The 72,089-nt window shown below is 39.0% G+C and overlaps 2 protein-coding genes and 1 long non-coding RNA gene across 3 annotated transcripts; all 3 read left to right on the top strand.

Annotated features, from left to right (window-relative positions):
* Positions 1 to 17,491: 17,491 nt before the first annotated feature.
* Positions 17,492 to 21,766, top strand: LOC128377335 (E3 ubiquitin-protein ligase TRIM21-like). Its single transcript, XM_053337275.1, has 5 exons — positions 17,492 to 17,676; positions 17,804 to 17,930; positions 18,559 to 18,610; positions 19,242 to 19,343; positions 21,026 to 21,766. The coding sequence occupies exons 1-5, from the start codon at positions 17,492 to 17,494 to the stop codon at positions 21,625 to 21,627; spliced, it is 1,068 nt and encodes a 355-aa protein (XP_053193250.1). The 3' UTR covers positions 21,628 to 21,766.
* A 6,590-nt stretch (positions 21,767 to 28,356) lies between these two features.
* LOC128367788 (uncharacterized) lies at positions 28,357 to 34,275 on the top strand. The gene is made up of 3 exons (XR_008321938.1): positions 28,357 to 28,580; positions 31,875 to 31,943; positions 33,627 to 34,275. It is a non-coding gene; the product is annotated as an uncharacterized LOC128367788 (long non-coding RNA).
* A 6,179-nt stretch (positions 34,276 to 40,454) lies between these two features.
* Positions 40,455 to 42,764, top strand: LOC128367768 (zinc-binding protein A33-like). The gene is made up of 2 exons (XM_053328418.1): positions 40,455 to 40,765; positions 41,801 to 42,764. The coding sequence occupies exons 1-2, from the start codon at positions 40,455 to 40,457 to the stop codon at positions 42,663 to 42,665; spliced, it is 1,176 nt and encodes a 391-aa protein (XP_053184393.1). The 3' UTR covers positions 42,666 to 42,764.
* Positions 42,765 to 72,089: the final 29,325 nt, after the last annotated feature.

Here is a 72,089-nt window from a genome sequence, read left to right as displayed (position 1 = left end):
CCAGTATCACCTCAGTACTGGGAGGAACTGCAACACAATTAAACAGCTTAAAGTCAGAGTCATTTGTTCCTCTGAGTGACTTTAAAGTGTGTGTGTGTGTGTGTGTGTGTGTGTGTGTGTGTGTAACCTGCTCTCACATCCTGTTTGCAAAGCAGATCTTAATCTCCATGAGATTTCCCAAATAAATAACACTTTATAAAAATAATGATAAATGTTTCTTCATAACATCATAAAGAAAGATCTGAAGGTTACAGAATAAATGAGGGTTTATGTGTCCTGTTAAAAGTCTAAAACATTAGACATTTACAGTAACTGTTTGTACAGTGTAAGTCAACAGCCAGCCTCTCACATGAAAATGTTAAAACATCGTTTATCCTTTAAAGAGAATGCAGTGAAGACTTTACAACCCAGAACAATCGGCAGTATCTGCATTATATTTTCCACAGGCATCTCTCTATAGTATAGACTAAATTAGGTTGTTATAAAAATATAAACATTTAATAATACCGAAGGATGTTTTTTTCTGTCACCTTTCATTATCTCTCGTTTGTGTTGCAAATATTTACTAAATAGAGAAAAACTTGAGTTTTGTGAGACCTTGTGTGTCGGCTTTTCTTGTTCAAAGCCGTGGTGTTCCGGTGGTGGTGTGTTTTACGCACGTCTTACAGAGTTTTGCTTCCACACTTTGAGAAATTATAACTTTTATTTTATTACTTAAACTTGTTCCGAATTGCTTCATTAATCAGCTCTACATCCAAAAGAAAACGAAAATTATGTTTATGAAAACGAAAACTATAAATAACGTGGTCAAAAAACTGTTTGTCACCACCGCCTTCTGACCAAACATTTAGTGCGATTTTTCCATGCCGCGCGGCACAACACATCATCCATATATCCACCCGCCACAAGACACACCCCTCGCCGGTGACATGTCCACAGGGAATACGAGAAATCTCAAACAAAACAAAAATACCATACACTCTCAGACTCTCAGCAACAACAACCTAGGTCATCACAAGCAGATCAAACAACTACTTCAAACACAAAATCAACTTAATCATCATTCACATTCAACGGCTGCCACATACCGGCCCCTAATTGTAATGCTTAATTACCAATTATCCAATAAATACAAAAAGCCGTTATTACGCATATTACAGTGACAAAGCCAACTTTTTTAACATTTCATAAACATTCTTATATTGATAGTCCAATGTAGATTTAATAACAAAAGTCTGTGAGCGAGTCCAAGAGACTACTAGCATGATCAGTCCATTTCAAAAAAGGAAAGCAAAAGTTAGTTTGAGTTCATCAGTTCTTCACACTGCCACGTGGCAATGTCGCAATGTTTTGTGTATGCATATGTATGGGGCCATATCAGTATAAGTGTAGAGTCGGGGCAGACTCCAGAAGAGGAGACTATGGAAGCCTCACTCTGCCTCCAATAAGAGACACAGCTTTGTGATAGGTCTCTCCAACACAGATGTCTTGGTCTTGAGCCGAACACGACGAACCTGCCCTTTGGAGTCCATCATTGTCTCTGTAATTCTTCCCTTGAGCCATGAGTTCCTTGGTGAAGTTTCCTCTATCAAAAGCACAAGGTCTCCAACGGTGAAGTTTCTGCGGGGCTTGTGCCATTTCTGGCGCTCCTGCATGATAGCCAGATACTCCCTGACCCACCTTTTCCAAAACAGGTCGGTGATGTATTGCACCTGCCTCCATCGTCTACGAATATACAAGTCCTCCTTTTTAAACAAGCCAGGTGGCAGTATTGGTTTGCCTTTAAGCTGGAGGATGTGGTTGGGTGTTAGAGCTTCGAGGTCATTAGGGTCATCACTCGATGGGGTGATGGGACGGTCATTGAGTATGGCTTCTGCCTCGCACATAGCCGTTTGAAGGGTCTCATCATCCAAAGTCTGCTGCGTCAGCACTGAGAAAAGAACTCTTTTGACCTGCTGTATAAGGCGTTCCCAGACTCCTCCATGATGCGCTCCATGGGAAGGATTAAAGGTCCATTTTATCCCTTCTTGCACAAGTACTTTTTGCATCTTGTCCTGGTTGAGCTCCTGAAGGGCTGCTTTTAGCTCTCGATTTGAGCCCACAAAGTTAGTTCCATTGTCCGATCTTATTTCCTTTACTTGTCCTCTTCGGCATATGAACCTCCTCAGAGCATTTATGCATGCATCCGTGTCAAGGGCATGTGCAACCTCTAGGTGAACTGCCCGACATGCCAAACAAGTAAATATGACTCCATATCTTTTTACTGTAGTTCTACCCCGTTTCACATCAATGGGTCCAAAATAGTCCATTCCGACATAAGTGAATGGGGGGAGATCTGCTGAGACACGGTCAATTGGAAGATCTGCCATTTTTTGTTCACCTGCACTTTGTCGCTGAATTTTGCAGATCATGCACTTCCTGATGACTGCTCTGGCTGCTGCATTGGCGTGGAGTATCCAATATTTTCGACGAAGAGTGGAGAGCATGTGACTTCGCCCACTGTGGCCAATTTTTTCATGTATATAACGAAGAATAAGCTGAGAGATGTGGCTAGTTCTGGGTAATATAGCAGGGTGCTTTACTTCCTCTGGGAGAGCTGCTCTGCCCAGCCTCCCACCCACTCTCAAGACACCTTCCACTATCACTGGATCGAGCCTAACCAGGGGACTTGTCCTTTTTACTGTGCCTTTTTCCAATGCAGCCATTTCTTCAGGGAAGCTTTGTCTTTGTACAAAGCTGATGATTGCCTTTTCAGCATTGGCCATGTCTTCTACAGTGAGTCTGGGGATCTTTAGTCTAGCTTTAAACTGCTGCAGATGCTTTGCGACTTCATCAGCTTGCTGGCTGGAGGATTGATGTGTGGTAATGGCCTTGAGTCTTTCCTGATGCAGTTGTTTCAGCAGCTGTTTATATTTGAGGATCCATCCTACTGCTCTTTTTAAGTCCATCCAGTTGGAGAAGTGATTCAAGAGTGTTGCAGAGGGGGATTCATGGGGCTGTAGCATTACAGCATAGACTGAGACTACATTCCTCACCTCTGGATCATTCAAAGAGATCATGTCCGGTTCCTTTTCATCTCCTGGCCATTCAGACTGAGGTCTCTTTAGAAACTCAGGGCCATGGATCCAAGTTTTGGACTCAAGGAAGGCGTCCGTCTGCAGGCCACGTGATGCTATGTCTGCAGGATTAAGCTTCGAGCTGATGTAGTTCCATTGTGTCACTTTAGACAACATTTGTATAATGGAGACTCTGTTCGCAACAAAGGTTTTAAATCTTGCTGTTGTGCTTAAAATGTACTTCAAGACAGACTGGCTATCAGTCCAGTATACTGAATCGTCCAACTGAATTTGCAGCTCTGTTTTCAGCATTCTATCCATTCTTGCTGCCAGGACTGCGGCCGCCAGCTCCAATCTGGGAATCGTGGTTTGCTTGAGAGGTGCAACCTTTGCTTTCCCCATGATGAAAGCAACATGCACTTCATCTTGATAGTTAGTTAGTCTGAGATACGACACTGTTCCCATGCCAACCTCACTCGCATCGCAAAAGTGATGCAGCTGTGCAGATGAAATTTCACCAAAGCCAGGAGGTGTGATGCATCTGCTCACAGAAAACTTATCCAACAGGACCAGTTGCCTCAACCATCTTTGCCATCTGTCAAAATGTTTTTCATGGATATTCTCATCCCAGCCTAGCTTGGCCTTGCACAACTCCTGCAGGATCTGCTTGGCAGATAGTACAACTGGTGCCAAGAACCCTAAGGGGTCGTAGACAGAACTTACAATTGACAGAATTCCACGTCTTGTCATTGGTTGAGGTTTTAGAACTGTATTGAAGGTAAAGATGTCACGCTCAATATCCCACTGAGTTCCGAGGGCCCTTTCCATGGGAAGTTTATCCCTGTCAAGATTCAGGGTCTTGACCTCTTTGGCTCTTTCTTCCTCTGGAATTCTGGCAAGGACCGAGCGATGGTTACTTAGCCATTTATTCAGGTGAAATCCTCCTTTACTGCACATCTCTTTGAGGTTTTTGTACAGCTGCACCGCTTGCTCCACAGAACTCACTGACTTCAGACAGTCGTCCACATAAAAGTTCTGTTTTACTGTGTCCACGACTTCAGCTGGATATTTGTCCTTATTGTCCTCTGCCGTCATCAGCAAAGCAAATGTGGCACAGCTAGGTGAGGATACGGCTCCAAAAATGTGAACCAACATCCTATGCTCCACACATTCTTCAGCAATGTCTCCATTTGGCCACCAGAGAAAGCGTAAGAAATCAACATCTTCTCTCGCAACCCTCACCTGGTGGAACATGCCCTCAATATCTGTCATCAGAGCAATAGGATTAAGACGAAACCTTAGCATCACACCAATTAACTTGTTAGTCAAGTCTGGACCTTGCAGCAATTCTCCATTAAGAGAAGTTCCATGAAATGTTGCTCCACAGTCAAATACTACACGCAATTTCTTTTTGCGTGGGTGGTAGACCCCATGATGTGGTATATACCACACCTTGCCACTTTCAGTCACCAGCTGCTCCGATGGTACAACCTCAGCATATCCTTTTGCCAGAACATCCTGCATAAATGCTTGGTATTCCTCCAGGAATGCTTGGTCTCGTTTGAATCTTTTCACCAGCTGTTGTGCTCGTTGCAGTGCCATATGCCTGTTGTTTGGCATGACCACATTTATCTCCCGAAAAGGCAGTTTGAGGTAGTAGTGGCCATCTTGAAGCACTGCGTAATCTGAAGCAATTTTCATGAACTTCTTGTCCTCTAATGACATTTCCTTTTGTTCATACTGCTGCTCAGCAACATCTTGGTTATACAGTTGGGTTAGGAGCTCCTCCAAGTTGGCTATGTCTATCCTGTTAACCCTTGCAGTATAACAACCATTTGTGTCACTGTCTTCTCTGTTACCAAGGGGGCCATTAATTACCCACCCTAGCATGGTTTTTACAGCAAATGGTCCATTACCATTGCTATTAATAACCTTCCACGGCTCCAATACTCTTGGAGCATTCGCACCAATCAGTAGCCCAATGCTTGCGTTGATTGATTCCAGTTCAACTTCCTTCAGATATGGCCACTCTTTGAGGTCATCCTCTGTAGGGATGTTGTTTTTTGTAACAGGAATAGACATTTGTGAGAACACATCTGGTAACTTTAAGAATTCACTTCCTTTAAGTGCTGCCACTTCCATACCAGAAATTCTAAAACTAGGCACAGGCTTCTCCTGCCCCATAGTCTTAAGAAGAACTTTTACCTTTTTTCCAGTAGTGTTTAGCTCCATCATTAGCTCCTCCGTACAAAAGGTTGCAGTGCTTCCTGGATCTAGGAAAGCATATGTCTGTACTATCTTGGTACCCTTGCACAGCTTTACTTGAACCGGCACGATGGATAACTTGCATTCACTATTACCGGCCCCAGTGTGGCTGCCAGCATCCAGGGACACTAGGCTTGATGTGACCTTTGCTGCTTCTCCAGATTTCTTTGTGTTGCAGTGCATTTCCACCTTCTCTTTCTTGTCAATATGCAATAAGCTTGGATGATTTTGATGGCAAATTTGACAAGTCATTCGGTTCTTACAGAACTTGCTCATGTGCCCCTTTCCAAAACATCCAAAGCACAGACCTTTACTTTTAAAGAATTCGACTTTCTCTTTGTTAGATTTATTTTTTAGGGCAACACAAAACTCCAAGGAATGATTTTTATTGCAGTATAGACAGGGCTTGTCGAGAGGATGTAAAGTATCTTGTTTCAACTCCGCATGGTTGACTTTGGGTTTGCTCTTTTTACTTTCATCCTGCTCTGTTCTCTCTGAGATTGTTGCAACAGCAGTAGCAAAACTACTCCCTCTACTGGATGGTTTAAAGGGGGATTTTTGTGTTGGCCTTTTTGTTCCTTTCTCATTAGTCATGTCTAGTATATCTCCAAAGAAGGGATCCAGCACGACTCTTGACTGTTTTTCCACAAATTCCACAAGATCTTTGAACTTAGCTCGTCGCTTGCTCTTATCTTGGATGTCACAACTGATCGTTCTCCATCTGTCTCTGAGTTTAAAGGGTAGTTTTGATATAATTGTCCTCAAGTGAGATGGTGTTTCCAGTTCTTCCATAAAATTCACCTCTTTCATAATATTAAAACAGCTTCGCAGATACAGCGCATAAGACCTCAGTGCAGGTCCATCCTCCGCTTTTATTGAAGGCCAATGCAGGACCTTGTCAATGTGTGCTGATGTCAATTTCATTTCATTCCCGAAATGCCACTCAAGCTGTTCCTTTGCTTCTTTGAAACCTGTGTCAGGGTCCATGTGAAGAAAACTGCGTACCAGCTGATTTGGAGCTCCCTTTGTGTACTGCTCCAAATAGAACAATTTATCTTGAACATCATCCAGCTTGCATTCTATGCTTTGCTCAAATGCTTTTATAAATGGTCGGTACTGCAGAGCGTCACCGTCAAATATAGGAATTTCTCTGGTGGGGAGAAGAGCTGCCTGTTGTTGCTTTACAAGTAGTCCAGTTATTTCATTTTGTCTCTTTAATACATCAGAGAAGAAACTTCCATCCATTGTGTCTTTATTTGAAACAGAGCATCCATCCTCATCCTCTTGATCATAACTCAGGTGTTTGGTTTTAGCCTTTGCTTTGCGTGGTGTAGCTTGATGGGAGATGTTTTGCTGCTGGGAAGTTTGAGGATTTTGAGATTTTTTAGATGTTACTGGAATTTTGTACTCTGTAGATGTTCCAGTAATCTCAAACTGGCGTATTGGTGTTAGTATTTCCGATTTTGGTTGCTTTGATGTCGATGGTTGTGAGACTTTTAATTGCTCCTTTAATGCTGAGGATGGTTGTACAGCACTAGTCTGTGATAATTCACTCTCCATGAGAACATTTAATTTGGCTTCTGCTACAGCCAACTCAGCCTGCACGTCATGCTTTTCCATCCTTGCCTTTAACTGAGCTTTTTCCAGGTCAAGAGCATGTTTTGTTTCCAGAGCTTTAGCCTTAGCCATTAAAGCAGCTCGTTCTGCCTTAGCCTTTAAGCAAGCGTTAGACGCACGGGAAGATGAGGATGCGCTGGAGGCAGCTTTGCTTGAAGCCTTGCTTAAAGGTTTTTTGGTCTGGGACGCACTATCATCCGGTCCCAGCACTGATGCATTTGCTTCTTCTTGCTCCTCTTGCTCCTCTCCAACCTCATTTTTGTCCGTTTCTGTATCAACGTCACCAGCCACCCATTTTTTAATATCAAACAAGAAGTCTCGAAAATGTATTAATTTAGGCTCATACCAGTCCGTATGATCCGCTTCCTTTTCTTCCTCACTTGAAAGGAGGTTTTGCACAGCCACTTGCAACTCCATAAAGTCTCCCAAACAATTATTGAAAACTTCAACATGTTTGTTGATTGTCTCCTTATTTGCACCAGCTTCCAACAGATTATTAATTTCATTCTTTTTGCGCGTCAAAACGCCAAGTTTTCCACGGCGCGACGCGATAGTTTTTATCAACAGCGTCTCATCAGTCTTTCCAGTGACAGACATCATATAGTGCAGGAATATACAACTTATTCACTTTGAATCCCAACCTTGCATCACGTTATTTTGAGCCAAGGCAAGCAACAATATCCACTTTAATTGAATGCATGCGCGCTGCTGCGCTTCTTTGTTTGAATCGGAGCGCGGCGGCTCCTTTCTTTCCAACAAAAGAGATGAATGAAATCCGGTACTCACAAACCGCAGACACTTCTCCTTGCGTGAGCTTTTTGGTTCCTTTGAAGACAACTTCTCTTTATCTTCTTCCATATAGTTTTTTGACTTTAAATGTGTCGGCTTTTCTTGTTCAAAGCCGTGGTGTTCCGGTGGTGGTGTGTTTTACGCACGTCTTACAGAGTTTTGCTTCCACACTTTGAGAAATTATAACTTTTATTTTATTACTTAAACTTGTTCCGAATTGCTTCATTAATCAGCTCTACATCCAAAAGAAAACGAAAATTATGTTTATGAAAACGAAAACTATAAATAACGTGGTCAAAAAACTGTTTGTCACCACCGCCTTCTGACCAAACATTTAGTGCGATTTTTCCATGCCGCGCGGCACAACACATCATCCATATATCCACCCGCCACAAGACACACCCCTCGCCGGTGACATGTCCACAGGGAATACGAGAAATCTCAAACAAAACAAAAATACCATACACTCTCAGACTCTCAGCAACAACAACCTAGGTCATCACAAGCAGATCAAACAACTACTTCAAACACAAAATCAACTTAATCATCATTCACATTCAACGGCTGCCACACCTTGAGATAACTAATTATGAGAAATGGTTGGGAAAATATAATAAACTATACTATATAACTACAAACACAATTACCATATCCATAGTTGAAGGATTTTGGAGTTATGTGTAGAGGAGAGTTTGGCAATATTCACTCCTGTACAACATTAAATAGACTGTGTGTGTGTGTGTGTGTGTGTGTGTGTGTGTGTGTGTGTGTGTGTGTGTGTGTGTGTGTGTGTGTGTGTGTGTGTGTTCATGTGAAAACAAGCAAAACTCAAAAGATTTAAAATGGCTGATGGACTCATGTTCAAGATGGTGTCTGAGACCACATGTTGCTTTATTGGGCAACAGACAAAGATACAACGCTTGAACTCAGATTGTATGTGGACAATCGTGCTCTCAGTCAGCACATATTCCTATGTGCTGACACAACATATGAATATGTGCTGACTGAGGTCACGTATACTTGTCCAGAAACAAAGAGTATGTGAAGCAGAGCTCTAAACCTTTTGTTAAATGTGTGTGTAGCTTAAATTTATTTCAGTTCAGTTTTATTATATGGCGTCAAACCACAACAGAAGTTATCTCAGGGCACCAGGGTTCAAAATTTAAAAAAATTACAATATGATGCAAACAGACACAAACTGGTATTTATAGACACAGAATGTGCACACCTCTTGTATTCTTTAGACCAGAGGGGGAAATCCAGACTGAAATGAAAAAATGACAATGACAATAATCAAGTAGGAATTATTCACCACTGATTGGGTCCATGTGGGTTTTCTGTTGGTTGCCCACAGTCCAAAGTCCAAGAGGGCAAGATGACTATGGGACCCAAACGGGCATGTTTGCTGGGTGGTTTATAGTCCATGTCAATTGAATGTAAATTGAATGTGTCACAAGTTGTGCAGAGACACAACATACTGGAATACTTTTAAGCAACCATGCTCTTTTTCTCTCAAATGAGGAAATGTGAAGTTTCAGTTTGACTCAGGCTCAGGTGCAGTTTCAGAGGACTGTTGTGTGGTTTTACGTGTAAACTTTGGCAACTTGACTTTTCGCTCAGGCATTACATTTAAACTGCAGGATGTTGGCATGGAAAACACATTAACTCATCAGGCAGGACAGCTGCATTAGTCACTGATGTCACTTTTTGCTCAATTAAGTAGACAACTATGCGCTGACTCAAACACTGGTGAGTAAAACTGATAATATTTACTGTGTTTCAACAACCAGCATTAACACAAAACTTAGCAGACGGCTACGGTTACATGAGAAGGTCAGAGGTCATCTATGAAGCCTTGTTATCTAAGTCACAGTTATTAAAAACCTTTAGTTGAGTTCAGAGCTGCTAACCATGAAAACAGATCACAGAGCAGGTTGACTTTAAAAGTTCCTCATATGAACTGTGACTGGTTTCCAGTATCTAACATAACAATAATACATTTGATCCAATCTAATTTAGAGTATGTCAGATTAGATTGTATCAGATTCAATGTGAAGGTCAGCACTTCACAATAAAATAACAAGTGATAAGAGGAAGTTGATAAGAGGAAGTAAAAAACTCATAACCAAGCTGTAAAAGAAAAAAGCTTAAAGTCCTTAAATATACTAAGAAACACGAATGATGAAGAAATGTGTAACGGTCAGCACTTCACACTAAAATGACAGTTGATAAGAGGAAGTAAAAATCTCATAAAAAAGCTGCAAAAGAGAAAGGCCTCAAATATACTCAGAAACACGAGGAGCTGCTGTCAACGCAACTCTTTTCTCTTCATTCTCAACGACCGACTCAAACACTGGTGAGTACAGCTGATTATATTTACTGTGTTTCAACAACCAGCATTAACACAAAACTTACGTCTCTCCTCACAAGCTAATATACAAACCAACTGTGACTGGTTTCCAGTATCACCTCAGTACTGGGATGAACTGCAACACAGTTAAACAGCTTAAAGTCAGAGTCATTTGTTCCTCTGAGTGACTTTAAAGTTCAATTAGCTGCTATTCTTCAGATTGTTTGTGATTGTGATGTGAATGAACCGTCTTATTGTGATCTGTGTGTGTGTGTGTGTGTAACCTGCTCTCACATCCTGTTTGCAAAGCAGATCTTAATCTCCATGAGATTTTCCAAATAAATAACACTTCATAAAAATAATGATAAATGTTTCTTCATAACATCATAAAGAAAGATCTGATGGTTACAGAATAAATGAGGGTTTATGTGTCCTGTTAAAAGTCTAAAACATTAGACATTTATAGTAACTGTGTTTGTACAGTGTAAGTCAACAGCCAGCCTCTCTGCTCACATGAACATGTTAAACATTGTTTATCCTTTAAAGAGAATGCAGTGAAGACTTTACAACCCAGAACAATTCAGCAGTGTCTGCATTATATTTTCCACAGGCATCTCTCTATAGTATAGACTAAATTAGGTTGTTATAAAGATATAAACATTTAATAATACCGAAGGGTGTTTTTTTTCTGTCACCTTTCATTATCTCTCGTTTGGGTTGCAAATATTTACTAAATAGAGACAAACTTGAGTTTTGTGAGGCCTTGAGATAACTAATTATGAGAAATGGTTGGGAACATATAATAAACTATACTATATAACTACAAACACAATTACCATACCCATAGTTGAAGGATTTTGGAGTTATGTGTAGAGGAGAGTTTGGCAATATTCACTCCTGTACAACATTAAATAGACTGTGTGTGTGTGTGTGTGTGTGTGTGTGTGTGTGTGTGTGTGTGTGTGTGTGTGTGTGTGTGTGTGTGTGTATAATCATGTGAAAACAGGCAAAACTCAAAAGTTTTAAAATGGCTGATGGACTCATGTTCAAGATGGTGTCTGAGGCCACATGTTGCTTTATTGGGCAACAGGCAAAGATACAGCGGTTGAGCTCAGATCGTATGTTGACTGAGGTCACGGAAACTTGGCCAGAAACAAAGAGTATGTGAAGCAGAGCTCTAAACCTTTTGTTAAATGTGTGTAGCTTAAATTTATTTCAGTTCAGTTTTATTTATATGGCGTCAAACCACATCAGAAGTTATCTCAGGGCACCAGGGTTCAAAATTTAAAAAAATTACAATATGATGCAAACAGACACAAACTGGTATTTATAGACACAGAATGTGCACACCTCTTGTATTCTGTAGACCAGAGGGGGAAATCCAGACTAAAATGAATAAATGACCATGACAATAATCAAGTAGGAATTATTCACCACTGATTGGGTCCATGTGGGTTTTCTGTTGGTTGCCCACAGTCCAAAGTCCAAGAGGGCAAGATGACTATGGGACCCACATGGGCATGTTTGCTGGGTGGTTTATAGTCCATGTGAATTGAATGTGTCACGAGTTGTGCAGAGACACAACATACTGGAATACTTTTAAGCAACCATGCTCTTTTTCTCTCAAATGAGGAAATGTGAAGTTTCAGTTTGACTCAGGCTCAGGTGCAGTTTCAGAGGATTGTTGTGTGGTTTTACGTGTAAACTTTGGCAACTTGACTTTTTGCTCAGGCATTACATTTAAACTGCAGGGTGTTGGCATGGAAAACACATTAACTCATCAGCCAGGACAGCTGCATTAGTCACTGATGTCACTTTTTGCTCAATTAAGTAGACAACTATGCGCTGACTCAAACATTGGTGAGTAAAACTGATAATATTTACTGTGTTTCAACAACCAGCATTAACACAAAACTTAGCAGACGGCTACGGTTACATGAGAAGGTCAGAGGTCGTCTATGAAGCCTTGTTATCTAAGTCACAGTTATTAAAAACCTTTAGTTGAGTTCAGAGCTGCTAACCATGACACAGATCACAGAGCAGGTTGACTTTAAAAGTTCCCCATATGAACTGTGACTGGTTTCCAGTATCACCTCAGTACTGGGATGAACTGCAACACAGTTAAACAGCTTAAAGTCATTTGTTCCTCTGAGTGACTTTAAAGTTTAATTAGCTGCTATTCTTCAGATTGTTTGTGATTGTGATGTGAAGGAACCGTCTTATTGTGATGTGTGTGTGTGTGTGTGTGTGTGTGTGTGTGTGTGTGTGTGTGTGTAGGCAAACCTGATATAAAATGGCTGATAGACTCATGTCCAAAATGGCGTCTGAGACCAAATGTTGCTTTGTTGAGAAACAGACAAAAAGAGACACAGGGGTTGAGCTCAGATCATATGGGAACTGAAACTACGCATGCTCACCATATGAATGGTGTGAGACCACATATGCTTGGCCAGAAATTGAGTAGGCTATTTAAAGCAGAGCTTTACACCTCCTCTTAAACATGTGTCTAGCTTCAATTCCATTCAATTCAGTTCAGTTTTATGTGGCGCCTAATGACAACAGAAATGATCTGGATCAACACAGACACAATGTATGAAAGAGCAATACTCTTCCCTTTAATGACAGAAAGTGAATAAAATAAATGACAATTTTACAATTACAATAACACTTAAAGGACAAATTTTCAAGTAAACCCCCTCAGTTACTTGAATGTGAGGGTGTGTGTTTGGAGTTCAGGGTGTCGATCTTCAGCATGCGACTGAGTCTTTAGTTCGACCGTACTCTTTAAACTAATTTAAAGAGACCCAACATTCCCACATGAGCAGCACTTGGTGACAGTGGCAAGAAAAAACTCCCTTTTAATGGGAAGAAACCTCAGGCAGAACCTTGACCGGTTGGGGATAAAAGGAAAAGAGAGAAGGAGAAGTAGAAATGAAGAGGAGAGAGAGAAAGGAGAGGAGAGAAAAGCACATAGAAAATCAACATTGAAAATAGTAGGTCCAGGACAGGAACTGGTCATCCCAACGTCCCCACCTCCACCTTTGAAGGGGTGTTCTATATCGATATCTATATCTATATCTATATATATCTATATCTCAAGTCTAAATTTGATAACTGGCTGACATTGAACTGTTCACAAATCCTCAGTCTTTGGTGTTCCTAAGCCCTCAATGAACCAGGCAGCCACAGCCCTAGTCCCATCTGACTAGATTTGGGGATGAACCTAGGTGTTACGACCCAGTCTAGGGGTGCCTAGGGCATAACATGATTTGGCCCCATCTTCCTCAGCTCCCAAATAGCCACAGGCGAAAAAATTGTATATAAGGAAATATTTATTTACACAAATTAAATAGTGAATGTATAAATATAAATATAATACAAAATCAAACTTCAGGGTGGACCAAGGCCAAAATAACAAACAAAACAATCCTATCTGAAAATGAAGAAACTTACTCTAAGGAAACAAATAACAAGAACTTAGCTCCCTGGCTAAATAAACAGGAGAAAACAAGGTTAACAAAACTAGCAGTCCACCCTTACTAATCAACATAAACTATACAACCTATAGCTACTTTCAACGAAACCAAAACAGAGACAAAAGTGTGGCCGGTTGGGAGAGGAGGAGGACGGGGATTAGCTTGCTGCCCGCTGCCTGCTGTCTACTGCCTCCAGACTGTCGCCATCTTGGCTGCTTTTATAGCTGGCCCCTCCCAGCTGCAACCAATCGCAGGCCAGGATGCAAACCTCCTCAACCAATCCCCGCATCGAGACGGCACACAGCTATTTGCCTGTTAAGAAAACCAAAGAAACACAGAGCACACAACAAGACCAAAACAAAAATATGACCAGTCATAACACCCCCACACCCAAGAATTAAACACACCCCTAAATGTTTAATTCCATTACAAAAACGAGGGTTGTTATCAAATGTTGGAACCAGAACACAAGGTGAGCTCCACGCACTATTAGTTGGAACAGCTAATTCACGCTCGACCAAATAACCTACCCCCTGCTGCATCATAGCCCGCTTTGTCGGATTTACTCTGAATGCGTGTTGCTTTATGGGTTTGTGGCTCTCCATGTCACTGTCGTGGTACAGGACAGACGTTTGAATGGGGTGGTCAGAGAAAAGCAACAGGTTATTGTCAATCAGAGCTATGATATCTGAACGGGCTGAGGCAGACAGGTGGGACAAAAAACTCTCCAAGTTATTCAGTACCTCCGAATTTCTCAGACGAGCGGTTGGCATCAAACCACTTTTCTCTGCCAACCCATCATCAACGAGATGATACTGAGGAGGAGCAACGGATATGGGCATCACGGGCGCAACAGGAGACAGCATGGGGTCACTCACTCTGGAAGAATGACGCTTCAGCATGTTTACCTGGTATACTCTGGATTGTCCTTTCCGATCTGGGGTTTGAGTGACATAATCTGACTCACTAATTTTCCTCTCCACCGTGTATGGACCAGAAAACCGAGACTGCAAGCTGGATCCAGGTAACGGGAGCAGCACCAAAGCGTGTTCACCTGGAGGATTAGGCTTTCCTACAACTTGACAGGTGTAACAAGTGCGGCAATACTTCGCTACATCAGTTTTTAACCCGGGCCAAAAGAAATTGCGCAACACCCGATGGTACGTCTTTTTAACCCCTAGGTGACCAGCTAAACTGGAGTCATGTGCAAGACTCAAAATTTGCGCTCTATAGTCTGTTGGCACTACCACCTGATTTACAACGCGTATCTCACTGGAGTCAGGACTCCACCGTCTCATCAAGACACCGTTGTCCAGAAAAAACACACAAGACTTGCTGTCTTCCCCGGCGGCTACAACAGAGGACAGACACACAGTTAGAGACGGATCATTTTTCTGAGCACCAATCAACATCTCACGGGTCACATTTAAACTCAGAGCTGTATCAGCAGGGAAGAGATCAAACTCATTAACACCTTTTGATACATTTTCAGACTCATTAACAGAAGACACTGAAAAGGAGGGCTTACCCTCATCTAATGTAGCCAAAAATGACTCCGACCACTCCACAGTTTCACCCAATTTACGAGCCTGCGAGCGCGTAACTGCGCACACAGAAAACAAGTTTGGCACAGACACAACAGAAGAGACAGAGGCTGGGCAGCAAACAGACGCAACCGATATGGGACCAGTAACGACTTCGGGCAGAGGAAACACCTTTCCTCCGGCCAGATCGTTGCCCAAAATAAACGAAATGCCACCGATCGGAAACCGTGGGAGCACGGCAACTTTCACATGTCCCGACACGAGCGGTGAATCTAAATGGATCATGTGAAGTGGGGCGTGAAATGCACTCATTTTAATTCCCCACACTAACAAATCAGAAGAGCACGAAGTGTTGTTTGAGAGTGGCAGGACACTAGCCAGCATGAACGAATGATAGGCGGCGGTATCTCGGAGTATGGTTACCGGTACTTTATCCGATTCCTCACCGGTTATAGACACAAACCCTTGAGAAACGAACGGCTTGAAACGAGGGTCAACCTCCGCATGTACCTCTAATTCAGATAAAGGCTCAGGGTGTTGTGCAGGCGGGGACGCGATATTTATGAAACCCACACCTGCTGGAGGGTTAGGATTTTTGTGTTGCTCTTTTCTTCTAAGAGCCGGACAAACGGCGATCAGATGGCCTGGCTCATGGCAGTAGAAACACTCGCGGCTGTCACCCGCAGTTGGTGAAGTGCTTCTACGCATCAGTTTTGGTGATCGGTTTCTGCGCTCAGGCATTACATGTGAAGCACAAGGTGCCGGCATAGAAAAAACGCTTTTGTGGGTCAAAATGAATTCATCAGCTAACACAGCTGCTTTTGTGACGGATGATTCTTTTTGTTCATTCAGATAAACAACAATACGTTCCGGCAAACACTTTTTAAATTCCTCGAGCAGAATGAGCTCTCTCATTTCCGCCACGGTTTTAACATTACATGCCTGGCACCATTTATCAAACAACACGCTCTTGTCACGCACAAACTCAACATATGTCTGGTTAGCAGTTTTCTCACTATTTCTAAATTTCTGTCGATATGCTTCGGGGACCAGCTCATAGGCCTGCAGCACAGTCTTTTTCAAGATTTTATAGTCAAGGCTATCCTCAATAGACAGACTGGCACAGATTTCTTGAGCTTTCCCCACCAATTTACACTGGAGGAGAAGGGACCAGAACTCTTTGGGCCAACTCAAGGCGGCAGCTATTCGCTCGAAAGCGCTGAAATACGAGTCAACCTCGGACTCCCGAAATGGAGGGACTAAAGCAATGTGCCTACTAATGTCGAAAACAGGAGCAGAAACAGAGCTGCGGCCAAGAGGAGACACTGGGGTGGAGGCTACAGGGGCTCCTTTCTCTAGCTCGAGAGCCCTAATGCGCAGATGCATGGCTTGCACCTCTAGCTGCTTGTTTTTATTCTCTACCTCCTTTATTTGGAGGGCTATGCGGAGATCCTCTGTGGTCATATTACCCATGAGAGGATCTGTGGCCGGCTCAAGTGCCACACCAGCAGCGAGCATGCCAGCAGCCTCTGCCACTTTCACCTCTGCCATCGGTGCGTCACTTGCCGTGTCATCCGCAGCAGCAACAGCATCTGGTTTAGGTAGGACGCCCTGCTCCACCAACTCTGCACACAGCAACTGTTTGAGCTCTGCTTTCTTGGCACTGTATTGCACCTGCACCTTATAATAATTTGCCACAATCAATAGATCTGCTTTTTTGCATTTCTCCATTTTAGCCAAAGACGGTCTGTTCACAAAATCCTCCAGTGAAAACTCCATGATTCCCTCCACACCCAAAAAAAACTGCCAACCAGAAACATACTCACCGAACTTACCCGGAAAAAAAAACGAATACGCGACAAGAAGACGGACGAGCCCCCAATTCATGTTACGACCCAGTCTAGGGGTGCCTAGGGCATAACATGATTTGGCCCCATCTTCCTCAGCTCCCAAATAGCCACAGGCGAAAAAATTGTATATAAGGAAATATTTATTTACACAAATTAAATAGTGAATGTATAAATATAAATATAATACAAAATCAAACTTCAGGGTGGACCAAGGCCAAAATAACAAACAAAACAATCCTATCTGAAAATGAAGAAACTTACTCTAAGGAAACAAATAACAAGAACTTAGCTCCCTGGCTAAATAAACAGGAGAAAACAAGGTTAACAAAACTAGCAGTCCACCCTTACTAATCAACATAAACTATACAACCTATAGCTACTTTCAACGAAACCAAAACAGAGACAAAAGTGTGGCCGGTTGGGAGAGGAGGAGGACGGGGATTAGCTTGCTGCCCGCTGCCTGCTGTCTACTGCCTCCAGACTGTCGCCATCTTGGCTGCTTTTATAGCTGGCCCCTCCCAGCTGCAACCAATCGCAGGCCAGGATGCAAACCTCCTCAACCAATCCCCGCATCGAGACGGCGCACAGCTATTTGCCTGTTAAGAAAACCAAAGAAACACAGAGCACACAACAAGACCAAAACAAAAATATGACCAGTCATAACATAGGCAATGTGGAGATGCTGCCCTACATGTCCACCGGCCTACTGACAGAGTCTGGCATTCTTAGGCAAGTCCTCTCTTATCCACTTCTATCACCAGACATGGAGGTTTCGCTCACAATCCAACTTTCACCATTTATCAAGCAATGCAATGTGCAATGAGAATTAAAGTCTATTTTAACTTTTGCTCTACAGACTAAGTTTAGGGAAGCAATTCTGCAACAGGAAGCATCATCTGCGGTGTGATGCTTTCAGCAAGCCTCTAACCACAGGAAGCGCTGTTCATACACATCCTCACACAGACCCCACGTACAGCATGCATGTGCCTAGCTAGCGGAACATACCAGTTGCATATCGAAGCCATACCATATAAGGATATGTTCACAGGTTCAGAAGTGTGTCTTATCGGAGTGCCTTGGTAGCTGAATGGTTATGGGACCTTTGCTGCAGGTCATTCATCTCTCTCTCTCTCTCTCTCTCTCTCTCTCTCTCTCTCTCTCTGTCTCTCTCTCTCTCTCTCTCTCTCTCTCTCTCTCTCTCAAAAATAAGTCTATATACATTGATGTTTCATGTTTCAAAATAGACTAACCAAATGTAAATGACTACATGCTTTATGCTTAAATGATTCATAACAAAGGAGTAACTTAAACAGACCATTAAATGGTTACAGACCTATATCACATACTTAAATGTTAATGATTAAAAGGTTAAAGTATTACATGATTAAATGTTGAGTAAGAAAGTAATACAATGAAAAGAAATGAGTACTTCATTAAAGGATATGTAATAGCAATTTCAACTCCTTTGTAAAAAGACCCAACCTCCCACCTTCTCACCAAGATATCAGAATTGTAAATTCAGTTTATTTGCATCTCTACTACCTGAGATACCCATTCAAACCCTGTGTATTTTAAATTAGGTTGTCTAGACCTCTTGATTTCACACCTCAGGGGGTCGGTGCCGATACCTGCGAGAGACAAAAAGTGTTGAATCACACCTTAGGTAGGAGGCCGACCCCACAGCAGACATAGGACGTTAAACACACCCCAGAGGTGGGCCTTTCTCTCAGCTATAAATGTTGATGTTTTCCAAGGTTCGGGGTCCTTCTTCAATTCAGAACCGCTCGCATGTTTTGCTGATTGACCTTTTCTTTGCAAAGAAAATAAAACCTTGTCGGCCGGCAGAAGTCTCTATTTCATTCTTCACCAAGAGCACAGAATTTCAACGACAGATAAAAATATTAAGTGGCAAAAGAACAATTTGAGATTTACTTGCGTATGTGCGTGTTGGTAGGGTGGTGTGTGTGTGTGTGTGTGGTTTATGTTAATATTATATTTTTCCTCATAATTGTAATACCCAACATTTATTTATTTATACATTTATTTTGACATTTCCACTTTTTTAAAGTATATATTTTCAGGCTTTTTTTGCCTTTAATGTACAGGGCAGTGGAGATAGACAGGAAACAGGAGGCAGAGAGAGGGGGAATGACACGCAGGATAAGACTGCTCGGCTTGGGACTCGAACCGAGATCACCTGCAACGAGGACTATAGCCTCAACACATGGGGCGGGCGCTCTACCCGCTGAGCTATGCTCAACCCCGACATTTCCACTTTTTTTCTCTTTTTATAGATATGTCTGCTGCCACCAAACGGAAGGTCTGGCTGGTGTCTCTGGTGTCTCTGGTGATTCTGGTGATTCTGGTGGTTCTGATGTATCTGGCCTTCACTCACTGTGAGACTCAATTCAGTTCAATTCAATAATCATGACACTTGACATTCACACGCAACACACACACACACACACACACACACACACACACACACACACACCTCTGGGAGTTTGAGGGTTCTGCACTATCTTAGCTGTTCCTAGGACTGTACTCTTCTGGACAGAGACCTCAGATGTTGTACCTGGAAACTGCTGGAGCCACATCTCCCAGTCTGTGGCCTCCATGCATTGTGAGGAGCTTCTATGTCTTGATATCAGTGGCCTCTATCTCCTCTTTTGGCCAGCTTATTATACCAGTGGGGAATCTGATTGTAGCAACTACTTTTCTGAAAGGCCGCTGAGAGACTTAGTCGGCTCTTATCTGTGACACGTCCACAAAATCATAATGAAGTCCAGATGACGTTTTACTGCAGTTTATTTGAATGAAAAAATCAAAAAGGACTGACAAGCAGCTGTTCCACAAACATATAAAAACCATGATGTGATCGGACTGTGAGAATAAAGTGATGAGGCGATGGTGATGATGATGATGGTCAAACAGAAAATATCGGAGCTCTATTAATAAATCCCTTTGTCCAAAACTCCCGCCGCCACCCAGGTGAAACCACACTCATGTGTCAATCAATGCATGTGATGCAATATGTGCAGCTGAAGCAAATATAAACATAAACAAAACATATTTTGGCTCCTACACTGATGAATGGCAGGGCATACGTGTTGATGGCTCAGACCTTGTTCTTCTCTTTTAGCCAACTCTTCAAGACCTGCCTTACCCTATGTAGGTATCTGGCTGTGGCTGACTTCCTTGTGGCCTCCTTCACAAAATTGTGGCCGTCCTGTTCAAGCAGCGTAGCCTCTGTGTTTTTATTTTGTAACCTATTTAAGTATGCGTGTCTATAATACTTGGTTACAAAAGTATCTCCTTATTGCTAAACCCAACTGAAAAGTACAATTAGATCAGTCCACAGCAGCATAATGCAGTGTTGCAAAGTGAGTTTTGTTTCTCGAAATATAACCCCCCCTCCTCCAGCTCAGTTTTTTCTTTGTAACACTAATACGCTGTTGTATCTTAGTGTCTTCTTGATGTTACAAATTTCCAAGCACTCCAGTATCTATGTGTAGTGACATTGAGTCAGAGGCTTTCTGTAGTCAATCCAGGCAGTGTACAAGTTGGTCTGTCTGGTCTTGCAGTCTTGGGTGACTGCTCTATCTACCAGTAGCTGGTGCTTGGCTCCACTGGAATTTCTACCAATTCCCTTCTGGGCCCTGCTCAGGCCATGTGCCTATTCATCTTAGCCGCTATGATGCCTAACAGGAGCTTCCATGTTGTACAGAGGCAGGTCATTGGCCAATAGTTGGATGGAATCGTGCCCTTCTGGGGATCAGGACTGTCCTCCCTTGGGTAAACCAGTCTGGGTGCGTCCCATTCATTAAAAGTAACTGACTTGATTACATACTGTAATGAATACTTAAATATGCTTAATAATTGAAGTACAAGTAAGGACTTAATTACAATAATTTGAGTAGCTGTTCCTTCCTCCCTAGTTCCTTCCATCATGGGAAATATAAAACTCATATAAAAAACTGGCCACCCAGCTCAACTCAGTTAGGCTACTTGAAGGTAAAGTACATCCATCTGTCAAGTCTCAAGTTTTGAAAATAATTCCTCTCTAATATTTCTGTAGTGTTGGCATCCAAAGACGGGACTGTGGCTCCTCTGGAACTGAAGAGGGTCCAGCAGTATGCAGTGGATGTGACTCTTGATCCTGATACAGCACATCCTAATCTCATCCTGTCTGCTGATGGGAAACAAGTATATGATGGTGATGTGGAGAAGAATCTCCCAGACAACCCAGAGAGATTTTCCACAAATCCCTGTGTTTTAGGAAAGCAGAGTTTGTCTTCAGGCAGATTTTACTTTGAGGTTGAGGTTAAAGAGAAGACTGACTGGGATTTAGGAGTGGCCAGAGAGTCGATCAACAGGAAGGGAGACATCCCACTGAGCCCTGAGGATGGTTACTGGACTATATGGTTGAGAAATGGAAATGAGTACAAAGCTCTTGATGATACTTCAGTCGATCTCTCTCTGAAGTCTCGTCCTCAGAAGGTGGGGGTGTTTGTGGATTATAAGGAGGGTCTGGTCTCCTTTTATGACGTAGATGCTGCAGTTCTTATCTACTCCTTTACTGACTGCGCATTCACTGAGAAACTCTACCCATTCTTCAGTCCCTGTGTTAATGATGGTGGTAGAAACTCCGCTCCTCTGATCATCCGTCCTGTATATTAAACTGCCTGATCTAGTTTCTATGATCGGCAACTTAATGAGCAGCACCAACAATTATTGTGTTAATGATTATGTTTTAAATACACTGTAAATACAGCCACAGGAGTCTATACTAGCAGTCAGTGGATTAGAGACCTTACAATGATGATCAATTTAAAAATGAAAAGTTGGATTTTACTTTTAACGTCAGTGTCCTCCCATTATTTATTCATTAACCTCTTCATAGTTGATGGATCCATCATGAGAAACGCGAAGAGAAACCAACAGAGCTTTAAAATCTAGTGAATATCTCAACGTTTGTAAAGATACCAAGTCTGTATCAAGACTGAATGTTAGGGAAATATATCTACAGTGATGTTTAATATATAAAGATATTTTTTTCATTAAATGCAATGATGCAACCATAAAATTCACATCCATCATATTAAGGTACAGCCTAGTTTCATATTACTCTTTTTTAATTTGCTGAATATTTTAAATTATTGAATATTTGTAAAAATCCTTTGACTGCTGTTGCTTATTCAAAAATATGATATGTGTATTAAATTAGAATTGATCAACTTGTTTTTAAATCTGCATTGATTTTATTATTTCACTGTTTCTATTGTTTTATCTTTGATTGTTTTATTCTCTAATTATGTTATTGTTGATGTTTCATGTAAAGAACTTTGGATGGCTGATCTGTGTTTGAATAATTACCAAATAAAATTGTTTAAAAAGCCTCATAACAAGTTCGTGATGGATTGTTTTCCTCTCAAAGTCACTGAGGTTTGGACAAGTTGCCTGTGTTTCCCTCCTGTATCCAGCAGATGGCAGCATAACAGCACATGTAGTAGGTTGAACATGTTACAGATTTAGATTTTATGTAAACAGGTACCCCCAACCCCCTTAATTTTATTAATAATTTAACTAACTTTTATTCCACACAAAGACCCACAATATGGAAAACATAAAAATAATGTAATAATACAAATAAATGTTACTCCTTGTTCAGAAAAGCACCTAAATACATATTTCACTCTTCCAAAACCAGTTTAACCTGTACACTAAACATTCAGTAACATGTACATGTTCTTATCAAAGTTGTTAATACTTCACAAACCTGAATAAACAGGAGAAAAGATGAGACAGTTGGCGTCACTTCCGTCCAGTTCAGCCTCGCTCAGTAGAATGAACGAAGACACGAAAGTCCGTTCAGAAGAGGGTCCAACAACGAAGTAACACGCCACACTGCCCCCTGCTGGCAACACTGATATCTGCAGTGTTGTAAAAGTAACACGCCACACTGCCCCCTGCTGGCAACACGGACATCTGCAGTGTATATAGTAAAAGTAACACGCCACACATTGGCCCCTGCTGGCAACACTCACATCTGCAGTGTATATAGTAAAAGTAACACGCCACACTGCCCCCTGCTGGCAACACTCACATCTGCAGTGTATATTGTAAAAGTAACACGCCACACTGCCCCCTGCTGGCGACACTGATATCTGCAGTGTATATTGTAAGGAATATAAAATACTCTTCTCACATAAATGACATAAATAAACAAACCAAAATGACATAAATTGTGACCATACATTTAGTGTGCGTCACATTAGTTACACTAGGATAATATATAATCAAACCCTTTCTACAATGTTCTTACAGGTTACGCTCTTTTGCCTGTTTTCACATGAACACACACACAGAACAAAATGGCGATACCGTGCCGGAAACATGAATGCAATTTGAATATAACATTTCTCTTAACACTGCTACTCACTGCTGGCTGATACTCTTAACAATAGCTCGACATGAAAAACAGTTTAACCAGCTGATGCACGTCGGTATAATTAACTACAGAAGCAGCTTACTAAACACACTCCATGTCTCAAAATCATGTCACAACATTACCAAACTATTTCTAAAGCATTTACATTAGATACTTTTTTTTTGTTACTTTTACAATATACACTGCAGATGTGAGTGTTGCCAGCAGGGGGCAGTGTGGCGTGTTACTTTTACAACACTGCAGATATCAGTGTTGCCAGCAGGGGGCAGTGTGGCGTGTTACTTTTACAACACTGCAGATATCAGTGTTGCCAGCAGGGGGCAGTGTGGCGTGTTACTTCGTTGTTGGACCCTCTTCTGAACGGACTTTCGTGTCTTCGTTCATTCTACTGAGTGAGGCTGAACTGGACGGAAGTGACGCCAACTGTATCATCTTTTCTCCTGTTTATCCAGGTTTGTGAAGTATTAACAACTTTGATAAGAACATGTTACTGAATGTTTAATGTACAGGTTAAACTGGTTTTGGAAGAGTGAAATATGTATTTATGTGCTTTTCTGAACAAGTAGAGAAATGTTGTTTTTTTCCCAAGATGCCGCCAGCCGTTAAATTTCTCTGTTGATACCAACGTAAGTTTTGGTCTAGTTTTGGCTCCAGTACATTTCATACCGTTATGTGAATATTATCTGTTTGACTGTTTAAGCTATAATGTTAATATATTCATGTATATGGCATAATATAAGCGGTGTTGAGAGAAGTTAGCTTTGCCAGCCAGCAGCTCATGCATTTTTGCTAACTGATACATCAGCAGTATTTAGCTCTTTTTTTATTTGATTTCACACTGACAGAGGTTAGAGAGAAACTGTATTTGAGTGTTTTCTGATGTTGGATGTGAACTAAAATGTAAATGTAAGCTCAGTGAAAGGACTGAATGATAATGTGTTAAAGCAGCAGTATACTGATTGAACTGAGGGTTTAAATAGTGAATGAAAAATGTGTTTTATCTGGAGAAAGAGGTTATAAATACTCATTTATTTGTATTATTACATTATTTTTATGTTTTCCATATTGTGGGACTTTGTGTGGAATAACAGTGAAAACTGGGAAACATACAGAAAGAGTTATGATGAGATTAATTTTTGCATATTTGTAAATAAAGCATTGTGCTGAGTGAGGCTGAACTGGACAGAAGTAACACCAACTGTCTCATTTTTTCTCCTGTTTATTCAGGTATATTATCTGTATTCAGGCTCTCAGCTGAAACCTGTAACAGTAAGATGAGTGTAAGCAGGATTGTATATGTTATAAATTGAGTGAAGCCGATTTCTGTTTATATGAAATATGTTGAATTATTTTGAATTCACGTGCAGCTATATTTTTTTTGGCAGAATGATTTTTATTATTTACTATTAGTTTGGTTACACTGTCTTTTATTTTATTAGGTTAAATATGTTGGTATTGAGTTTACATCCACTAATCAGAGAATTAAGATGGAATGTGAATTGTATATAATTGTGTGTCAGAAATAAACAAGTTCAGGCATGAGCAAGACGCTAACTTTGGTCCTCTCTCTATTAATCCACAGAGCTATTTAATGTGTATATATTGGCTACGCAGTGCTCCCTAGCCTGTGTAACCCTTGCTGCTGGTCCAGATTTCCTCGAGGTCTGGTGCAGGTAACACACACATCAGAGAGAGAGGACAGGTTGGTAAAGGCAGGGACAGACTGCACACACCTCAACTTCCTCATCTGATTTAGTAACAACTACAGGAGAAAACAAAATACAAGAATTACATGAAAAGATTAAAACATTACAGGACAAACAGTGAGCTGAACTTTGGACTGACTGATTCTTTCAGAGCTGAAATAAACCAACACTGCAGAAAAAGAAGATAACAGGAGTTCAATCAGGAGGGAATTAATTTTTTAAAGTGACATTTATTTGATTGAACATGCCTATAATGAAGAAATGTGGTAAAGTCTGTGGTGATTAGACTCCATCATGATGTCATCATATTTATAATGGTATATCCCCTGTTAGAGTCTAGATACTGGTGGTGGTGATGAATAAAGGCAGAGCTGAGATCTGGATGATGAGAGGAAGACCAGATTCTGGTGATCTCAGAATTGACACAGATCAAAAGAAAACGTAGAACTGACATAGTCCAGCACATTTTTGTTCAGCTTTAGGCGTCTCAGACAGGCGTTTTTCTTTAAGGAGCCGAAGGGGACAACGCAACACCATGTCACGGGGTGAAACCTAAGGACCTCTGAGGAGTTTCTCTCACAGCGAATAACAGTAGAGGGAGACCTTCTTCCCAAGCGTTGTTGGCCTCTAAGCAAAAGTTCTGCAGCGGGGATTTTAACGCCTGGTGGAGCCTCTCCAGCGCCCCTTGACTCTCGTGATGGTAAGGACTTCTTAAGGACTACTTAAGTGTTTAACTTTTAGCTCTGTCATAATCTGTGCAAATACCCTTGACATGACATTTGTGCCTTGATCGGTTTGGATGGTTTTAGGTAACCCTGAAGTTGAGTAGAAACTTTGTGAAGGCTTTTATGATAGGTTTAGCTTTTAGATGGCCTGGGATTGGATGCGGGAGGCTGGGTGGCACAGGCTGATTGGGCTTTCCCACAACTGGACAAGCATTGTTATCAAAGTCACAGTTATTAAAAACCTTTAGTTGAGTTCAGAGCTGCTAACCATGACACAGATCACAGAGCAGGTTGACTTTAAAAGTTCCTCATATGAACTGTGACTGGTTTCCAGTATCACCTCAGTACTGGGATGAACTGCAACACAGTTAAACAGCTTAAAGTCAGAGTCATTTGTTCCTCTGAGTGACTTTAAAGTTCAATTAGCTGCTATTCTTCAAATTGTTTGTGATTGTGATGTGAATGAACCGTCTTATTGTGATCTGTGTGTGTGTGTGTGTGTGTGTGTGTGTGTGTGTGTGTGTAACCTGCTCTCACATCCTGTTTGCAAAGCAGATCTTAATCTCCATGAGATTTCCCACATAAATAACACTTTATAAAAATAATGATACATGTTTCTTCATAACATCATAAACAAAGATCTGAAGGTTACAGAATAAATGAGGGTTTATGTGTCCTGTTAAAAGTCTAAAACATTAGACATTTACAGTAACTGTGTTTGTACAGTGTAAGTCAACAGCCAGCCTCTCTGCTCACATGAACATGTTAAACATTGTTTATCCTTTAAAGAGAATGCAGTGAAGACTTTACAACCCAGAGCAATTCAGCAGTGTCTGCATTATATTTTCCACAGGCATCTCTCTATAGTATAGACTAAATTAGGTTGTTATAAAGATATAAACATTTAATAATACCGAAGGGTGTTTTTTTCTGTCACCTTTCATTATCTCTCGTTTGGATTGCAAATATTTACTAAATAGAGAAAAACTTGAGTTTTGTGAGGCCTTGAGTTAACTAATTATGAGAAATGGTTGGGAACATATAATAAACTATACTATATAACTACAAACACAATTACCATACCCATAGTTGAAGGATTTTGGAGTTATGTGTAGAGGAGAGACTGGCAATATTCACTCCTGTACAACAATAAATAGACAGTGTGTGTGTGTGTGTGTGTGTGTGTGTGTGTGTGTGTGTGTGTGTGAAAACAGGCAAAACTCAAAAGATTTAAAATGGCTGATGGACTCGTGTTCAAGATGGTGTCTGAGACCACATGTTGCTTTATTGGGCAACAGGCAAAGATACAACGCTTGAACTCAGATTGTATGTGGACTGAGAGCACGTATGCTCACCACATGTGGTGAGCATTCCTATGTGCTGACGCAACGTATGAATATGTGCTGACTGAGATCACGTATACTTGTCCAGAAACAAAGAGTATGTGAAGCAGAGCTCTAAACCTTTTGTTAAATCTGTGTGTAGCTTAAATTTATTTCAGTTCAGTTTTATTTATATGGCGTCAAACCACAACAGAAGTTATCTCAGGGCAATTTCACATAAACCAGGGGTCAAAAATCACAAAAAGATTCAAACACCATTTCCCAGACACAAACTGGTATTTATAGACACAGAATGTGCACACCTCTTGTATTCTTTAGACCAGAGGGGGAAATCCAGACTAAAATGAAAAAATGACCATGACAATAATCAAGTAGGAATTATTCACCACTGATTGGGTCCATGTGGGTTTTCTGTTGGTTGCCCACAGTCCAAAGTCCGAGAGGGCAAGATGACTATGGGACCCACATGGGCATGTTTGCTGGGTGGTTTATAGTCCATGTGAATTGAATGTGTCACGAGTTGTGCAGAGACACAACATACTGGAATACTTTTAAGCAACCATGCTCTTTTTCTCTCACATGAGGAAATGTGAAGTTTCAGTTTGACTCAGGCTCAGGTGCAGTTTCAGAGGATTGTTGTGTAGTTTTACGTGTAAACTTTGGCAACTTGACTTTTTGCTCAGGCATTACATTTAAACTGCAGGGTTATCAGCCAGGACAGCTGCATTAGTCACTGATGTCACTTTTTGCTCAATTAAGTAGACAACTATGCGCTGACTCAAACACTGGTGAGTAAAACTGATAATATTTACTGTGTTTCAACAACCAGCATTAACACAAAACTTAGCAGACGGCTACGGTTACATGAGAAGGTCAGAGGTCGTCTATGAAGCCTTGTTATCTAAGTCACAGTTATTAAAAACCTTTAGTTGAGTTCAGAGCTGCTAACCATGACACAGATCACAGAGCAGGTTGACTTTAAAAGTTCCTCACATGAACTGTGACTGGTTTCCAGTATCTAACATAACAATAATACATTTGATCCAATCTAATTTAGAGTATGTCAGATTAGATTGTATCAGATTCAATGTGAAGGTCAGCACTTCACACTAAAATGACAGTTGATAAGAGGAAGTTGATAAGAAGAAGTAAACAACTCATAACCAAGCTGCAAAAGAAAAAAGCTTAAAGTCCTTAAATATACTAAGAAACACAAATGATGAAGAAATGTGTAACGGTCAGCACTTCACACTAAAATGACAGTTGATAAGAGGAAGTTGATAAGAGGAAATAAAAACCTCATAAAAAAGCTGCAAAAGAGAATGGCCTCAAACATACTCAGAAACACGAGGAGCTGCTGTCGACGCAACTCTTTTCTCTTCATTCTCAACGACCGACTCAAACACTGGTGAGTACAGCTGATTATATTTACTGTGTTTCAACAACCAGCATTAACACAAAACTTACGTCTCTCCTCACAAGCTAAAATACAAACCAACTGTGACTGGTTTCCAGTATCATCTCAGAACTGGGATGAACTGCAACACAGTTAAACAGCTTAAAGTCAGAGTCATTTGTTCCTCTGAGTGACTTTAAAGTTTAATTAGCTGCTATTCTTCAGATTGTTTGTGATTGTGATGTGAATGAACCGTCTTATTGTGATCTCCTGCTCTCACATCCTGTTTGCAAAGCAGATCTTAATCTCCATGAGATTTTCCAAATAAATAACACTTTATAAAAATAATGATAAATGTTTCTTCATAGCATCATAAACAAAGATCTGAAGGTTACAGAATAAATGAGGGTTTATGTGTCCTGTTAAAAGTCTAAAACATTAGACATTTACAGTAACTGTGTTTGTACAGTGTAAGTCAACAGCCAGCCTCTCTGCTCTCACATGAACATGTTAAACATCGTTTATCCTTTAAAGAGAATGCAGTGAAGACTTTACAACCCAGAACAATTCAGCAGTGTCTGCATTATATTTTCCACTGGCTACAAACTACAAACACAATTACCATATCCATAGTTGAAGGACTTTGGAGTTATGTGTAGAGGAGAGTTTGGCAATATTCATTCCTGTACAACAATAAATAGATAGTGTGTGTGTGTGTAAACCAGGGGTCAAAAATCACAAAAAGATGCAAACACCATTTCCCATGTTCACATGAACATGTTAAAATAGTTAAAGATAATTTCATTTTAAAATGAATTTATCTTTTAAAGAGAATTCAGTGAAAACTTTACAACCCAGAAAAGTTTAAAGGCATATCTATATAGTCTAAACTAAATTAGGTTATTGTTATAAAAATAGAAACATTTAATAATACCTAAGGGTGTTTATTTATCAAACCTTTCATTATTTTTCATTTGGGTTTTTGAATATTTCATTTTAGAAAGTGATGCCTTGATATAATTAATTATGGGGAAAAATGTAATTGATACATTAAAGTTATATCACAGTCATATTCAAGTGAATACTGACCTACAGTAGAGTAGAAACGTACTAATGATAGTCAGTTCTGTAAATGGGACAGAAGGTTTCTCGGTTTCACAGGTACAAAGTTAAAACACTGTGTGCTCGCCAGGGCTTAAAATCCAAAGTTAGTAGAGGCTCTTTGCAGAGCAGAGGATGGCAGTAGAAACACACAATATGTAATCAAGCTAAACGTGTGTGTGTGTGTAGGCAAATCTGATATACAATTGCTGATGGACTCATGTCCAAAATGGCGTCTGACCAAATGTTGCTTTGTTGAGAAACAGACAAAAAGAGATACAGTGGTTGAGCTCAGATCATGTGGGGACTGAAACTACGTATGATCACCATATGAATGGTGTGAGACCACATATGCTTGGCCAGAAACAGAGTAGACTATTTAAAGCAAAGCTTTACACCTCCTCTTAAACATGTGTCTAGCTTCAATTCCATTCAGTTCAGTTCAGTTTTATGTGGCGCCTAATGACAACAGAAATGATCTGGATCAACACAGACACAATGTATGAAAGAGCAATACTCTTCCCTTAATGACAGAAAGTGAATAAAATAAATGACATATTACAATTACAATAACACTTAAAGGACACATTTCCAAGTGAACCCCTTTCTCAGTTACTTCAATCCCTGAGGATATCTCAGCAGATAATAACACGGTTCAGTCCACTGTGGTTGGGGGAATTGTTTGTCCTACCTCACTGTAGAATGTGAGGGTGTGTGTTTGGAGTTCAGGGTGTCGATCTTCAGCATGCGACTGAGTCTTTAGTTCAACCGTACTCTTTAAACTAATTTAAAGACACCCAACATTCCCACATGAGCAGCACTTGGTGACAGTGGCAAGAAAAAACTCCCTTTTAATGGGAAGAAACCTCAGGCAGAACCAGGCTGCAATGTGCCTTGACCAGTTGGGGATAAAAGGAAAAGAGAGAAGGAGAAGTAGAAATGACGAGGAGAGAGAGAAAGGAGAGGAGAGAGAAGCACATAGAGTAGGTCCAGGACAGGAACTGGTCATCCCAACGTCCCCACCTCCACCTTTGAAGGGGTGTTCTATATCTATATCTATATCTCAAGTCTAAATTTGATAACTGGCTGACATTGAACTGTTCACAAATCCTCAGTCTTTGGTGTTCCTAAGCCCTCAGTGAACCAGGCAGCCACAGCCCTAGTCCCATCTGACTAGATTTGGGGATGAACCTAGGCAATGTGGAGACGCTGCCCTACATGTCCACCGGCCTACTGACAGAGTCTGGGACTCTTAGGCAAGTCCTCCCTTATCCACTTCTATCACCAGACATGGAGGTTTCGCTCACAATCCAACTTTCAAGCATCAAGCAATGCAATGTGCAATGAGCATTAAAGTCTATTTTAACTTTTGCTCTACAGACTAAGTTTAAAGAAGCAATTCTGCAACAGGAAGCATCTTCTGTGGTGTGATGCTTTCGGCAAGCCTCAAACCACAGGAAGCGCTGGTCATACACGTCCTCCCACAGACCCCTCGTGCAGCATACATGTGCCTAGCTATCGGAACATACCAGTTGCATAAATACATATCGAAGCCATACCATATAAAGATATGTTCACAGGTTCAGAAGTGTGTCTTATCGGAGCGCCTTGGTAGCTGAATGGTTATGGGACCTTTGCTGCAGGTCATTCATCTCTCTCTCTCTCTCTCTCTCTCTGTCTCTCTCTCTCTCTCTCTCTCTCTCTCTCTCTCTCTCTCTCTCTCTCTCTCTCTGTCTCTCTCTCTCTGTCTCTCTCTCTCTCTCAAAAATAAATCTATATACATTGAGGAGTCATGTTCGTAACCAAATGTAAATGACTACATGCTTTATGCTTAAATGATTCATAACAAAGGAGTAACTTAAACAGACCATTAAATGGTTACAGACCTATATCACATACTTAAATGTTAAATGATTAAAAGCTTAAAGTATTACATGATTAAATGTTGAGTAAGAAAGTAATACAATGAAAAGAAATGAGTACTTGATTAAAGGATAAAAATATTAAGTGGCAAAAGAACAATTTGAGATTTACTTGTGTATGTGCGTGTTGGTAGGGTGGTGTGTGTGTGTGTGTGTGTGTGTGTGTGTGTGTGTGTGTGTGTGGTTTATGTTAATATTATATTTTTCCTCATAATTGTAACATCCAACATTTATTTATTTATACATTTATTTTGACATTTCCACTTTTGTTCTCTTTTTATAGATATGTCTGCTGCCACCAAACTGAAGGCCCTGAAGGTCTGGCTGGGGATGTGTCTGGCCTTCACTCACTGTGAGACTCAATTCAGTTCAATTCAATCATCATGACACTGACATTCACACGCAACACACACACACACACACACACACACACACACACACACACCTCTGGGAGTTTGAGGGTTCTGCAGTATCTTAGCTGTTTCTAGGACTGTACTCTTCTGGACAGAGACTTCAGATGTTGTACCTGGAAACTGCTGGAGCCACATCTCCACATCCAGTCTGTGGCCTCCATGCATTGTGAGGAGCTTCTATGTCTTGATATCAGTGGCCTCTATCTCCTCTTTTGGCCAGCTTATTATACCAGTGGGGAATCTGATTGTAGCGCCTACTTTTCTGAAAGGCCGCTGAGAGACTTAGTAGGCTCTTATCTGTGACACGTCCACAAAATCATATTGAAGTCCAGATGATGTTTTTACTGCAGTTTATTTGAATGAAAAAATCAAAAAGGACTGACAAGCAGCTGTTCCACAAACATATAAAAACCCTGATGTGATCCGACTGTGAGAATAAAGTGATGAGGAGATGGTGATGATGATGATGGTCAAACAGAAAATATTGGAGCTCTATTAATAAATCCCTTTGTCCAAAACTCCCGCCGCCACCCAGGTGAAACCACACTCATGTCAATCAATGCATGTGATGCAACATGTGCAGCTGAAGCAAATATAAACATAAACAAAACATATTTTGGCTCCTACACTGATGAATGGCAGGGCATACGTGTTGATGGCTCAGACCTTGTTCTTCTCATTTAGCCAACTCTTCAAGACCTGCCTTACCCTATGTAGGTATCTGGCTGTGGCTGACTTCCTTGTGGCCTCCTCCACAAAATTGTGGTCGTCCTGTTCAAGCAGCGTAGCCTCTGTGTTTTTATTTTGTAACCTATTTAAGTATGCGTGTCTATAATACTTGGTTACAAAAGTATCTCCTTATTGCTAAACCCAACTGAAAAGTACAATTAGATCAGTTCTTCCACAGCAGCATAATGCAGTGTTGCAAAGTGAGTTTTGTTTCTCGAAATATAACCCCCCTCCTCCAGCTCAGTTTTTTCTTTGTAACACTAATACGCTGTTGTATCTTAGTGTCTTCTTGATGTTACAAATTTCCAAGCACTCCAGTATCTATGTGTAGTGACATTGAGTCAGAGGCTTTCTGTAGTCAATCCAGGCAGTGTACAAGTTGGTCTGTCTGGTCTTGCAGTCTTGGGTGACTGCTCTATCTACCAGTAGCTGGTGCTTGGCTCCACTGGTATTTCTACCAATTCCCTTCTGGGCCCTGCTCAGGCCATGTGCCTATTCATCTTAGCCGCTATGATGCCTAACAGGAGTTTCATGTTGTACAGAGGCAGGTCATTGGCCAATAGTTGGATGGAATCGTGCCCTTCTGGGGATCAGGACTGTCCTCCCTTGGGTAAACCAGTCTGGGTGCGTCCCATTCATTAAAAATAACTGACTTGATTACATACTGTAATGAATACTTAAATATGTTTAATAATTGAAGTACAAGTAACGACTTAATTACAATAATTTGAGTAGCTGTTCCTTCCTCCCTAGTTCCTTCCATCATGGGAAATATAAAACTCATATAAAAAACTGGCCACCCAGCTCAACTCAGTTAGGCTACTTGAAGGTAAAGTACATCCATCTGTCAAGTCTCAAGTTTTGAAAATAATTCCTCTCTAATATTTCTGTAGTGTTGGCATCCAAAGACGGGACCGTGGGAGCTGTGGCTCCTCTGGAGCTGAAGAGAGCCCAGCAGTATGCAGTGGATGTGATTCTTGATCCTGATACAGCACATCCTGAACTCATCCTGTCTGATGATGGGAAACAAGTATATCATGGTGATGTGGAGAAGTATTTCAAAGACAACTCAAAGAGATTTTTTTGACTACTAATGTTTTAGGAAAGCAGAGTTTGACTTCAGGCAAATTTTACTTTGAGGTTCAGGTTAGAGGAAAGAATTGCTGGGCTGTAGGAGTGGCCAGAGAGTCGATCGACAGGAAACGAAAAATCTCACTGAGTCCTCGGTATGGTTTCTGGACTATATGGTTGAGAAATGGAAATGAGTACAAAGCTCTTGCTCGGCCTTCAGTCCGTCTCTCTCTGCAGTCTCAGCCTCAGAAGGTGGGGGTGTTTGTGGATTATACAGAGGGTCTGGTGTCCTTTTATGACGTAGATGCTGCAGTTCTTATCTACTCCTTTACTGACTGCGCATTCACTGAGAAACTCTACCCATTCTTCAGTCCCTGTAATAATAATGGTGGTAGAAACTCCGCTCCTCTGATCATCTCTCCTGTATATTAAACTGCCTGATCTAGTTTCTATGATCAGCAACTTATTAAGCAGCGCCAACAATTATTGTTTTAATGATTATGTTTTAAATACACTGTAAATACAGCCACAGGAGTCTATACTAGCAGTCAGTGGATTAGAGACCTTACAATGATGATCAATTTAAAAATGAAAAGTTGGATTTTACTTTTAACTTCAGTATCCTCCCATTATTCATTCATTAACCTCTTCATAGTTGATGGATCCATCATGAGAAACGTGAAGAGAAACCAACAGAGCTTTAAAATTTAGTGAACATCTCAAAGTTTGTAAAGATACCAAGTCTGTATCAAGACTGAATGTTAGGTAAATATATCTACAGTGATGTTTAATATATAAAGATATTTTTTTCATTAAATGCAATGATGCAACCATAAAATTCACATTCATCATATTAAGGTGCAGCCTAGTTTCATATTACTCTTTTTTAATTTGCTGAATATTTTAAATTATTGAATATTTGTAAAAATCCTTTGACTGCTGTGGCTTATTCAAAAATATGATACGTGTATTAAATTAGAATTGATTGAACTTATTTTTTAAATCTTCATTGATTATATTCTTTCACTGTTTCTACTGTTTTATCTTTGATTATTTTATTCTCTAATTATTTTATTGTTGATGTTTCATGTAAAGAACTTTGGATGGCTGATCTGTGTTTGAATAATTACCAAATAAAATTGTTTAAAAATCCTCATAACAAGTTTGTGATAGATTGTTTTCCTCTCAAAGTCACTGAAGTTTGGATGATGTTGCCTGTGTTTCGCTCCTGTGTCCAGCAGATGGCAGCATAACAGCACATATAGTAGGTTAGAAATGTTACAGATTTAGATTTTATGTAAACAGGCACCCCCAACCTCCCTATTTTTATTAATAATAATTTAACTATTCTAACATTTATTCTAATAATTGACATTTTACAAAGACTTTAATATACATTAATACGGTTTTACATCAAAGTAATACACATTTACGCCAATAGATGGTGCTCTAGTACTGCTGTGGACCATTAGGGAGACAAGCTACCCAGCTCAGCTCATGCGCAGCTCAGAAATAAACAAGTTCAGGAGCAAGATGCTAAGTTTGGTCCTCTCGCTATTAATCCACAGGTACGGTAAAACTCATTTTTCTGCATTTAGCATGGTTCAATATCTAATGTAAATGCTTTAGAAGTTGTTTGGTAATGTTGTGACATGATTTTGAGACATGTAGTGTGTTTAGTAAGCTGCTTCTGTAGTTAATTATACTGACGTGCATCAGCTGGTTAAACTGTTTTTCATGTCGACCTATTGTTAAGAGTATCAGCCAGCAGTGAGTAGCGGTGTTAAGAGAAATGTTATGTTCAAATTGCATTCATGTTTCCGGCGCGGTATCGCCATTTTGTTCTGTGTGTGAGTGAGTGTGTGTACGCGTGTGTGTACATGTGAAAACAGGCAAAAGAGCGTAACCTGTAAGAATATTGTAGAAAGGGTTTGTTTATATTATCCTAGTGTAATGTGACACACACTAAATGTATGGTCACAATTTATGTTATTTTGGATTGTTTATTTATGTCATTTATGTGAAAAGAGCATTTTATATGAGTCATAATGTTCAAATATTGTCCCTTGTTTAATCTATAAGGCTTCCTTACAATATATACTGCAGATGTGAGTGTTGCCAGCAGGGGGCAGTGTGGCGTGTTACTTTTACAATATTGCAGATGTGAGTGTTGCCAGCAGGGGGCAGTGTGGTGTGTTACCGGTTGTTGGATCCTCTTCTGAACGGACTTTCGTGTCCTCGTTCATTCTGCTGTTTATTCAGGTTTGTGAAGTATTAACAACTTTTATAAGAACATGTACATGTTACTGAATGTTTAATGTACAGGTTAAACTGGTTTTGGAAGAGTGAAATATGTATTTATGTGCTTTTCTGAACAAGTAGAGAAAGGTCTTTTTGTGTTTTTTTTTTTTCAAGATGCCGCCAGCTGTTAAATTTCTCTATTGATACCAACATAAGTTTTGGTCTAGTTTTGGCTCCAGTACATTTCATACCGTTATGTGAATATTATCTGTTTGACTGTTTAAGGTATAATGTTAATATTTTCATGAATATGGCATAATATAAGCGGTGTTGAGAGAAGTTAGCTTTGCCAGCCAGCAGCTCATGCATTCTTGCTAACTGATACATTAGCAGTATTTAGCTCTTTTTTTATTTGATTTCACACTGACAGAGGTTAGAGAGAAACTGTATTTGAGTGTTTTCTGTTGTTGGATGTGAACTAAAATGTAAATGTAAGCTCAGTGAAAGGACTGAATGATAATGTGTTAAAGCAGCAGTATACTGATTGAACTGAGAGTTTAAATAGTGAATGAAAAATGTGTTTTATCTGGAAAAAGAGGTTATAAATACTCATTTATTTGTATTATTACATTATTTTAATGTTTTTGATTTTGTGGGTCTTTGTGTGGAATAACAATGAAAACTGGGAAACATACAGAAAGAGTTATGATGAGATTAATTTTTGCATATTTGTAAATAAAGCATTGTGCTGAGCGAGGCTGAACTGGACAGAAGTAACACCAACTGTCTCATCTTTTCTCCTGTTCATTCAGGTATATTATCTGTATTCAGGCTCTCAGCTGAAACCTGTAACAGTAAGATGAGTGTAAGCAGGATTGTATATGTTATAAATTGAGTGAAGCCAATTTCTGTTTATATGAAATATGTTTAATTATTTTGAATTCACGTGCAGCTATATTTCTTTTGGCAGAATGTTTTTATTATTTACTATTAGTTTGGTTACACTGTCTTTTATTTTATTAGGTTAAATATGTTGGCATTGAGTTTACGTCCACTAATCAGAGAATTAAGATGGAATGTGAATTGTATATAATTGTGTGTCAGAAATAAACAAGTTCAGGCATGAGCAAGACACTAACTTTGGTCCTCTCTCTATTAATCCACAGAGCTATTTAATGTGTATATATTGGCTACGCAGTGCTCCCTAGCCTGTGTAACCCTTGCTGCTGGTCCAGATTTCCCCGAGGTCTGGTGAAGGTAACACACACATCAGAGAGAGGACAGGTTGATAAAGGCAGGGACAGACTGCACACACCTCAACTTCCTCATCTGATTTAATAACAACTACAGGAGAAAACAAAATACAAGAATTACATGAAAAGATTAAAACATTACAGAACAAACAGTGAGCTGAACTTTGGACTGACTGATTCTTTCAGAGCTGAAATAAACCAACACTGCAGAAAAAGAAGATAACAAGACTTCAATCAGGAGGGAATTCATTTTTTAAGTGACATTTATTTTATTGAACATGCTTATAATGAAGAAATGTGGTAAAGTCTGTGGTGATTAGACCCCATCATGATGTCATCATATTTATAATGGTATATCCCCTGTTAGAGTCTAGATACTGGTGGTGGTGATGAATAAAGGCAGAGCTGAGATCTGGATGATGAGAGGAAGACCAGATTCTGGTGATCTCAGAATTTACACAAATCAAAGAAACGTACGTATCTCACAATTATACATGTTGATGTAAGTTTTAACTTGATGGGTGTTAGGAGAAATCACTGCATATGTAGCGGCTTTCCAGTACCTTTTAAAAAGTCGCTGGTGAGGCAGAATAGGTCTTGTATTTGTATGACACGCTGCTGCTGTTCCAGAGAAGCACACTGAGTCCAAAAGGAAGTTTTCGGAGATTTTAATGAATGAAATGAATACTACAGCGGCTTTACACGCGCCCATAGGATGTTATATGTGTACACTTGGCGAACGTGTATCAAAGCAAACAAAACAGCGATAATGAAATGCGGTCAACAAAAATTACGGCTACCTAGACTCGCCTCCATCCCCAGTGCAGGTTGTGGCTACAGTGCCCACGTGACCCCAAACACTACATATCACCATGGCAACAAGACAAAGCTAATTAAACACAGAATAACTAATAAACAAATCAATATATGGCTCCTACAGCATATATTAACACAGAGGCAGACAACATTAGCTTCCTTTCCACTTGGCTGCAGGATTTATTGTGCAGCTGCCTCTGTGGGGTTTTATTTTCCTCCTAACCACTATGCGCCCTCTGCTGACATCTTTTAGTATTACACACTCACTGTAACCAGTACAGTACACTGTAATTGGCATTTAAATCAACTGTAACATAGTCCCTTAATGAACTGACTTTTTAAAACATCTTTTACATTTCCTTTATATCACCTTTCAAATACATATGCTGCATTTTTTTTTAACCCTTTACAGTTGGATAGTACCTGTGGTGAGGGAGAAGGAGGACTACTGAGGTGAAGTATTCCCTCTATGCTGATCTAGCAGAGTGTATATAGTATATTCCTTTCTGGTTTATTAATATATGTGTTGCTGCATGTTTTGAATGATCCATCACCAGCCAATCATTTTCATACAGGTGAAATATAAAACCAGAGAGGCGTTTCAGGATGCTCTCTTACATATTTTCCACCAAAGCAGAAAAGCCGGTATTTGCATTCGGTACACGCCTTGGTCCTGCTCACCTGACTTTCTTGAACACGACAGGTATGCAAAGCTTCTTTATGTGTCCGCTTCCCTCGTTGTTAAACTTATTCTGATGCTTATTGTAACTGATTTATGCTCCTTTAGATCCTACATTCTCCGCTCTCTCTCTCTCTCGGCTGCTCTCCTCTTGTGGATCATTACGGTATGTTACTCTTTATCTCGTACTCATCTTGTCATGCTGCATTGGTAGTGAATGAGTGTTAAGCTTCAGGTAAATGCTGCTAGGAGCCAGATAAGGTCCACATAGAGTCTCTTATTTCCTGGAGCCACTGACTGACGTTTGTTGAACATGTACAATATTTGTTGCATTCTCAGAGCTATTTTAAAGTGTTTCCTTCTGTTGTTTGGGGTCCTAATTTTTATCATTCAGGTTATTTTGTACACAATCATGTTGCTTCCTGGGTGATTGTGTTTAATCTCTACTTTCATTGGTTGCCACACTGACTAGAGGATTTTAAATGGCTGCTGTGTTTCAGCATTTTTATTTATTTTGTCCCTCTCCAGAAGCTGGGGGACTAAAGTGTTGGTGGCTCTTTGGTGCTGGTGTCTCCTCTCTTGTATGTCATCACCCTTAGTTCACTCCTCTGTTTGATTAGCTCACTTTTAATAGTATTGTGTTTGTGCTAATCAAGTTATTGCCCTTTTATTGGTAACTGTACATGATCAATTCACTGCTCTTTCAATACTATGTTTTTTGATACTGTTAATAATTATAGCTTATGAATGGGACCACATCTCTCTCCTGTTGGTGTTATGAACCTGTTTGTCTTTTGGGTTAGTGGTACTGATCAGAGGATATCATTTTCTTTGAGTAAAACCCCCAGGATGTGGTAGTTGGATTGTTTTGATGAATTCCCTGTAACCCCAATCACTTGCCACACTAATACAATGGTACAATAGTTGATTTGTTCAAATGTATTAAATAGTCAGAGGTTAGAGTAGGCATTGATGATTTTAATAACTGAGTGATTTATTTGGACTTTGTAGAAATAAGGTAAAGCATGACAGTATAGTGGTTATCCTTGTCTGGTCTCTCTGCAGAGTCACTACATCCATTTGTAGTGATTTTTGTCGTATATAGATTTCAATCCATTAAATGAATAACTTACCAAAGTCAAACGTTTCTGTTGTGTCCCCTGTTTGATCTGGGTGAGTGAATGAATGGATGAACTTCATAAATGAAGCAAACAAGAAAACTGCATTTAAAATACATGTGCAGATATTTCCCATCTAAAGACATAAATGTGCTGTATCAAATTTAATTATGATTGACAACTGCCAAGTACTGCGTGAAATTATTATAACATTAAACACAACCTAATATTTATTGATCGATTTATTGAGCCATTCTGATACACAAACATAAAGAAAACCAGGTTTCTTTACTTCTGATCACAAATATCCACGTTATCAAAATCTAAGGCTCAGGGCCTAAAACATTAGTGTTACAGCAACAACTTGAAATGAATTAAAATACAAAAATAATCAGGTTGGTATTCTTAAGTGTAGTTACATTAAGCAAAAAAACCAAACAAAACTATTTGTTTCATCATAATTGTAATACTGAACTAATAATGAATATTTCTGCAATTACATTTATTTTTTCACATTTTCACTTTTGTTCCCAGTGTGTAGATATGTCTGCTGCCAGCTGTCTGAGATCTGAAGATCCGTTTCTGTGCTCCATCTGTCTGGATGTGTTCACTGATCCAGTCACCACACCATGTGGACACAACTTCTGCAAAAACTGCATCAATGAACACTGGAACAGTAATGGCCAGTGTCCAATGTGTAAAAAAGTTTTCACCTCAAAACCTGAACTTGAAGTCAACACTTTCATCTCTGAGGTTATTTCTCAGTTCAGACAGGAAGCTCAACAGAAAGCCAGCAGCAGCAGCTCAGAGCAACAAGCTGCCAAACCAGGAGAAGTTCCCTGTGACGTCTGTACTGGAACCAAACTGAAGGCCCTGAAGTCCTGTCTGGTGCTTCTGGTGTTTCTGGTGATTCCGGTGTGTCTGGCCTTCATCTACTGTGAGGTTCAATTCAATATTCATGAGCTTTGACATATAGTCTTTAAATAACATTTTTTTTAAATGAGATGGTGGTGGCATGTGGAATTTGGTAATTAGAAGTAATTTTTATGAATGTCTATCTGTCTTTATGGTTATGTCCTATCTGTTGTGGCAGGAAGTGACATATTTAGCAGCCAACGCTCTGCATGCTTCTTTTCCCCCAGAATGAGGGGTTATTTCTCTCTTTCTGTCAGACTTCAGAATTTGGGGGAAATTTTTGTAATTTTGTCATCCTGATAGAAAGTGTAATTCCATCTATAAAGCTCCCTCATAACAACGACAGCAGAGCCTGTCCTCTCAGGTCTGCCTTTCTTTATTGCTAGACTGTGGTCACTCAGTCTGTCCATTGTCACCTTCTGTCTCAGGTTATTATCAGTTACTATGGTCAGGTATTCTGCCTCAGTATACTGTCTGTGTAAGGCCAAACTGGTGAGTTGTTAGTATGTAATATAATTTCAATAAGTGATGTATGTTTTTTCTTTGGTTGTATTTTGGTTAGTTCGAACACACCAGGAACCTTATCCAACATCTTCACATGAGGAAAGACATCAGCTGATGGACCCTGTGGAGAACCTGGAAGACAGGATGTGTACGAAGCATGATAAACCTCTGGAGCTGTTCTGTAAGACCGACCAGACATTTGTCTGCGTGTTCTGCTCTATTTTAGACCACAAGACACATGATGTTGTTCCTCTGAAAGAAGAATATGAAAGACAGAAGGCAGACCTGGGGAAGACAGAGGCTGAAATTCAGGAGATGATCCAGAAGAGACAACTGAAGATTGAAGAGATCAAACACTCAGTTGACCTCAGTAAGGAAGCTGCAGACAGAGAGAAAGCAGAAGGTGTTCAGGTCTTCACCGCTCTGAAGGAGTCTGTTGAGAGAAGCCTGAATGAGTTCATTGAGACGATTGAAGAGAAGCAAAGAACAACAGAGAAACAGGCTGAAGACTTCATCAAAGAGCTGGAACAGGAAATCTCTGAGCTGAAGAAGAGAAGCTCTGAGGTGGAGAAGCTCTCACACTCTGAAGACCACCACCACTTCCTCAAAAACTTCCTGTCCCTGAAAGCTGTTCCACCCACCAAAGACTGGACAGAGGTCAGTGTTCGTCCATCATCATATGAGGGGACTGTGGTTAGAGCTGTGGCTCAGCTGGAGGAGACGCTCAGTAAACAGATGAAGAAACTGCTCGCTGAGTTCGAGCTGAAGAGGGTCCAGCAGTATGCAGTGGATGTGACTCTTGATCCTGTTACAGCACATCCTAAACTCATCCTGTCTGATGATGGGAAACAAGTAAATTATGGTGATGTGAAGAAAAATCTCCCAGACAACCCAAAGAGATTTACACGTTTTAGTATTGTTTTAGGAAAGCAGAGTTTCTCTTCAGGCAGATTTTACTTTGAGGTTCAGGTTAAAGAGAAGACTGACTGGAATTTAGGAGTGGCCAGAGAGTCGATCAACAGGAAGGGACAAATCTCACTGTGTCCTCAGGATGGTTTCTGGACTATAAGGTTGAGAAATGGAAATGAGTACAAAGCTAATAGTGGCCCTTCAGTCCATCTCTCTCTGAAGTCTCGTCCTCAGAAGGTGGGGGTGTTTGTGGATTATGAGAAGGGTCTGGTCTCCTTTTATGATGTAGATGCTGCAGCTCTTATCTACTCCTTTACTGGCTGCTCATTCACTGAGAAACTCTACCCATACTTCAGTCCCTATAATAATGATGGTGGTAAAAACTCCGCCCCTCTGATCATCTGTCCTGTCAATCAAACTGTCTGATCTAGTTTCTATGATCAGCAACTTATTGAGCAGCACCAACAGTTAATTTACTTCATGTGTTAATTTTTAAGTTTTACATTATCAGTGTAAATATACACAATATCAATTCTACTTTATAATACTGCCACAATAGTCTATACTAGCAGTCAGTGGATTAGAGACCAAACTTGTCTTTTTACTGCTTCAGTATCCTCTCATTATTCATTCATTAACCTCTTCATAGTTGATGGATCCATCATGAGAAACGTTTGAAGAGAAACTTTGTTCAAACCAACAGAGCTTTAAAATCTAGTGAACATCTCAAAGTTTGTAAAGATACCAAGTCTGTATCAAGACTGAATGTTAGGGAAATATATCTACAGTGATGTTCAATATATCTATATCTATATTTTTTCATTAGATGTATTGATGCAGTCATAAAATTCAATATAGTGGGGTTGAGCATAGCTCAGCAGGTAGAGCACCCACCCCATGTGTAGAGGCTACAGTCCTCCCCCCTCTCTGCCTCCTGTTTCCTGTCTATCTCTACTAACCTGTCCATTAAAGGCAAGAACGCCCGAAAAAATTCAATATAGTGAGCTTGAAATTTTATTGTGTGTCTTTTAGCTTCAAGGTTTTAAATGAACAGAAAAATAATATTCAGTTACAGCTTGATTTCATATTACTCTTTTTTAATTTGCTGAATATTTTAAATGAATGAATATTTGTAAAAATCCTTTGACTGATGTTGCTTATTCAAAAATATGATTTGTGTATTAAATCAAAATTGATCAACTTGTTTTTAAATCTTCATTGATTATATTCTTTCACTGTTTCTGTTTTATCTTTTATTATTTTATTCTCTAATTATTTTATTGTTGATGTTTCATGTAAAGAACTTTGGATGGCTGATCTGTGTTTGAATAATTACCAAATAAAATTGTTTAAAAAGCCTCATAACAAGTTTGATAGATTGTTTTCCTCTCAAAGTCACTGAGGTTTGGACAAGTTGTCTGTGTTTCCCTCCTGTGTCCAGCAGATGGCAGCATAACAGCACATGCAGTAGGTTGAACATGTTATAGATTTAGTTTTTATGTAAACAGGCACCCCCAACCCCCTATTTTTTGTTAATAGTTGAACTATTCTAACATTTTTACTAATAACTGACATTTTACAAAGACTTTAATATACATTAATACGGTGTTACGTCAAAGTAATACACATTTACGCCAATAGATGGTGCTCTAGTAGCTACTGCTGTGGATCATGAGGGAGACTGTAGCTACCCAGCTCAGCTCATGCGCAGCTCAGAAATAAACAAGTTCAGGAGGAAGACGCTGAATTTGGTCCTCTCTCTATTAATCCACAGGTACGGTAAAACTCATTTTTCTGCATTTAGCATGGTTCAGTATCTAATGTAAATGCTTTAGAAGTTGTTTGGTAATGTTGTGACATGATTTTGAGACATGTAGTGTGTTTAGTAAGCTGGTTCTGTAGTTAATTATACCGATGTGCATCACCTGGTTAAACTATTTTTCATGTCGAGCTATTGTTAAGAGTATCAGCCAGCAGTGAGTAGCGGTGTTAAGAGAAATGTTATGTTCAAATTGCATTCATGTTTCCGGCGCGGTATCGCTATTTTGTTCTGTGTGTGTGTGAGTGTGTGTGTGTGTGTGTGTGTGTGTGTTCATGTGAAAACAGGCAAAAGAGCGTAACCTGTAAGAATATTGTAGAAAAGGTTTGTTTATATATTATCCTAGTGTAACGTGACGCACACTAAATGTATGGTCACAATTTATGTCATTTTGGGTTATTTATTTATGTAATTTATGTGAGAAGAGTATTTTATATGAGTCATAATGCTCAATAATGTGTTACTTTTATAATATACACTGCAGATGTGCGTGTTGCCAGCAGGGGGCAGTGTGGCGTGTTACTTTTACAATATACACTGCAGATGTGAGTGTTGCCAGCAGGGGGCAGTGTGTGGCGTGTTACTTTTACAATATACACTGAATATGTCCGTGTTGCCCGCAGGGGGCAGTGTGGCGTGTTACTTTTACAATATACACTGCAGATGTGAGTGTTGCCAGCAGGGGGCAGTGTGGCGTGTTACTTTTACAATATACACTGCAGATGTGAGTGTTGCCAGCAGAGGGCAGTGTGGCGTGTTACTTTTACAATATACACTGCAGATGTGAGTGTTGCCAGCAGGTGGCAGTGTGGCGTGTTACTTCGTTGTTGGACCCTCTTCTGAACGGACTTTCGTGTCCTCGTTTATTCTACTGAGTGAGGCTGAACTGGACGGAAGTGACGCCAACTGTCTCATCTTTTCTCCTGTTTATTCAGGTTTGTGAAGTATTAACAACTTTGATAAGAACATGTACATGTTACTGAATGTTTAATGTACAGGTTAAACTGGTTTTGGAAGAGTGAAATATGTATTTATGTGCTTTTCTGAACGAGTAGAGAAATGTTTGTTTTGGTTGTTTTTTTTTTCAAGATGCCGCCAGCTGTTAAATTTCTCTGTTGATACCAACATAAGTTTTGGTCTAGTTTTGGCTCCAGTACATTTCATACCGTTATGTGAATATTATCTGTTTGACTGTTAGCTATAATGTTAATATTTTCATGTATATGGCATAATATAAGCGGTGTTGAGAGAAGTTAGCTTTGCCAGCCAGCAGCTCATGCATTTTTGCTAACTGATACATTAGCAGTATTTAGCTCTTTTTTATTTGATTTCACACTGACAGAGGTTAGAGAGAAACTGTATTTGAGTGTTTTCTGATGTTGGATGTGAACTAAAATGTAAATGTAAGCTCAGTGAAAGGACTGAATGATAATGTGTTAAAGCAGCAGTATACTGATTGAACTGAGGGTTTAAATAGTGAATGAAAAATGTGTTTTATCTGGAAAAAGAGGTTATAAATACTCATTCATTTGTATTATTACATTATTTTTATGTTTTCCATATTGTGGGTCTTTGTGTGGAATAACAGTGAAAACTGGGAAACATACAGAAAGAGTTATGATGAGATTCATTTTTGCATATTTGTAAATTAAGCATTGTGCTGAGCGAGGCTGAACTGGACAGAAGTAACACCAACTGTCTCATCTTTTCTCCTGTTTATTCAGGTATATTATCTGTATTCAGGCTCTCAGCTGAAACCTGTAACAGTAAGATGAGTGTAAAGCAGGATTGTATATGTTATAAATTGAGTGAAGCCAATTTCTGTTTATATGAAATATGTTTAATTATTTTGAATTCACGTGCAGCTATATTTTTTTTGGCAGAATGTTTTTATTATTTACTATTAGTTTGGTTACACTGTGTTTTATTTTATTAGGTTAAATATGTTGCTATTGAGTTTACGTCCACTAATCAGAGAATTAAGATGGAATGTGAATTGTATATAATTGTGTGTCAGAAATAAACAAGTTCAGGCATGAGCAAGACGTTAACTTTGGTCCTCTCTCTATTAATCCACAGAGCTATTTAATGTGTATATATTGGCTACGCAGTGCTCCCTAGCCTGTGTAACCCTTGCTGCTGGTCCAGATTTCCCCGAGGTCTGGTGCAGGTAACACACACATCAGAGAGAGGACAGGTTGATAAAGGCAGGGACAGACTGCACACACCTCAACTTCCTCATCTGATTTAGTAACAACTACAGGAGAAAACAAAATACAAGAATTACATGAAAAGGTTAAAACATTACAGGACAAACAGTGAGCTGAACTTTGGACTGACTGATTCTTTCAGAGCTGAAATAAACCAACACTGCAGAAAAAGAAGATAACAGGAGTTCAATCAGGAGGGAATTCATTATTTTAAGTGACATTTATTTTATTGAACATGCAGATAATGAAGAAATGTGGTAAAGTCTGTGGTGATTAGACCCCATCATGATGTCATCATATCTATAATGGTATATCCCCTGTTACAGTCTAGATACTGGTGGTGGTGATGAATAAAGGCAGAGCTGAGATCTGGATGATGAGAGGAAGACCAGATTCTGGTGATCTCAGAATTTACACAAATCAAAAGAAACGTAGGTATCTCACAATTATACATGTTGATGTGAGTTTTATTGCCCCCTAACTTGATGGGTGTTAGGAGAAGTCGCTGCATATATTAACACAGAGGCAGACAACATTAGCTTCCTTTCCACCTGGCTGCAGGATTTATTCTGCAGCTCTACCTCTGTGGGGTTTTAGGTTCCTCCTAACCGCTATGCGCCCTCTGCTGACATCTTTTAGTATTACACAACCACTGTAACCAGTAAAGTACACTGTAATTGGCATTTAAATCAACTGTAACATAGTCCCTTAATGAACTGACTTTTTAAAACATCTTTTACATTTCCTTTATATCACCTTTCAAATACATATGCTGCATTTTTTTTAACCCTTTACAGTTGGATAGTACCTGTGGTGAGGGAGGAGGAGGACTACTGAGGTGAAGTATTCCCTCCTATGCTGATGTAGCAGAAAAACAGTTGCGACATCAGTACAAGCCTTGTTCCTGCTCACATGATTTCCTTGATCACCTCAGGTATGCAAAGCTTCTTTATGTATCTGCTTCCCTCGTTGTTTAACTTATTCTGATGCTTATTGTAACTGATTTATGCACCTTTAGATCCTCCACATTCTCCGCTCTGTAATTTTTAAATTGATAGTACATTCTGAGTCCACTGTGTATATAAAGTATATGAAGGTAAAATATTCATAGTATAATACTGACACAGCAGTCAATACATACTAATAGTTTAGAGACATAAAATAACACCTAACAATGATAAACTGATAATAATAATAAGATATCATTTTAAAAAGATCATTCATTACATCATTAAAGTTAAAAAAAGAATGAAAATACATATTCAGTAGCATAGTATAAACTTGGCTCAATCACAATGTGATTAATGTTGTCATTGGGTTTACTTGTCTTTTTTACTGCTTCAGTGTCCTCTCATTATTCATTCATTAATCTCTTCATAGTTGATGGATCCATCATGAGAAACATGTGAAGAGAAACTTTGTTCAAACCAACAGAGCTTTAAAATCTAGTGAACATCTCAAAGTTTGTAAAGATATCAAGTCTGTATCAAGACTGAATGTTAGGGAAATATAACTACAGTGATGTTCAATATATTAAGATATTCTTTTCATGAATTGTAATAATGCAGCCATAAAATTCACATTATCATAAGCTTGAATATTTCATTGTGTGTCATTTAGCTTTAACGTCAGAACATGAACAGAAAAATAATATTCAACTTCAGTCTATTTTTCATTAAATAATTCAATTAATTAATTCAAATAATCATTTTTTTAAGTTCACTAAATAGTTGAAATTGATTTAATATTTGTAAAAATGCTTTGATGGTTGGTTCTAATTCAAAAATATGATAAGACTAAAACAGATGCTGTAAAGTGAATGAAACTAAACTGTTTATGGAAGTGTTTTATTTTGAAATCTTTGTCTAAAGGTCTTCGCCCACCCCCTCTGACAAGGTTGGCCACCTTTACAGTGGTGGCAGACACTCAGGGCAGGGAGGTTATGATGGCAGAGATCTATACTCTCATAGCAAAGAATGACACCAAGGAGATGATGCAGGATGGGTTGTATTAATACAGAACAAACAGTGAGCTGAGCTTTGTAGTGACAGTAGGGTAACTATAAATAAATCAATAAGTCATTAGTGATAGTTATGTTGCTGTAATTGCAGCGCTGTAAAGGGGTTCTTGTTTCTGTCTGACCTTCAGATATATTCCTATATGTGTGACTGAAATCATTTTGTGAATAATAATCAATTAGCTGCTACAGAGTCCAAATTTTATCACATCTACACATCAGAGCTTTAGTATGGAATGAGGCAGGACTGGATATAAAGGACAGGTTCAACGTCAGATTCTCCAGATTAAACTGAGAGTTTGTCGGAGTGACTCAGCTGCAGTCGAGATACGTCTCTGTGTTTCTGTCTGAAGACTTTACCAGAGTTCAAAGATCTTTCTCAACAACACATCTGAGTCTTTGCAAACACTGGTGAGTACAGAAGAAAACATTTACTGTGTTTCAGAAGGTTTTAACATAAAACTTCATTTTTACTCAACTTTATATATTAGTGAAACTTTATGGCTCGTATTGGGGGAAATATGAAGTATCATAGTGTAGGTCATCTCGTTAACTGTAGTTTGATTGTACGAATACTGATATATTGTGTGTATATGAAGACGCTGTGTGCTGCTACATCAGCTGTGTTCTCTCTAATGTCTGAGACAAAGTTCTCCTGAGCTTAATCTTATCTCTTATCTAATCTTAAAACTTTTGTAAATAAAACAGTGGCGGATTCTTAACATTTTTTTCATTTTCAAGTTTTGTTTCCGCCTTCCAACCTGTTGTTGGCACCTGGCATCAGTTTTGTACTTGTGTCTGTTGCCAGTTGTCTGCAATTTGAAGATTACTCACTATGTTAATACTGTAGAGCAGCACTTACAAACACGACAAACAAACAAAGACAACAATTATTACATGAAATCAAAACACTAAAATAAAGATGGTGGTCTGGTGGTTTGATTTTTTTAACAATGACATGCACAAAACTGGCGCCCATATTTCAGCATATCCGGACTGGTTATTTTGTGGTCTAAAAGCCTTTTCTAATGTAATCATTTCTATTGCTTCAGTGATCCATCCATGTTCAATACATTTATGATTTTCCAATTTTTCTGCTAGGTGAGTCAGCAGTCAGCAGAAAGGGAAGCAGGAAGGATCAGACGGAGCAATAGTACGTCTGTGGACTAGTGTCTGGGAAAACTGCAAGTCCTTCATGTCGAAATATTCTGTATTTTAACAGGAAGAGATGACGACAAAGGTTCAACTGCTGAAAACTCTGGAGGATTTGATAGACAAGGAATTTGAGAACTTCAAGTGGCTCCTTAAGGAGGAAAGACTGGAAGGCTACCAAGCCATCAAAGCATCCCAGCTGCAGAATGCAGAGAGACGAGACACCGTGGATCTGATGGTGCAGACCTACCAACTTCCTGGAGCTGTGGAGGTCACCAAGAAGCTTTTAAAGACGATCAACAGGAATGATCTGCTGCAGAGTTTATCAGACAGCAACTCAGGACCAGAAGGTCAGTCACAGAAAGAGCTGCATTTCGAGACTGAAACAAGATACTAACCTGTTCACACAAGATGCATCTCTCACATCCAGACTGTGGAGGTCACACAGAAATGTTACATTCATGTTATTTATTAGTTTTAATACTGAAGAACTTCCACATTCACACAGACCTCCATCTGTCCACCATGATCAACACAAACATCTCTGCTTTCACTGTCAGTGGAAAAGTCTTCCTCTCTGATACAGTCATCCTCAGTTTTAAACTTTATTCACAAGAACACTGTTACATTATTTTCATAGATAAATTCCATATTATTATATTTTATTGATTATTAATTTTCTCTTTCAGTGGATGTCAGTGCTGATCTGGAGGCTTCAGAGAACAGAGTACCTTCTTCCTGTCAGACACATCCTCTTCTTGAAGTTTCCACTATCAACAGTGAAGGTACAGCTGCTGTAATCTCTGATTTGTATTTGTTGGTGTAGTTTTCACATTATTAACAGGTGAGAACTCCTCTGGACCTCTGCTACATATTGTTTCAGAAAGGAATCGTTTCCTAACTTAAGAACACTGCAGCAGATTTAGTGACTTTAAGTCTGAACTGTGGCTCATTTACATCTCAGATCTGTTTATGGTGATGTGAAGTTTTGTACCTCTCATGCGAATTTAATACAGACTTACTAAATTTCCAAATCATGTCTCTCGCTGGTTCTCTGTGTGTCAGATGATATTAGTGCTGATCTGGAGGCTTCAGAGAACAGAGGACCTTCTTCCTGTCAGACAGAAGATCCTCTTCTTGAAGTTTCCACTAACAGCAGTCACAGTGAAGCTAGAGCTACTTTATACGCTGGTATGTATTTGTTGGTATAGTTTTCACATTATTAATAGATGAGAACTCCTCTGGAGCTCTGCTAACTATTGTTTCAGGAAGGAATTGTTTTTCTAATGTAAGAACACTGCAGCAGATTTAGTTGCTGCAAATTGATTAATGCAGACTTATTAAATGTCCAAATTATGTCTCTCTCTGTTTTTCTGTGTCAGAATGTACATGCTCAGTTGTGTCTGCTTTATACAGAACTACTCTCTGAAAACATGATCACTGTTATTAGTCTTTGGAGCCATTTCTAAACAAACTAATGTGACCAAAGAATAGAGGATAGAGTTATACATCTGGACTTTTGTCCTCAACCCAAAGATAATCAGTTTACTTTAAATGTTTTGTGATACAGGTCCTTGCTCCTCACTGTGTGTGCTTGTATTTTGTGCAGCTTTCTCTACAATATTTGCAGAAAGTGATAGAGCCAGTGTGTGTGAGCGCACACGACACCATGTCAGGTTATCTGAACCAACTTGCTCTCTAAGAGCAGTCCTGATAAAATGGGGCTTTCCAGTGAAAATAAAGTGCAACGTGTTAATATACTATAAACTAAAGTCGTCGTCCCTCAACCTACATCTGTACCTGATCCCACGTGATCCTGATCTACAAAAGGTTATTTGATATTTACTGTCACACTTTTGTAATATAATAAGAATTAGAAAGTCTACAAATGAGTATTAGGGCCAGTGGTGAAAAAGTGAAATAGTGAGAATAGAGTTGTAAGTATTTCCTCACATACATACACTAAAATTTCTGTTTATTCATTAAACCACAATTCTACAGCACTGTATTTGGTTATTCTCAAATGTACATATTTCACAAAATTTATGACATTAAAATTGTATTCTCAAAATAAAATATGCTTTTCAAATTTGCAGCTTTATTTTCAACCTCTTTATAATTACAGTATGTTGCTTTTTTTCAGACAGTGGATAAGAGGGAAAACAATGATGGATACAAAGAAATCCGAAAGCCACATCCAGACAAGTCCCTGAGAGTGAAAAGAAGATTCATCCTCACTGCAGACATGGACACAGCTATAATCACCCCCCCTGAGGTATAATCTGTACTGACTGTCACTTATTACATTTCAGTCGGCCAACTCATGTGGAGTAGATCATTATTTAAATGTAGAATATGTACAGCATTAGTATTTGGGTGATCTCATGACTCAACACAATGAAACAGTGATGTCACACAGTAGGAAGTTGGGAGCAACGATACTAACTTCCTTCCAACGTCTACAGGTAGATGTTGGGGTAGAGGTCTTTTGAAATGTTGTGGATCTATGAACAACATCAGTAGCAAGCCTAACCTGTATGAGCAGTGTGGCAGCAAGCATGAAGCAAACATGTGAGCAGATTACTGGTAACCTAAATAAACTGGCTTGATTATAAGGTTAGATATACACTATATTGCCAAAAGTATTCGCTCACCCATCCAAATAATTGAAATCAGGGGTTACAATCACTTCCATGGCCACAGGTGTATAAAATCAAGCACCAAGGCATGCAAATGTTTCTACAAACATTAGTGAAAGAATGGGTCGCTCTCAGGAGCTCAGTGAATTCCAGTGTCGTGCTGTGATAGGATGCCACCTGTGCAACAAGTCCAGTCGTGAAATGTCCTCGCTCCTAAATATTCCACAGTCAACTGTCAGTGGTTTTATAACAAAGTGGAAGTGATTGGGAACGACAGCAACTCAATCACTAAGTGGTCGGCCACGTAAAATGACAGAGCAGAGTCAGTGGGTGCTGAGGCGCATAGTGTGCAGAGGTCACCAACTTTCTGCAGAGTCAATCGCTACAGACTTCCAAACTTCATGTGACCTTCAGATTAGCTCAAGAACAGTGCGTAGAGAGCTTCATGGGTTTCTATGGCCGAGCAGCCGCATCCATGCCAAACATCACCAAGCGCAATGCAAAGCGTCAGATGAAGTGGCGTAGAGCACGCAGCCACTGGACTCCAGAGCAGTGGAGATGCGTTCTCTGGAGTGACGTTCCACCATCTGGCGATTTGATGGACAAGTCTGGGTTTGGCGGTTGCCAGGGGAACGGTACTTTTCTGACTGCATTGTGCCAAGTGTAAAGTTTGGTGGAGGGGGGGTTATTGTGTGGGGTTGTTTTTCAGGAGGTGGGCTTTGCCCCTTAGTTCCAGTGAATGAATGGTTCAACACACCAAGAGATTTTGGACAATTACATGCCCCCAACTTTGTGGGAAAAGTTTGGGGACGGCCCCTTCCTGTTCCAACATGACTGTGCACAAGTGCGCAAAGCAAGCTCCATAAAGACATGGATGAGAGAGTTTGGTGTGGATGAACTTGACTGGCCTGCACAGAGTCCTGACCTCAACCCCATAGAACACCTTTGGGATGAAATAGAGCGGAGACTGAGAGCCAGGCCTTCTCGTCCAACATCAGTGTGTGACCTCACAAATGCGCTTCTGGAAGAATGGTCAAAAATTCACATAAACACTCCTAAACGTTGTGGAAAGCCTTCCCAGAAGAGTTGAAGCTGTTATAGCTGCAAAGGGACCGACGTCATATTAAACCCTATGGATTAAGAATGGGAAGTCACTTAAATTCATATGTGAGTCAAGGCAGGTGAGCCAATGCTTTTGGCAATATAGTGGATGTTACAGTGAGGGAAGTATGGAATGTGAATGGAGTTCAGACTCATTGCAAGGAAGTGTACAAAAGGTGTTTTCACACATGGTCTTGTACATTTCAGTCATATTATTTATTTTAGAGACTTTTTTACTTTTACTAAGTGATGGTGAAATTGAAATTATTGACAACTCTTTTGACTATATGTCCACACATAAGCTTCTTCATGAAAGGGTTAATACTGCTCATGGAGTCAGTTTTGCTCTCTGTGTTCAGAGTGGGAACGATCAGCAGCCAGACAGAGATGTGAATGAGCTGAGCATTTACAAACAGTGTTCCTAATGACCATTAACTAATCAACTCATTTATTTATTTATTGTAAAGGATTAACTTGACTGTTTACCTTTGGGGAAAAAACTAAATCCTTCTCTCCTTTTATGTTGTTTTCTTTTTTATATAGGGATTAACCCTCAGATATCAGAGCAGAGGCCCAAATTTCTATGAAGTGTCCATTAAAAATCCAGACAGAGACTTCAACCTTAAACTCTGTCGTACAAAGAAGGAAGAACCAGTGTGGACCCATGAAATTCAACAAGGTCAGTGGTTATTAAACAATATTACCTACACTATATAAAAAGATTCCCTCTGTCTTTTCTGTTAACTCAACCGTTCTGTGTAATTAATGTCAAATATAAATAAGAGCTGAATCAACACTAATGCACAACTAAAATGGACTTGTTGCACTAATAATCTGATTCTATCTGTTAAAGTTATGTTGTAACAATAACATGTTGGTTTTTAAAATGTCATTATTAAATGTTATTAAATCTTTTGTAGTGAATGCAATACATAAACCAACAATATCAGTTATTAGTGTTTTGTTTTGTTCTTCATTTCAGATGACTATCGAAACTCTGATGACGGTAAGACACTGCACAAATGTCCATTACTATACAAGATTTCAGATTTCAGTCATATTTCATAAATATATCACATTCATTGCAAGTTTTTCAGTTAGAATAGAGTAGAATATACTTTGTGGTGTTGAAACCAAAATGAAAAAGGCTCCTGCACACTGTCTCACTCATCGATATAGTTTTACTGAGTTGCAACATTTCATCCCTCAGACCTTCATCAGGCAGCATTTTCACCCTTCAATATACAAAAAAAGAGCGACTTATAAATAAGATGACTTAAAAGATCACTGCCTAATTGATGAGCACCTGGATTAATACTAATGATGTGCATCACCTGCCAATAGAGAGAGAGGATTAGAGGGAATAGAGAAATATAAAACATGGTAAAATAGAATAAAATACCATTACACTGAAGGACCTGATGTAGCTTGATCAATAAATATGATCTATAAATACCAGAGGTCAAAAATACATCATCGGTGCAAGCTAGAAATAAGACTGTAATCTATAGGACACTTAACATACATAATCATAGAGACTCCATGATGAATAAGGGAAAGCGACCACAACTACAAAGTCAACCATTGAACTGCGGCCTAGGGTGTCCTGGTGCATATATGGACCCCCTTATGCTTGAACATGGTGTTCGTTATGGACAATCTGTGACGAACACAAAAGTCCAATAACAGAACACCGCTCGGGTTCAGATCGGGGGGGCGTTCCTCCCAATCACACCCTTCCAGGTCTCACTGTCACAGCCAACGTTGAAGTCCGTTGAAGTCCTCCAGCAGACCGAGGGAATCCCCAGGGAGAGTACTTTCCAGCACCCCCTCCAAGGAGTCCAAGAAGGGTGGATACTCTGAACTGCTGTTTGGACCATAGGCACAAACAACAGTCAGGATCCGTCCCCCCACCCGAAGGCGGAGGGAGGCTACCCTCTCGTCTACCGGTATAAACTCCAACATACAGGCACTGGGCAGGGGTGGCAATACTTATTGCCCCCCGGCTTCTCACCAGTGGCAACTCCAGAGTGGAAGAGAGTCCAATCCCTCTCAAGAAGGTTCCAGAGCCCTTGCATAACTATACCTATTATATGACTTTTATTGCTGATTTCTGATTTTGCTCTGATCCCCTCTGCTCACTGTGGGCCTGATTTACTGAGATCCCAAATAAAGGGAACTAAATTGTGTGTGCAGAGCAACAGATTGTGTGTTTTGTGGGTGATCTACTAAGAATAACTGCGTAAATGAAAACAGGAGCAACAGGAGCAGACAGCAGTATTTAAACGAGCGTTTTGTGTCTTAATGGAGAGTTTGGACGAGCAGAAATGTGATCTCATGGAATTAGAGGCTCTAGTGGAAGTTAACAAATATGTTGAGTTACAGCAAAGACATATTACCATAAAAAAGTCAGGGTTAGTAAAACCAAAAATCTCCTTGTCTCCATAGTAACAGCCGGTTAATACGTGCCCTTCAAACTTATTATTTATAGACGCAGTTAGAGTCAGCAACATTACCTTCAGGTTTGGTAAATCACAATGCGTGTGCTAAATAACATATTTGCATTTTCTCCTCCCTGTATTTTGCACACTGGAGTTAAAATGCCTCATATTACATTCATTACGGTAAACTACTAAATGGACAGTGTATTATATTGCACAGTTGAAAGACAGAAATGTGCTGCGTTAGTAGATCGGTTTACACATTTTTTGCAGGTGATATCAAGTTTGCACACATTTTTACACACGCAGACCTTTAGTAAAGTAACAGAACAAAGCATTTGTTTTTCTGGAAGATGAATTTATGACATCCTTAGGTAGGTAGGTATAGGTATAGGTATTAGATAGATAGGTATTTTTAGAATCCTCAAAGAATTGTCTAACCATTTAAAAATTAACACGAAGCAATACACTGCATGACTTTTAAACTGCATCTCAAGTTGAAACTCTATTTCCACCCAAACCAGGACAGTAACCAAAAGTGACATTTTCAATTAAACTTTATTACAAGATGAATTACCCATACAACACTTTCTTTCACACAGGAAGTGCAAACAGTTGCAAATGTGATGGTAAAATGCTGTTGATGCAGATCTAAAAATTTCCATGATTTTCATGATTCATTAGGGCCTAAGCACAAAGCAGTATGAAGGCCCTATTGTAACTGTAGGAACGGTTCTTCTTCCAAAATGAACATGTTTTGTTTTTTTTACTGCTCCTCCCACTGTTCATTCATTAATTTCATAGTTGATGGATCCATCAGAGCTTTAAAATCTAGTCAACATCACACAGTTGGTAAATATACAAAGTCTGTATCATGAGTGAATATTCAATATATCAAGATATTTTTTCATTTAATGTCATAAAATCAATATAGTGAGCTTGAATATTTCAGTTTGTGATCATTGTCAAGGTCAGAAAAATAACAGAAATATAATATTCAGTTACAGCCTGTTTTTATATTACTTTTTTAATTTGCTGAATATTTTAAATTTATTGAATGATTGTAAAATCCTTTGAATGCTGTGGCTTATTCAAAAATATGATACGTTTATTAAATTAGAATTGATTGAACTTGTTTTTAAATCTTCATTGATTATATTCTTTCACTGTTTCTACTGTTTTATCTTTTGATATCTTTGATTTTTTTATTACCTTCATAGTTTCATATAAAGAACTTTGGATGGCTGATCTGTGTTTGAATAATTACCAAATAATTTAAAAAGAAAAGCCTCATAACAAGTTCATGATATGTTATTTTAAACATGTGACTTAGTCCATCATTTAGTCCTCAACTTTCTTCCTAAAAGACAGAAAATGTGGATGTATGTCAGAGACTAAAACAGATGCTGTAAAGTGAATAGAAAGACATTTTGTGGTGAATGAAACTACTCTGCTATACAGTATCACTGCAGTTAAATCCTGTGCAGAAGAAGAAACTGTGTGTGGAAGTGTTTTATTTTGCTATCAGAGTCTTCCTCTCGAAGTCACTGAGGTTTGTACAAGTTGTCTGTGTTTCCCTCCTGTGTCCAGCAGAGGGCAGCATAACAGCACACATCAGAGAGAGGACAGTTTGATAAAGGCAGGGACAGACTGCACCAGTGGCGGTGTTTGCTATGGGCAAAGTGGGGCGCAATCTAAAAAAAAAAAATCGCCAGTTTTCTAGACTAGACTAATACCGCTCATTTCCACATCAAGTTGGTGCAGTGGGCGATGAGGCGCCCCTACTATCACGTCAACTTGCTGCTGACAGTCATGTATACAGGATGTGTGTGTCAGAAGAAAAGGCAAAGGGGAGGGGGCGGGGGATCAACTTGCGACTGCAGAGGCTGTGAGCAGGTTGTGAGTGAGTCTCAGGGGTCATCCACACGGAGACGCCTTTTGGTTTAAACGCAGATGTTTTGCATCGTTTTGGCCGATCGTCCAAACGAATATTGTAAGCGTTTACAGCGTATTGCCTGAAAAAGAAGCTTTCTGAGACCTGGTCCCAGGGTGAAAAAAATCGCAAACGCAGCCCTTGAGTGTTCGTGTGGATGGTGAAGACGCATACCTGTGTTTCGATCATGTCATCGCCACACCCCTCGAGCTTAGCCTTCCACTGTGATAACATACAGTCAACAGATACAGCCTCAGCCATAGATGTACATCCAAGACTTTAACTTATCTTAACTTATCTTATATACAGTCTATGGGCATTAATAAGCTACCCTCATTCTCAGAGGAAAAGCAAGGGGGGGAGAGGGGCAGGGGATAGACTGACCTGTGATGATTATGATCCCAGGCCACACAACACAAACGGCTGCTTCCAAATAAATAGTAATACATTTATAAAATTAATACAGACCCGCTATAGCTACATGTAAGTTATTGGGTTATGTGAAAATGCAATAAATAAATAAATAAATAACTTTACACCTGCACTAGTCAAGCACTCCCTGATAGCAATCTAATCACCCACAAAACATTTTAATGCCAGTTGTAAAAGGGTTAAAGTCTGTCAGATTATGTTAATTATTAATATTTTTCATCTATTTATTTTATTTTATTCATTTGTATGATGACGGATGTGTGTAATTTACTTTGGTGTTTACATACTATATTTAATTTATTTACCTTATTTTTTGTGTGATGAAGGATTTGTGGGGAGGGGCGCCGATAGTCGGTTCGCCCAGGGCGCAAGACTAGCCAGGACCGCCTCTGGACTGCACACACCTCTCAACTTCCTCATCAGATTCTTTAACAAGTACAGGAGAGAAGAAAGTTAACACAGAGGAACTTCAGTCAACACAACTGTCTGTTTCTGTCTGAAGGAAAATTCAACTGAGTTCTTCATTTCTTTCTCAACGACTGACTCAAACACTGGTGAGTACAGCTGATTATATTTACTGTGTTTCAACAACCAGCATTAACACAAAACTTACAGTTCAACACAGACAAGTACACTCTTCATTTCTGACATTTGTCAAGTGAGGTTAAGTGAAGGTAAACTGTTTTTGTCTATGATTACAAAACACCACAAAGAAATGTAATTCTGTAATTAAAGTCTCAGTTGTTAAATAAATGTAAATCATTCATTGTACAGCCATCTGAGTTTGGACACACTTCTTTAAAGACGATATGTGTATCATTCATTAAGAACAATGTCTCCAAGAATATTCCACTATTGAAGAAAATGTATAAATAAATGTATAAATGAGTTCTTGTTGTGAGAAACTACTGCACCTGTCGGATCATTATCTTCATGCAAGATTTAAGATTTCTATTAAATTATATTTTACATTAAACTAAATGAGCAAGGTTAAACATTTACAGGACACACAATTAGTTGAACTTTGGACTGACTGTATGATTATTGCAGAGTTGTAAAGGATTATAAAGGAACTGTTGTTTCCTTATTACCCCAAGACATATTCTTACATTTCTGTTAGAGCCGTTTACCTTGACGGGTGTAAGTAACCACCTAATTATATTGGTATTATTTATGGATATGTATGGTTGAAGGTCTCCCCCTGTCGTCCTTAATATGTATTGCGTCTGTGGTTGGGCGGTGGCAGTGACGAATCCTATAAATGAATGAGTAATTCATATGGGTTGAACTCATGATAAGAAGGAGAGCTCAGTAATGTCTTTTAACCACACAGGAGAAAGTTTAAGTTTATGTTCATGATACTGAATGCAGTGCATTATAAAAAAATAAATAATAAGCCCATGTACAGGCAAAACTCATAAGGTTTAAATTGACTGATGTACACATGTCCAAAATGAGTCAGAGACCACATATTGATTTGTTGAGAAAGAGACAAAAACACAGTGGTTGAATTCAGATCATGTACCGACTGAGACCACGTATGCTTGGCCAGAAACAAAGAACTTAAATGTGTGTGCAGATTAATTCAGTTTTATTTATATGGTGTCAAACCACAACAGAAGTTATCTCAGGGCACTTTCCACATAAACCAGGGGTCAAAAATCACAAAAACATGCATTTCCCAGACACAAACTGGTATTTATAGACACAGAATGTGCACACCTCTTGTATTCTTTAGACCAGAGGGGGAAATCCAGACTAAAATGAAAAAATGACCATGACAATAATCAAGTAGGAATTATTCATCACTGATTGGGTCCATGTGGGTTTTCTGTTGGTTGCCCACAGTCCAAAGTCCAAGAGGGCAAGATGACTATGGGACCCACATGGGCATGTTTGCCGGGTGGTTTATAGTCCATGTGAACTGAATGTAAATTGAATGTGTCACGAGTTGTGCAGAGACACAACATACTGGAATACTTTTAACCTATCATGCTCTTTTTCTCTCACATGAGGAAATGTGTATTTTTAGTTTGACTCAGGCTCAGGTGCAGTTTCAGAGGATTGTTGTGTGGTTTTACGTGTAAACTTTGACAACTTGACTTTTCGCTGAGGCATTACATTTAAACTGCAGGGTGTTGGCATGGAAAACACATTAACTCATCAGGCAGGACAGCTGCATTAGTCACTGATGTCACTTTTTGCTCAATTAAGTAGACAACTATGCGCTCTGGTGCTTTTTTGAAGTCTGTGAGTTGTCTTCCATTTATGATTCACATTCATCACACAAAAATCTGACAAAAATCTTCAAATTGATATCAAACAGTCAAACACAGATTGTGACTGAGACTTTGTTGGTGCTGTCTGACACAGTGTGACATGTAATAAACTTACACAACTGATGATGTGGCACAATTTATTTTAGTCTTGTTGACTGAATACATTTCTCCTTTATCTCCAGAGAAAGTTATCAGCTCTTTGTGATTCTTCATACCTTGATTTCACATCTGACTCCTTTTTTTCTTTACTGGTTTTACATTACATGTGAAATACAAACAGAAAATACAGAATTTTGACAATTAATTAAGAAACAACTAACATTTCTAGCCCCACGCTCCAATAATAATTTATAAATCTGAACCAAGCCTTAAGTCATAAATATTATTACTGTCCTTCAGTTCTCACTGTAATGAAACCTTATACCCTGCATTACATGTGATACATTCGTCATTATCATTTTTTTATGTTTCTGGTAGGCATTTTTGGACTAAAAAGTAAGACTAAGCAACAGACGAGATGAACATTTAAAAAGAGTTTTTAACTCAAGGCAAAGGTTAGTTGGCAGACAGTAGTATCAAAAAGGGAATCAGGAAGGATCATTGACTTAAACACAACGACAGGTGAAAGTGGACTGGTGTTTGTGGGAATGGCAAATCTTTCATGTTGAAAATATTCTGTGTTTTGACAGGAAGAGATGACGACAAAGGTTCAACTGCCGAAAATTCTGGAGGATTTGATGGACAAGGAATTTGAGGAATTCAAGTGGGTCCTAAAGGATGAAAGTCTGGCAGGCTACCAAACCATCAAAGCATCCCAGCTGGAGAATGCAGAGAGACGAGACACCGTGGATCTGATGGTGCAGACCTACCAACTTCCTGGAGCTGTGGAGGCGACCAAGAAGCTTTTAAAGACGATCAACAGGAATGATCTGCTGCAGAGTTTATCAGACATCAGCTCAGGACCAGAAGGTCAGTCACAGGAAGACAGAAACATGATGTCACTGCAGGGTGAGAGCTGCATTTAGATACTAAAACAAGATATTAACCTGTTCACACAAGATGCATCTCACATCCAGACTGTGGAGGTCACACAGAAATGTTACATTCATGTTATTTATTAGTTTTAATACTGAAGAACTTCCACATTCACACAGACCTCCATCTGTCCACCATGATTAACACAAACATCTCTGCTTTCACTGTCAGTGGAAAAGTCTTCACTTCCACTCTGATACAGTCATCCTCAGTTTTAAACTTTATTCACGAGAAAGCTGTTACATTATTTTCATTGATAAATTCCATATTATTGTATTTTATTGATTATTAATTATCTCTTTCAGTGGATGTCAGTGCTGATCTGGAGCCTTCAGAGAACAGAGGACCTTCTTCCTGTCAGACACATCCTCTTCTTGAAGTTTCCCCTATCAGCAGTCACAGTGAAGGTAAAGCTGCTGTAATCTCTGGTTTGTATTTGTTGGTGTAGTTCTCACATTATTAACAGGTGAGAACTCATCTGGACCTCTGCTAAATATTGTTTGAGATAGGAATAATTTCCTAACTTAAAGACTGTATTAAATTTAGTGGATGCAAATGTTGTGCCCCTCATGTTAATTTAATGCAGACTTACTAAATGTTGGATTTGTTGGTCATTTTGATCTTTTGTCCTCTCCTTCTCGCTCTAATCCCCATTTTACTAAATTAACTTGTAATCTGATTACGTTACTATAATAGAATACATTGATTTTTTTGTATCCTAATTATGTAACGCCATTACATGCAAAACTCAAAACATTTAAAATGGCTGAGATGGCAACTGAGACCAAATGTTGCTTTGTTGAGAAAGAGACAAAAACACAGCGGTTGAACTCATGTGCTGACTGAGACCACGTAGGCTATGCTCACCAGGTATGATCCTTTATTTGGAATCACGTGTCAACAACATTACATACAGTCATCTTAATTACGTAATTACTTATTTTTAAACAGTGACAACAGACAAAAATATTCGTGGCAGGATTTTTGGATCTCTCATATTCAACTGGGTGTTTCTGCCTGAGGTGTTCAAATAAGTCTGTTGTGTTTATCCCTTTTGTTTTTACAGTCGTCTTATACCTCTTACATATTACTGTGGTTTGTTATACATCTGAACTTTTGTCCACAACCCAAAGATAATCAGTTTATGATAAAAAAAGACAAAAGAAACCCAAAAATATTCATATATGTCAAAAGCAGAAATTATATCAGGTAGGTATATTTATTTATAATGTGTATATATATATATATATATATATATATATATATATATATATATATATATATATATATATACATATATATATATAATTATTATCCCTGTAATGAGGAAGTCAAGCATAGCTAGCCTGTAAATTGTACATAACAGAAGCTCTGTAATGTGATTCCTGTATATCTCTCATATCATATTGGAACAGCACAATGTTGCTTATAGTCCTGAAGCAGCAAAACATATGGACATTTACTATATAATTCTACATATAAACATAACATCATTTAAAACATTTTGTGATGTTTCTTAAAAGGGACTTCAAGAAGCTCAGAATCTGGAAGCATTAAGGTAATCCCTTTTATTCATTAATCTGCTCACTTGTTTATTTCTTATTCATTTGATACATTTTTGTTCATTTGTGTGATGTTGTAAAATTAGTGATTAAACAATTAAACAATTAAGAAGGAACAATTCTTCTTATTAACAAATGTGACTGATGCAGGACTCCAGTGACTGGACCACACTTGAACCTGAAGTGAACTGTCCAGATGCAGATGAAGCTCCAACTTACAGGTAACTGTGGTCATGTTACATTTACCTCCAAATAAAATGAAGGCAGCTACTGGTTGAGTTTACATTTTCTCCATTCAGTCCCTTAAGCGTTTTTACCTGATATGTAACACCCGACCCAAGTAGTTACTATTTACATAACCAGGGTTGTAGTACTATGGACGGGGCCTTGGGTACTTTACCTGTGGCTTACCGTTTTACCTCTGTAACCAAATGATATAATCAGTTTGAAACTGCTTTTTCCCTTTAAAGTAATTAGCGGTGCCTCCACTTAGCGAGACTATAATATAAATCACTACTTTTAATCTCACTAAGAATAATGTTTTTAAAAACAACTTCATGTTTTTCCCTCAATTCACATCTTAATGAAATATAAACAACACACTCACAACGCTTTAAATCCAAATAATGAATTTAGTTATGGAAACAAATATTTAAATCAGAAACAAAAATAAAACAAGGTATAATAATGTAATGTTGCGGCGTAGTTAGGTGGATAGAGGAAGGACGACGAGGAGCCAGTGTTGCAGTTTGCTAGCTCCACAGAGCCCTGAGGTCTGTACTACGAAGCTGGATTAACATACCCAGGATATCTCTCTGTTACCTGGGTTGACTTACCCAGACATTCGCAATCCTGATAAGCGGTACTACGAAACTGGTTATCAACTCGGTAATTGAACCCAGGGTTTTCCAATCTGGATCACTGCACACTCACATAAAGGGGAGGTGTTTGCAGCATCTGACCAATCACAAACATGGAGAAACCCTGCAGAGAACCCACAAAAGCTTATTCTCAGCTTTTGTGTTTAGCTGTTTGTGTCTTATTTTATGCATGAATCTTGCTATATAATTAACAATAATGAAATATATATAATATATGAAATATACTTTTTTTTCAGCCTTCAGTCTGAAGCAGGAAGGTTTGAATGCCGCGTCTCTAGCTTGCGATGGGTCTGTAAAGGAAAGGTCAGCTTTAAGTACCAGTTCGGCACTTGGCCAGAAAACTTGGAGAGTACAGAAAGTTTAGGATACATGCCTGCTGGACCCATACTTGACATCAAAGTGATATCTGGGAAGTTAAATGAAGTGTACCTGCCACACTGGATCTGTACAGGTAAACAACAAGGAAATAATGAATCATGTGTTTAAATGTTTTGTGATACAGTTCCTTCCTCCTTACTAAATGTGTGTGCTTGTATTTTGTGCAGATGACTCTACAATAGTAGACAAGTTTGCAGCGTTACACGTCGATGATGCCAGTGGTGATGTTGATGTTGAAGAAGTGTCTGAGGTCACACCACGCCATGTCAAGTTGTTGGAACCAACTTTCTCTCTAAGAGCGGTCCTGGTGAAACTCGGCTTTCCAGTGAAAATAAAGTGCAACGTGTTAATATACTATAAACAAAAGCCATCCCTCAACCTACATGTGTACCTGATCCCTAATGATCCTGGTCTACAACAGGTTATTTAATATTTACTGTCACACTTTTGTAATATTATAAAAATTAAAAAGCCTACAAATGAAAATTAGGGCCAGTGGTAAAGAAATCGTGAGAATAGAGTTGTGAAGTGGGTTTATTAATTTAAACATAATTCTACAGCACTGTATTTTGTTATTCTCAAAATAAATACATCACAAAATTTATGACATTAATATTTTATTCTCAAAATAAAATATACTTTCCAAATTTGCAGCTTTATTTTCATAACATGATCTTTTTTTGTTGTAAAAATAACTTTAAAATACAAATGAATATGTTTGCTACTGTAACCTCTAAGCAGCTTTATAATTACAGTATATTGCTTTTTTTCCAGACAGTGCATCAGAAGGAAAACAATGATGGATACAAAGAAATCAAAAAGCCACGTCCAGACATGTACCTGGGAATGAAACAAAGATTCATCCTCACTGCAGACAAAGTCACAGCTACAATCTACCCCCCTGAGGTATAATCTGTTCTGTCTGTCAGTTATAACATTTCAGTCAGCCAACTCATGTGGAGTAGATCATTATTTAAATGTAGAATATGTACAGCATTAGTATTTGGCTGATCTCATGACTCAACAATGAAACAGTGATGTCACACAGTAGGAAGTTGGGAGCAAAGATACTAACGTCCTTCCTCAGAGCCTACAGGTAGATGTTGGGGTGGAGGTCTTTAGAAATGTTGTGGATCTATGAACAGCATCAGTAGCAAGCCTAACCTGTATGAGCAGTGTGGCAGCAGGCATGAAGCAAACGTGTGAGCAGAGTACTGATGACTTGATTATCAGGTTAGATATATGTTACAGTGAGGGAAGTATGGAATGTAAATGGAGTTCAGATTCATGCATGAAAAGACAAAATATAATCACAGTCATTACAAGGAAGTTCCTAATGACCAGTCACTAATCATGTAATTTATTTAATTATTGTAAAGGATTAACTTGACTGTTCTCTTTGTCTTGTGTTGTTTATTTTTTTTTTACATAGGGATTAAAAGTCAGACATCGTTGCAGTGAACCAAATTACTATGAAGTGTCCATTAAAAATCCAGACAGAGACTTCAACCTTACACTACATTATAAAAGGTGGAGAATGCTAGTGTCTGAACCAGAATCTGAACCAGTGTGGACCTGTGAAATTCAACAAGGTCAGTGGTTATTAAACAATATTACCTGCGCTATATAAAAAGATTCACTCTGTCTTTTCTGTTAACTCAACCGTTCTGTGTAATTAATGTCAAATATTAATAAGAGTTGAATCAACACTAATGTACAACTAAAATGGACTTGTTGCTCTAATAATCTGGTGTGTATCTGTTAAAGTTATGTTGTAACAATAACATGTTGGTTTTTGATTCCAGCAACTACGACTGACCTTTTAGAATTAGACCATTGATGATAACAAAGAGATATTTTATTTAGCTAAAATGTCATTATTAAATGTTGTTATTAAATCTTTTGTAGTGATTGCAATACATAAACCAACAATATCAGTTATCACCATTTTGTTTTGTTCTTCATTTCAGATGACTATCGAAACTCTCATGGTAAGACTGCATAAATGTCCATTACTATACAAGATTTCAGATTTCAGTCATATTTCATAAATATATCACACATTCACTGCAAGTTTTTTTTTTTTTAGACTTTTTTTGTTGTTTTTTTTTCAGATTCGGTTTTGGGCCTTTTGCCTTCATTTGTACAGTAACTGGCAGAGAGGCTGACAGAAAACAGGGAGAGAGAGGGGGATGACCCTGGCCGGATTCAAACCAGGGACGCTGCCTTTATGTAGCACACGCTTTAACCACTCAACTACCTAAGCTCTCCACATTGATATAGTTTTACTGAGTTGCTACATTTCGTCCCTCTGACCTTTATCAGGCAGCATTTTCACACTGCATCCAATGAAAAGATCACTGGCTAAATGATGAGCACCTGGATTAATGATGTCCATCACCTGTCAGCCAATAGAGAGATGATTAGAGGGAACAGACAAATATCAAATTTGGTCAATTGGGGACGTTGATGAATTACCCATACAACACTTTCTTTCACACAGGAAGTGCAAACAGTTGCAAATGTGATAGTACAATGCAGTTCATGCAGATCTAAGAATTTCTATGATTTTCATGATTCATTAGGGCCTAAGCACAAAGCAGTGTGAAGGCCCTATTGTAACTGTAGGAACGGTTCTTCTTCTAAAATGAACATGTTTTTTTTTGTTTTTTTTACTGCTCCTCCCACTGTTCATTCATTAATTTTATAGTTGATGGATCCATCAGAGCTTTAAAAAAAAGTCTGTATCATGAGTGAATATTCAATATATGAAGATATTTTTTCATTTAATGTCATAAAATCAATATAGTGAGCTTGAATATTTCATAGTTTGTCATTTAGCTGCAAGTTCAGAAAAATAATATTCAGTTACAGCCTGATTTCATATTACTCTTTTAATTTGCTAAATATTTTAAATTATTGAATATTTGTGAAAATCCTTTGCCTGCTGTTGCTTATTCAAAAATATAATAAGTGTATTAAATTAGAATTGATCAACTTGTTTTTAAATATTCATTGATTATATTCTTTCACTGTTTCTACTGTTTTACTTTTGATATCTTAGATTTTTTTTATTACCTTCATAGTTTCATGTAAAGAACTTTGGATGGCTGATCTGTGTTTGAATAATCACCAAATAAAATTGTTAAAAAAAGCCTCATAGCAAGTTCATGATATGTTATTTTAAACATGTGACTTAGTCCATCATTTAGTCCTCAACTTTCTTCCTAAAAGACATAAAATGTGGATGTATGTCAGAGACTAAAACAGATGCTGTAAAGTGATGAAAAGACATTTTGTGATGAATGAAGTTACTCTGCTATACAGTATCACTGCAGTTAAATCCTGTGCAGAAGAAGAAACTGTGTGTGGAAGTGTTTTATTTTGCTATCAGAGTCTTCCTCTCAAAGTCACTGAGGTTTGTACAAGTTGTCTGTGTTTCCCTCCTGTGTCCAACAGAGGGCAGCATAACAGCACATGTAGTAGGTTGAAAATGTAAGTAATACACATTTACGCCAATAGATGGTGCTCTAGTACTGCTGTGGATCATTAGGGAGACTGTAGCTACCCAGCTCAGCTCATGCGCAGCTCAGAAATAAACAAGTTCAGGAGCAAGACGCTAAGTGTGGTCCTCTCTCTATTCATCCACAGGCACGGTAAAACTCATTTTTCTGCATTTAGCATGGTTCAGTGTCTAATGTAAATGCTTTAGAAATAGCTTCGTAATGTTGTGACATGATTTTGAGACATGTAGTGTGTTTAGTAAGCTGCTTCTGTAGTTAATTATACTGACGTGCATCAGCTGGTTAAACTGTTTTTCATGTCGAGCTATTGTTAAGAGTATCAACCAGCAGTGAGTAGCAGTGTTAAGAGAAATGTTATGTTCAAATTGCATTCATGTTTCCGGCGCGGTATCCATTTTGTTTTGTGTGTGAGTGAGTGAGTGAGTGAAAGAGCATAACCTGTAAGAATATTGTAGAAAGGGTTTGTTTATATATTATCCTAGTGTAACTAATGTGACGCACACTAAATGTATGGTCACAATTTGTCATTTTGGGTTGTTTATTTATGTTATTTATGTGAGAAGAGTATTTTATGAGTCATAATGCTCAAATATTGTCCCTTGTTTAATCTCCGCTTCTTTACAATGTACACTGCAGATGTCCATGTTGCCAGCAGGGGGCAGTGTGGCGTGTTACTTTTACAATATACACTGCAGATATCAGTGTTGCCAGCAGGGGGCAGTGTGGCGTGTTACTTTTACAATATACACTGCAGATGTCCGTGTTGCCAGCAGGGGGCAGTGTGGCGTGTTACTTTTACAATATACGCTGCAGATGTCCGTGTTGCCAGCAGGGGGCAGTATGGCGTGTTACTTTTACAATATACGCTGCAGATGTCCGTGTTGCCAGCAGGGGGCAGTGTGGCGTGTTACTTTTACAATATACGCTGCAGATGTCCGTGTTGCCAGCAGGGGGCAGTGTGGCGTGTTACTTTTACAATATACACTGCAGATGTGAGTGTTGCCAGCAGGGGGCAGTGTGGCGTGTTACTTTTACAATATACACTGCAGATGTGAGTGTTGCCAGCGGGGGGCAGTGTGGCGTGTTACTTTTACAATATACACTGCAGATATCAATGTTGCCAGCAGGGGGCAGTGTGGCGTTTTACTTTACCATATACACTGCAGATATCAGTGTTGCAAGCAGGGGGCAGTGTGGCGTGTTACTTTTACAATATACACTGCAGATGTGAGTGTTGCCAGCAGGGGGCAGTGTGGCGTGTTACTTTTACAATATACACTGCAGATGTGAGTGTTGCCAGCGGGGGGCAGTGTGGCGTGTTACTTTTACAATATACACTGCAGATATCAATGTTGCCAGCAGGGGGCAGTGTGGCGTTTTACTTTACCATATACACTGCAGATATCAGTGTTGCAAGCAGGGGGCAGTGTGGCGTGTTACTTTTACAATATACACTGCAGATGTGAGTGTTGCCAGCAGGGGGCAGTGTGGCGTATTACTTCGTTGTTGGATCCTCTTCTGAACGGACTTTCGTGTCCTCGTTTATTCTACTGAGTGAGGCTGAACTGGACGGAAGTGACGCCAACTGTCTCATCTTTTCTCCTGTTTATTCAGGTTTGTGAAGTATTAACAACTTTGATAAGAACATGTACATGTTACTGAATGTTTAATGTACAGGTTAAACTGGTTTTGGAAGAGTGAAATATGTATTTATGTGCTTTTCTGAACAAGTAGAGAAATGTTTTTGTTTTTTTTGTTTTTTTAATTTCTCTGTTGATACCGACGTAAGTTTAGGTCTAGTTTTGGCTCCAGTACATTTCATACCGTGATGTGAATATTATCTGTTTGACTGTTTAAGGTATAATGTTAATATTTTCATGTATATGACATAATATAAGCGGTGTTGAGAGAAGTTAGCTTTGCCAGCCAGCAGCTCATGCATTTTTGCTAACTGATACATTAGCAGTATTTAGCTCTTTTTTATTTGATTTCACACTGACAGAGGTTAGAGAGAAACTGTATTTGAGTGTTTTCTGATGTTGGATGTGAACTAAAATGTAAATGTAAGCTCAGTGAAAGGACTGAATGATAATTTGTTAAAGCAGCAGTATACTGATTGAACTGAGGGTTTGTGTACTCTTAAATAGTGAATGAAAAATGTGTTTTATCTGGAAAGAGGTTATAAATACTCATTTATTTGTATTATTACATTATTTTTATGTTTTTGATATTGTGGGACTTTGTGGAATAACAGTGAAAACTGGGAAACATACAGAAAGAGTTATGATGAGATTTATTTTTGCATATTTGTAAATAAAGCATTGTGCTGAGCGAGGCTGAACTGGACAGAAGTAACACCAACTGTCTCATCTTTTCTCCTGTTTATTCAGGTATATTATCTGTATTCAGGCTCTCAGCAGAAACCTGTAACAGTAAGATGAGTGTAAGCAGGATTGTATATATTATAAATTGAGTGAAGCCAATTTCTGTGTATATGAAATATGTTTAATTATTTTGAATTCACGTGCAGCTATATTTCTTTTGGCAGAATGTTTTTATTATTTACTATTAGTTTGGTTACACTGTCTTTTATTCTATTAGGTTAAATATTTTGGTATTGAGTTTACGTCCACTAATCAGAGAATTAAGATGGAATGTGAATTGTATATAATTGTGTGTTAGAAATAAACAAGTTCAGGCATGAGCAAGACGTTAACTTTGGTCCTCTCTCTATTAATCCACAGAGCTATTTAATGTGTATATATTGGCTACACAGTGCTCCCTAACCTGTGTAACCCTTGCTGCTGGTCCTGGTTTCCCCGAGGTCTGGTGCAGGTAACACACACATCAGAGAGAGGACAGGTTGATAAAGGTAGGGACAGACTGCACACACCTCAACTTCCTCATCTGATTTAGTAACAACTACAGGAGAAAATAAAATACAAGAATTACATGAAAAGATTAAAACATTACAGGACAAACAGTGAGCTGAACTTTGGACTGACTGATTCTTTCAGAGCTGAAATAAACCAACACTGCAGAAAAAGAAGATAACAGGAGTTCAATCAGGAGGGAATTCATTTTTTAAAGTGACATTTATTTGATTGAACATGCATATCATGAAGAAATGTGGTAAAGTTTGTGGTGATTAGACCCCATCATGATGTCATCATATCTATAATGGTATATCCCCTGTTAGAGTCTAGATACTGGTGGTGGTGATGAATAAAGGCAGAGCTGAGATCTGGATGATGAGAGGAAGACCAGATTCTGGTGATCTCAGAATTTACACAGATCAAAAGAAACGTACGTATCTCACAATTATACATGTTGATGTAAGTTTTATTGCCCCCTAACTTGATGGGTGTTAGGAGAAGTCGCTGTATATATTAACACAGAGGCAGACAACATTAGCTTCCTTTCCACTCAGCTGCAGGATTTATTGTGCAGTGCTGCCTCTGTGGGGTTTTAGGTTCCTCCTAACTGCTATGCGCCCTCTGCTGACAGCTTTTAGTATTACACAACCACTGTAACCAGTACAGTACACTGTAATTGGCATTTATATCAACTGTAACATTGTCCCTTAATAAACTGACTTTTTAAAACATCTTTTAAATTTCCTTTATATCACCTTTCAAATACATATGCTGCAGTTTTTTTTTAACCCTGTACAGTTGGATAGTACCTGTGGTGAGGGAGAAGGAGGACTACTGAGGTGAAGTATTCTCTCTATGCTGATGTAGCAGAGTGTAGCAGAAAAACAGTTTTGACATCAGTACACGCCTTGTTCCTGCTCACATGACTTCCTTGATCACCTCAGGTATGCAAAGCTTTTTTATGTATCTGCTTCCTTCATTGTTTAACTTATTCTGATGCTTATTGTAACTGATTTATGCTCCTTTAGATCCTCCACATTCTCCGCTCTGTAATTTTTAAATTGATAGTACATTCTGAGTCCACTGTGTATATAAAGTATATGAAGGTAAAATATTCATAGTATAATACTGACACAGCAGTCAATACATAGTAATAGTTTAGAGACATAAAATAACACCTAATAATGATAAACTGATAATAATAATAAGATATCATTTTAAAAAGATCATTCATTACATCATTAAAGTTAAAAAAATAATGAAAATACATATTCCGTAGCATAGTATAAACTTGGCTCAATCACAATGTGATTAATGTTGTCATTGGGTTTACTTGTCTTTTTTACTGCTTCAGTGTCCTCTCATTATTCATTCATTAACCTCTTCATAGTTGATGGATCCATCATGAGAAACATGTGAAGAGAAACTTCCAGAGAAACCAGAAACCAACAGAACTTTCAAAATCTAGTGAACATCTCAAAGTTTGTAAAGATACCAAGTCTGTATCAAGACTGAATGTTAGGGAAATATATCTACAGTGATGTTCAATATATTAAGATATTCTTTTCATG

This window comes from Scomber japonicus, chromosome 2 (genome assembly GCF_027409825.1).
Source record: "Scomber japonicus isolate fScoJap1 chromosome 2, fScoJap1.pri, whole genome shotgun sequence".
Taxonomy (NCBI): domain Eukaryota; kingdom Metazoa; phylum Chordata; class Actinopteri; order Scombriformes; family Scombridae; genus Scomber; species Scomber japonicus.
The sequence above is the reverse complement of the archived record's forward strand: the minus strand, read 5'-3'. Positions and strand labels throughout refer to the sequence as shown.

What these genes read in the sequence shown, in the direction of transcription:
- LOC128377335 (XM_053337275.1), top strand. Translation starts at nt 17,492, where the DNA reads ATGCAAACCTCCTCAACCAATCCCCGCATCGAGACGGCGCACAGCTAT. An exon ending in AGTGTTGAATCACACCTTAG is followed by an intron (nt 18,611 to 19,241) that starts GTAGGAGGCCGA and finishes CTCTTTTTATAG; the next exon opens with ATATGTCTGCTGCCACCAAA. An exon ending in GTATCTGGCCTTCACTCACT is followed by an intron (nt 19,344 to 21,025) that starts GTGAGACTCAAT and finishes ATATTTCTGTAG; the next exon opens with TGTTGGCATCCAAAGACGGG.
- LOC128367768 (XM_053328418.1), top strand. Translation starts at nt 40,455, where the DNA reads ATGTCTGCTGCCAGCTGTCTGAGATCTGAAGATCCGTTTCTGTGCTCC. An exon ending in GTTCCCTGTGACGTCTGTAC is followed by an intron (nt 40,766 to 41,800) that starts TGGAACCAAACT and finishes CATTGAGACGAT; the next exon opens with TGAAGAGAAGCAAAGAACAA.